Here is a 70,537-nt window from a genome sequence, read left to right on the forward strand (position 1 = left end):
GATGAAAAAAAGAGGTATAGATTTTGACTCAAGAGAGACATTAAGATAACGATGTGTGTCCCCATCGATCATTTCATCGCGAAGCCATTAATGTAACCAACCATATGCTGTTATATTCACAAAAACATATAACAGTTGAGAAGGCGTTATAACAATATGTCAGTTGTTATATTGAAACAGTGTTTGTCGGTGAAGCCTTCTCCTTCACCGCCTAATACATCATTTAGTTTAAGCGGAAGCAGAATCGTAATTAAATAAGACATGGGCATAATTATAAAGACAGACGCTTCATGGCCCGACAACAGTCGCGACTTAGGATCGGACGGACGATGTTGACGAGGCCGATCCCACTCCCCACCTTCTCGGTTCTTTGTCGTGCGCCACGGTGGCATGTCGGGGCGCAAGTGGTCGCTTGAATCGGAACGCTCGGCAGCAGTCCTGGCATTAGAACAAGGATCTCACCTCACTCCCACTCGGCGCTCGCTTGCTTGCTTCCTCCTATAAAGCCGGCTTGCTCTTTCTTCCGTCTCCGTCTCATCTCGAAGCCGTCGGCCGAGGGTGAAAGCCCTCGCCATTCCGCTTAGTTCGGTAGGGATCTCCGGCCGGAGAGAGGTACTCATGGATATCCTGCTTTTGCTACCCACGATTTCGTTTCCGTGCCATTTTTTTTTTTGTGCTCTGGTCATCTTCATTGTAGATCTTTCCCTTTGCTCCTTTTCTCTTTTTCGTTTCGTTTTTCTTTCTCTTTTTTAGCTTCGTGTTTCTTTAGATCTGGCACGGATAATTGGCTATTTAAGTAAGATGCGAATCTTTTATCTGATATATCCAGCGTACTCTTATCCGCGTTGATTGATGTAGATTTGTTAGTTAGATCTCAACAAATGGGTTCGTTAATCATCAGTAATTATCTGGGAGTTCTCCAATTTGGATCTGCAACCTGTTCTAGAGATGAGACTCTAGAAAATTTGTCTTTTGGTCTTGAATGTTCTTATTGAGATGCTGAAGTGAAAATTTCTCAGATCTGTGAGTCGGTAACTTTAATCGGCCTCTCTTGCCTTTTTGTCGTCTGGAGGAGGTATTTTTAGAATAATTTATGACGATTATATGCATGTTTCATTGGTTACTTACTAGCTGACTTACTGATCTGTAGTCATAAAGTGATGCTTCTATGAATGTTAGTATTGCCGTCACTTCTTTCTGGTTTGATCATCTATAAGTTGTGGCTGTGGTAAAAGCTTAACAAACATTTTGGTCTAAATTTTTGCAGTAGACAAATGAATACCATAATTTCTCTTTATTGTCCCTTTCATGTACAAAATCTTTTCTTAATGTACCGAATGAGACATTTTGGTTTGGTATATTGCTAAAGAATGACCAATGAAAAATCAATTGGTGTTCGCAGACAAAATATTTGGATAAATTTACATGCAACAAACATGGCATTTGGGAGAAGCTCAAGGTTGGATGGCAGGGGGACATCCTCATTATGCTCGACAACTACAATTGTCGTGTTTGTCGCCCTTTGCTTAGTTGGAGTATGGATGATGACATCCTCAACGGTCATTCCTGTGGAGATGGCCGATACCCAATCTGAGACTAATGACAAAGTTGCTAAGTCCGATTCTAGGTCATTTGAGAATCGTTCGGGCGATGTCACCAATGATTCAACAAGCAGTGATGGCAATGACAATGAAAACAATGTTCCAAATGAAGCCTATTCTGCATCAGATAAAACAGCTGAAGTGCCAGTAGAGAAAACCGAAGTGAAGGATCTTCCAAAGGGAAGCAATGATTCTAAAAATGAGTTGGAAGATACTTCAAAAACTGGTACCTTTAGTGATGTCGATGGAGAAGGAGGAGGAGAAACAATCAAGGAGGCTGGAGACGTGGATCAGGAGATTGACACAGGTGACCAGGCAGATCGTCAAGACCAGAACATAGAGGACAGATCAAAGGAAGCTGAAAATGATGATGATACTAAAACGGATAAGAAATCAGAACAAGATGAGGTATCAGATGGCGGCAAAAATAAGGATGAAAACAATGAAGGTCCGGTAGAGGAGAAATTGGAGCAAAATGGAGACAAGAATACACCACAAGACTTCGACGACGGAAACAAAGAGGGGAATCAACCAAAGGACACAGGTGGCAATGAGGTCTTCCCATCTGGGGCCCAGTCAGAGCTTTTAAATGAAACCAATACCCAGAATGGTGCATGGTCTAGCCAGGCAGCAGAATCAAAGAACGAGAAGGAAGTGCAAATATTATCTTCACCTGACGGCCAAAATTTTGATTCCACCTGGAAACTCTGTAATGTCACTACTGGAGAAGATTACATTCCTTGTCTTGACAATGTGGCAGCCATTAAGAAGCTACACTTCACTGGGCATTATGAACACAGAGAGAGGCACTGCCCTGAAGAGCCACCAACCTGCCTTGTTCCTCTGCCAGATGGATACAGACTACCAGTGAGGTGGCCCAACAGTCGGGAAAAGGTATTCGTGTGGCCATTATTCTTTTTTCTGTCTATTAACTTCTTTCCATTGTAAGCTTTGGTTTCCTTGCTTTATGGTTTGCCGCAGATATGGTACAACAATGTGCCACATACCAAGCTTGCAGAAGTGAAAGGACACCAAAATTGGGTGAAAGTTTCTGGAGAATATATCAATTTTCCAGGAGGCGGAACTCAGTTTATACATGGTGCACTTCATTATATTGATTTCATCCAGGAGGTACACAAGTTTTATTTACCAGTTTGGCCTTCATCAATACTAATATTACTCACCATCCTGAGTGCTTGTTAATTTAATCCACTGGAATAGTGATACCTGTTTCCTGGTTGAACTTTTTCTCAGGTTATTACTTATCCTCTACTCTGCACTCCTTGTCACTATTGACCCTGCCAGTTCTGGTTGTTGAGACAATCCAAGTCACTCATACAGTTGTTTCTTGTGCTATTTCATTGGCCTATTGGATTGTGCACGATGCAGAATTTTGCATTTGAGACTTCTCTTGCAGATTCCTGCATTTAATTCATGCTTGTTTCTTATTTGCTTACACTTGCTTAGTAACTTCACGTGGAATTATTAGGAGATAATAAAATGGCGTTGGATGTAAAAGTTCTGGCTTTTTTTTCTTCTCATTTCCTGCTATCTAGATTCCAGTAAGGTATAACCGTTTGTTAGGTCTTCTGGTTTTCTTACTGACTAGATTAGGTATTTGATGGAAACAATCTTCCTGAACACTATTCATTTTTCCTTTGAGAATAATTGCAGTCATTGCCTGATATAGCATGGGGAAAACGGAGCCGTGTTGTGCTGGATGTTGGCTGTGGAGTGGCTAGTTTTGGTGGTTATCTCTTTGATAGAGATGTTCTGACCATGTCATTTGCACCCAAAGATGAGCATGAGGCGCAAGTGCAGTTTGCTCTTGAGAGAGGCATTCCAGCTATATCAGCAGTCATGGGTAGCAAAAGACTTCCTTTCCCTAGTAAGGTCTTTGATGTTGTTCATTGTGCCCGGTGCAGAGTGCCATGGCATATTGAAGGTACTTGTGTTGATTAAGCTTGTTCTTTCTCTTATGCCATTGGATCTTTGATCTAAAAGTTGAGACCTATAGGTGGTATGCTTTTGTTGGAGCTGAATCGGTTGCTGCGTCCTGGTGGTTACTTTGTCTGGTCAGCAACTCCAGTTTACCGAACTGATCCAGAAGATGTTGGGATCTGGAAAGGTAGAAATCGTGGCTTATATTTATTCTAAGTTTGAAATAGGTTCAAAGGAAGGGCCTATATTGTTTGATTAGTAATCTCAAGGAATATTGCCAAATTATCTATGCCTTGCATTTTAAGTAATCAAATGACAGCTAGATTGAGTTAACAAATTTTCTGTATATTTCCTTATATCATAAATTTAACTCCTGAATTATCACAGTCTACATTGCATAAATTAGGGATTGATTGCACAATGCTGATGATACCTCATATCCATCTCTCTGGTAAACTATTTTAAGAAAATGTTTTTTGTGATCTTCTGCCTGAAAAAAAAAAAGAACTGTGTTCTAGCATTTCACAAAGTGGAAGTTCCCTGTACTACTGACTTCTTTATCTTCTACTAGTATATGTTTTAATTGTTCAAACTATGAAAAATCACTTACATGGTGATATAATAGGCTTCAGCTAGTCATTTCTGTTTCACTTGTTGATGAAGTAGATATATAAAGGCAAACAGTCACCTGGCTTGTCTCTTAGTATATGTGTCAACAAAGTAAATAGGTTTAAACTGTCCTAACCCTCTTTTGGATGCCAGCCATGACTGCACTGACAACATCTATGTGCTGGGAGATGGTCAATAAAACAAGTGATGAACTGAACCAAGTTGGTTTAGCTATCTATAGAAAACCTATTGACAATAGATGCTACGAGAAAAGATCAGAAGATAATCCACGACTTTGCCAAGAATCCGATGATGCAGATGCAGCATGGTATGCTTTTTATTTTGGAGGGAGGGGCTGGGGATCCTTTACTTGTTTGGTTTCATCTATATGAAGTATGTATGTGCAGTTTTGGTGACATCTGCTGGCATGCAGGAATGTTCCACTCCAAGCATGTATGCACAAGGTGCCTCTAGATTCAGCTAGTCATGGGAGGATGTGGCCTGAGCAGTGGCCACAAAGGTTGGAGAAGGTGCCTCACTGGCTAAACAATTCTCAACCTGGGGTTTATGGTAAACCTGCACCAGAAGACTTTGTAGCAGACTATGAGCACTGGAAACGGGTTGTTAGCAAATCATATGTCGGTGGAATGGGAATTAACTGGTCTACTGTGAGAAATGTCATGGACATGAGATCTGTATATGGAGGGTAAGCACATGCTTATTTGTATTCTTGTTTAGCTTTGACAGGCATTATTCTTTTCCTGCTACAAGTTCTATATTTATTTATGAAATTCAAGTCGATTGTTGATCTTATCAACATAGGTGCAAACAACAGTGCAAATATTTTACAGTTTGCTTCACAACGACTGAGATTTCTGGTAGAAATTATTTAGTTGCATTTGATATGTGAGTTTTCTTCGATTGTGAGGATGCATGACAAAGCAAGATGTTTTAGGGTAACATGGTATGGTTAAAACCGATATTCTAGTATATTAATCTAAGTTGAAATTCATTGCCTATCAATGACCCATAAATCTTTGCATAGGTTAATTCTTCTAGAAAGTTCTACCATTGTTGTTATAATTTTTCATGTTGATTTGGTTGTTTAAGGCAGGTTCTTTCTTTCAAATGCTCAGCAACCCTATATGTTTAGAAACATGGCATGAATTCCTCATATTATGTTTTCTTCTCATATTTCCTGAATGTCTTCTCAAATTTTGGACTGTGCTTTATTCCATTTTCTAATGCATCCGGAGGCCTCACAGCAAATTGCAATGTATCACATTTTGTGTTTCCTATTAAAATTTGAACTTTTTTTTTTCAAATTTTGGCAAGATATTATGCCTTAACATTCTTTCCTACATCTTCAGCTTATATCAATGCATTAATTTCTGTTGTCGTTTTCAGCTTTGCTGCAGCTTTGCGAGATATGAAGGTCTGGGTGATGAATATTGTCTCAATCGATTCACCAGATACACTCCCTGTTATTTACGAGAGGGGCTTGTTTGGAATGTATCATGATTGGTGTGAATCATTCAGCACCTACCCAAGAACATATGATCTTCTCCATGCCGACCATTTATTCTCTAAAATCAAGAAGAGGTACGAAAATTTCTTTTGCACTTCTTTGAATATGGATATTACTTATTTTATCTTTCTAGATGCTTGAACTATTTTTGTCTCAGTGGCATTCATCTTGTTGTTCATCTTAAAAGTTTTTTTTTTTTTATGCACGTGGATGAAAGATGATATATATATAGACTTGAAGCGGATAGGATCTTCCTGTAAGTTAGATCTAACTGTAAAAATTACAGGTAAGTGTAACTGTAAATTTAAAACCACTAAATTGAAATGATGCAAAATGAGATTTAAGCTTGCTCATAAGTTACATCTAATCATTCAGCTCATCCTATAATTCACAGTAATCCTTGCAGTGGTTAGAAATCTCTCTCCTTATCCATAGTTTCTGATGAATGAACTCTGGAGTTGTGAAAGTTCTGGACAAGTTAAAGAGGCCCTAAACTAATGTATGTTAATTTTATTAGGGCTTTTTTTTTATGACCTTAGTGAGTTTTGATATTTAGGCATATACTTTAACCTGGATAGTAACCTTTTTCTGATCATACTGATAATATTTGACTTACAACTATGGCATCTGGATGATCAGCTAACCCTAAATATAATTTTAAACAAAACTAAACATTCATAATAGTGATTATCGCGTAATTAGATTCGGAGAAATAAGATGCTTTATTAAAATTTTCTTCTCTAAAAGTTGGATGCATTCTAATCTAAAGGATTCCATCAGATGTGCTTGTGTGGTATCATAGACATTTTCATCCAAAATTCACCCAATAATTCCAATTACCAATCATGGTTCTGTCACATTTCCATTTTAGGTGCCAACTACGGCCTGTAATTGTTGAGGTCGACCGGATAACAAGGCCGGGAGGAAAGCTGATCGTGAGGGACGATGTTAAGACAATCAGTGAAATAGAGACGACGGTGAAGTCTCTGCAATGGGAGATCCGGCTGACATATTCGAAGGACAATGAAGGCTTGTTGTGTGCCGAGAAGACAATGTGGCGGCCAAACCAGGTCGAGACGAGTATGCCATAGAGAGTAGGTGTATGAATGCTGCCATTTCTGAGGGAGATGGGTATGGTATGGTTTTTGTCGTTATTTACATTTTCAAGAAGGGGAAAGAAAAAGTTGTGCAAGTTACTAATTTCATAATTAATTCTTCTCGAGGTCAAAGAAATTGTTCTGCTAGAGATTATCTAAGTGCCGTTCTCATGTCGAGATGAATTGCCTTTAGATCTGACGAGTCATATATATCCCACTCTCCTCTTTCCCTTCCTCCTTCATACATACATATGTATATCTTGATATCTTGTTTAGAAGGAAGAATGAGTCAATTATTGTACTTTTTTTCCTTTTATTGCTCATAAAATGCATTACCCACGATGGGATGTGTTTTTGAGAGCTAATTATAGATTATTTTATATAGTTTGTTATCTTTACTATTTAAGTCTTTATATTTTAAAAAATTATATTGGTATCTCTATAATTACAAGTGAATATCTATGTTTATTTATCTTAATGTGATCGATTTTATCGATAGAAATATGAAGATAAAAAATAAAAAAAATAATTTTAATATTTTAGTTGATGATGATGGACGATAACGTCATTGGGGTCACTAGTGGTTATTATGAATAAGGAAAGTTGTAACGAGAGGTGAGAGTTGCTCTATATCTGTGTCGGGTCACGAGTAATTATTATGAATAAGGAAAGTGGCAACGAGAGGTGAGGGTCGCTCTATATCTGTGTCAATGATGCAACGATTGAGCAATGTTGCTCTTGCATCTATGTCGATATTGATGTAGTGGCTGAGTGATGTCGCTCTTGCATCTGCAATAGCGTCAATGCAAATGTTGAGCGGTGCTGCTTGAGACAAAAGGATCGCTCGATAACTATGTCTATGTCAATAGAGTAGCTTTTACCTCTTGTTATAATTCTTCTTATTCACAATAGTTATCCGTACCCTCTAGCAATATTGTCGTCGGTCACCACCATCAACTGAAACATTAAAATTATCTTTTTATATTTTATTTTTCTATTTCTATTAGTAAAATCGACAACGTTAAGATAAATAAACTTAATACTAATATAATATTTTAAAATATAAGAATCAAGACACTAAAGATAATTAATTACATAGTATAATATATTTTTATCGTACAAAATGTAATTCAAAGTGAGCAAAGAGGCTGGAAAATTAATGAAGCAAGGTAAAGGCAAGGCATGGCAAAGGCCAAAAGGAGCTGACCTCACCCACCTTTCTCTTGGGCCAGCAGCCACTGCTGGCCTCTGGCTGCTGGCCTCCTACACTTGCCTCCAAAACCTACAGCATCAGCTTCTCCCCTCCGGGCGCCCAACCTCGCACAAGAACACTACAATGGAGGCAGTACACGAAGCCCTTTTGGAGTCTGCAGCATGTTGACCGCTAGAATACGGCACAGTGCCCCGTCCCACTTGAGACACTTGTTACTGCCGTGCCCACCATGGAGTTCGCTACGTCGTCGCTTATCAGATACCGGATCTGCTCCTGCAACTTCATGTGTTGGTCGCTTGTCCTTTGTGGCGCCATCACGTCCACCTCTCCTCTTCCCACCTTGCAAATTCAACTCCTAACTCGAGATCCACGAACCAGTCCTAAAATGGAGACGATCGATGAACTAGAACGCATGGCGTCTATAGATTATTCGGTCCGTTGTGAGTTACAGTGGGTGGATGAGGGAGAAGGGGGATGATCAGGTGGACCGGAGAGGGGATGGGGAAGAGGAGGAGAGAAGCCAGTCGGTGAAGCTGTGGAGCGTCTTCATGTCGGCCCGGTAGTGGCGCTGCGTGAACTCCAACAGCTCCGCCCACGTGAAGTCCGGGTACAGCCTCGCGCCGCCGAGCTCCCCCGGCGGCGGCCGGACCACGCGGTCCTCCCTGGGGCAGAGGAAGAAGGCCAGCGACTTTCGTTGCCGGCGTCTGTTCACCACGGCCCGGTGCAGGCAGCTTTTGTACCTCCCGTTGGACAGTGCCTTGGTTCCCAAACAAAACCAAAATCAAAGGCACAGAAGCTATCAGAAATTGCAGGTGATTTCACTGTTGTAATAAGACAATGCAGATCTGTTTCTTTCTGCAAGATGACAAACCAGACAACCATGCTCCTGAATCTTTACATCTTGTGTGTCCTCTCATCTCTCTTTTAGTGGATTACTTTGCGGAAGAGTTAGTCAGAATGTTGAAGATGATGAGCTTGTGGCTGACATGATATGGCATGCAGCAAATCATCCTAAATATTGCTGCTAAATCTTGGATTTGATGCACTTCACCGACATGCCATACATGGATTCACTTCATCAAGGAAATTAAGGTTCCCAGCAGTGGAATTGTCTTCTAAGTACGTAATCTCAGTTTTGCAGTGTCTAAATTACCAAACATTTGATGTTGCATGTATACCTAATAGAAAGAGAACTTTTGAGTAATCAGGAGGAGCAGAGACAGCTCACGTACCATGAACGTATCACCGATGTTGATCACAAGGGCGTCGCGAATAGGCCGGACGGACCGCCATCTGTTGCCGTCGAACACCTCGAGCCCGTCCACTTGGTCCTGTCGAAGAACGGTGAGCGAGGTGGGATCGCAGTGTGGGCCGGTGCCGAGCGTCAGCTCCGGCTCCGGACATGGAGGGTAGTAGTTGCATCTCATTATCGACCGATTGTCCTCGAAGAAGTCTCTGTAGTGGGTTCTGTCCACTCCCAGGCTCATCGCCAGGAGCTCCATGATCACCAGAGATAGCTTCTCCATGGCCTCGCAGTATCTCTGGAAGACCAACCTAATCAAGCACCGAAGAGGTTAGAATGCGACGTGAATGGCAATGCCAGTCCCTTTGGGTCTCGATGCATGTCGATTGTAGGGTAATCTAATGGCTCACCCCATCCTCTGGAAATCATTGCCTAAGGTGGACGTGAAGTAGTCGACAACGACGCGGTCGTCGCCGGCCTCATGATAGCCGAAGGAGAGGGTCTCCTTCCAGGGCAGCTCCGAGGAGAAGCGGTCGGCGTGAGCGCCGACGTAGCCCCACATGCTTCCGGGCTTCCTCCGGGCGCGTAACTTGTGGCAGAGCGGGAGCCCGAAGAACTCGTCCACGCAGCCAAGCGCGTCCCGGCCGAGCGACGCGTCCACGCCGTGGTTGGCGACTTGGAAGAAGCCGTGGGTGGAGCAGGCGGCCCTGACGCAGTCGACCGCCCGCGCCGTGGACGCTTCGTCGCCACGAAGAAAGCCATCGAGGTCTACGACAGGGGAGTCCAGCTCCTCGATGGCGGTCGGCCTGTCGCACTGAGGCCAGATGAAGGCCTTGGGGATGGTGGCTTGGTTCGGGAGGAGCGCAGAGCTGAAGACGACGCCGCCGGAGCCGGCTTCTCTCTCTTTATCGAGGGCCAAGGAAGGGCGCAGGACAACGGAGGTGGGGTTGCAGTCCATTGGGGAGGACACACCAGGGATTAGACCGCGTGTGGAGGGTGAGTGTGGGGGAAGGACAAGTGCAGGAGAGGAGACAAGAAGGAGATGAAGGCAGGAGGGGTGGGGTGGGGTATTTGTAATGGAGGCAAGTGGAGAAGAAGACAAAGGAGGTGATAAAGGGTCGGCACTTGGTTTGGAAAGCATAGATTGGAAGGCAGTGCAGGGTTGGGAGGAGAAGGGGGAGTGGGAGGTGGGAAGGAAGAAAGGCCAATGCCGCCCATTGGTAAGGCCGAAGAGATCCGAGGGTTGGAGTCTTTTGGCAGGCAAACCAACAGCTGAAACAAAAGTGACGCCCCGCTCACAAGTCTCTAACGCCACATACAACACACACACACACTCTACATCAAGATCTTATGGCACCTACTGATGATAATATTACTACTAGAGGATCAAAATATGGAATCTTATCGACTCATGTAAAGCGACTGCCTTCGCATAATCTTATCCATAAGCTATATATGTTTGCAGAGCCATCGTTAACTTACCTGCCTCGTGATTGGTGGATATGATGTCCCGACTCAGATCTCATAAGTTAATTGGTCTATCAATTTCGTCTGATTCTAATTATTGATCAAAATATTTTTACGCGGATTAATCATAACATTATTGCATTGTAGGATGGACTATGAAAATTCCTAATATTCCACATGATATTTATGATCTGATGACCCGATTGAATCGTTTGACATGATTTAAGTCAACTTTAAGTTGACCTAAACGTAAGTCAGACAGTTTGGTTCCCTTCAGTTGTCGGATATCATGTTAGAACAATCATTCAAAATAGCTCATAGTTGAGTTGAAATCAACTTTCTGCAAACCCTAGTCGAATCAATCCGTCCTCAATCATTTAAAACCCTGGTTGGGTTAGCATCCCAGGGAAGAATCTGCAAAGTCAAGTACACAGCACTGGAAACCAAGATCAACTATGTCGAGCATGATTTATACCGCTAAAAGACATGGAGAAATCAAGTGACTTCCTCCTCGGTCGCCATGCATGGCTCTTCGTGGTGCTCTCTCTCGCACCCACCATACCTGGCAGCTGTTGGCTTCTTGCTGCCTTGTTTGGTGAGATCCCAACTCGGAGCTTTAGCTTGCAATCACAACGACGACACATCAACTCATATCCTAAGATGAGTTTGTTTGTGGTGCCTCACGAATTGTTCTTGCCGAATAGAGACAAAGGGCCATCAGATTCCCATGTTGTGAGCTGATTGATGCACACAGCTCGTCGTGGGACTTGCGTCCGTAAACCTTTTGTGAAGACGAGGGCGTAGCCATCTGATGCGACCGCCGCGCTTGTCGGACCCTCGTAAAGTTTCCTCCGCCCATCAATGCCAAGTCTTGCCCTCTGTCCTCCGTTGCAGAGTCGGCTTGTCCTTCACGAACCTCTCTGCTCCTCGCTTTTCTCCTCCTTTTTCGCTTTTGTCCTCGATTCAGACATATCTTCCTCGTCTCGAACAGCTCCTCCATAATGATGGAGGTGGTGGTGGCTGTTCCTCGAGGTAAAAGAGTGCCTGCAGAGAGATGGACGGCAATAGTGGGATGCATGCTCGTTCCTTTTTATCGTTTCCGATCGGTGTGCCAGTAGCGTCGCGTGCAGTGGGACGGAATTGGCTTCTTTGTCGGCTTCACGTACGCCGGTGATTGAAGTCATCTCTTTCGCCGCTGCGCAGACACTTCTTCGAAGACTGCCAGTATGCACTGTTTAGGAGCTTTTACTTGCTGTTGATAGCAGAGAGTACCATGAGAGGTTGATGTGCTTCTGTTTGTACCTTTTGTCTTACCAATGGGTGTATAAAATCTGCACATCGTCCTTTTCTGCAAAGATCATTTAGAACTAAAGATAGAGGAGGAAGATGCATTCATATCTCCTGCCTGAGGACAATGGAGAGAGCTTGCCACAGCATCACCTGGAGAGGAAAGAACAGGACTACAAAATGAGCTTCTCAAGATTAATACACGCAGTCTTATCCCTTCAAACAAAGCGATCACTATGAATTCAGACAAATCATACAAAATATTCTATTTCTTTCTTCCCACCCTTTTCATTTTCGCGGAGAACAATTGAACTCTGCCTTTGGCAGTAAACCATATGAGTGGTCTGCTTCAATCTCACTGTTTTCACTCCACTGACAATAAGTATAAGTTTGTTCTGCTAGAAAGATGTTCTCAAGTTGGATCACTACTTGTCTCAAAAATGCAAATGTGTTGTTACAGTCTTGAGGATGAGATTATCTGATTGTTTATCTATTTTTGCTGATGACTAAACTTGCAGGTTCTCTGCTTTCTCTCTTCTTCTCTGGTGGAATGATGTTAAAGACCATCATACATGATCAACCTGTATACTTGCGTGAACCAACTCATGCAGCAATGAGTGGAATCACAAGATCTCGCCCAAACACAGCATTGTTTCCCAGCAATAAGTCGAATCACAACAAAATGGTGACTGGCATGCTCCCAATTCTACTTAGTGGTGCTGCTACAGATGGTGTTTAGGAGTGCCAACAAGCTGAGCTCGATGGAGCTTTTCCTGGTCCCAACTCTGTGGAAATCAATCCCATGTCTAAACTCTTGATTGAGCTTGGTTCATTAAGCGTAAATGAACTCAGTTTATTTGGAATTGAACTATAATTTCTTCAAACACTCACACACACACACACACAACAACAACAACAACTATAATTTCTTGAGTGTGCTATGGCATATGTTCTCTTGCATCAACTTGCTTTTGCAAAGGATTGTATGTTGATTTTGTATCTTCTCCAAGATGGAGGAGGTAGCTCTCAAGTGTTTGGTTGGCCAAGTTGACATTCTACTTCTTTTTATTATTACCCTGTCAAACCAATCTTAGTCAAAGATTAATGATCTATCAAAGATCTTTGAAATTTCAGATATGTGATTGCCTTTAATTAGCTACTATTAGTTAATGTCTCTTTGCTACTTTTGTTTAATTTGAGAATGCTAGCTGGATTTTTGACAAGGGTTCAGGCTTTTGTAAACAATTTCTCCAATGTCATCTTCTGATCCATTCATCCAATCCAAGTATATTGACTGATATAAGGGTAGCTGTATCTGGTTATCAATTCAAATATAAGATAGAGATACATCAAGATCATAAGTTGACATACATTATTAATGCAGAAATTAAATTTATTTCTCATATTATGTATAAGATCATAGTTATCTAAATTGCTTCTTTAACTACCCACATCTAAATTGCATCTTGATCACTATCATGATCATACCACTCTGGGATTTTAATGCTACTCGCATGAAAATTTACTCAGTGCCATAAAGCCTCATGCCAAGAACACAAGTCCTCTCAGGTTTACGTGGGGTTAAGTACTGTCACATGAAGGGCACAGCCATTACTCTCCCATGCAAACGCAACTGTTTCCACTTTGCACACCCACCTCAAGAATTAAAGGCGTTCCTCTATATATGTCGGCATCTCAGCTTCACTGCTCCTTCACCTCCATACCTCAAACCATGGGCACCTGTGTTAGCAAGTGTTTTACGGGTCCTCTAAACAACGTTGATTCTGATCATGTGGAAGAGAAGCTTGTCATCTCTGAATCTTCTCCTCCGGCCAATCCCCTCCCCGCTGATCTGATACGCAAAACAGAAGTCGTCGCCATCTCCTCCTCTTGTTCTTCTTCATCGTCTTCTACTACCTCTGTTTCTTCTCCTAATCCTTCGACTTCACCATCATTTTCTCCTTCATCTTCTTCTTCTCCGATTGCTGACTGTTCCCCTCAAACTCCACCTCGACCGAAGGCAACCTCGTTGACGAAGGGAAAGTTGCGCATAGTCACGGTTGACCGGGAAAAGCATGTACCTGTGGATCTTCAGGTCATCAGACGTCCCATCCGACGACCACCGAAGCTGCCCGTCGCTAGAAGTAACCCACCGATTCCGGCCAAGAGATTCCGTTCAAGCTCGCCGGCGTCCGTTGCTGAAAGGAGGAGCGTCACGGCAGAACGTGGCCCCACGGCGACTCTCACGAGCAGAGTTAGAACGAGCTCCTCACCGAAGCTGCGTAGATCACGAAGCTTGGTCGGAGGTCACGGTGCTGCGCAGCCCACTGCCGTGAAGAAGAACGTCCGACCTTCAACCCCTGGCAACTCGTCAAGCCAACGGATCTCAAGCATGGGGAAGAAGACCTGTTTGCATCAAATCCGCCAACCTCAGCTGGCTCAGATCGGAAGCAGGGAAGCTTTTCCTGGACACATCTCCATGGTTCCTCCCATGGAGGACCTAAACAACCCTCTGATTTCTATGGACTGCTTCATCTTTCTTTAGTACAAGGCATTTAAGGCTCCTTTTCTTAGGGTTATCGTTCTTGTGCTCGTACAACTTAGGGTTTCTTTCACGGGTTATCCTTGATGTTCTTGTGCAATTTGAAGTCGTCCTTAACTGTGTGTGTAGGGTTCGTCATAATCTAGACTTGTACTATGATCACTTTGTTGTTAGATCGTGAAGAAAAGAAGCAATATTTAGATCCAAAATATTGGATGCAAGCACGTCTAATCGCATGCCTCTCATCAAAGAAGAGGAAAACATGTTTGAGAAGGTTTTACAAGTGTGACATTTCTAAGCAAGATTAAAATATATCCTTAGAAATTCACAAAAAATATTTTAAAGACAAAAAAAGGAGTATAAATGGTATACACATATGCCTCTAAATATTAATCCTCCATATATGTATCATTGAATTTGAAAAAAGTATTAGTTTTTAAGTACCTATAATAACACTTTCATATTATTTGACTTCTTTTTTTTCAAACTTAAATTACTTATACTAATTTTTAAATACCTATAATAATGATATCTCCCGTAGAGGAGCCAAGGGCTCAGGACTCTCCTTTTAGCACTAATATGATAAGTTAATATTTTATCGGTCCGTCATTAGTATAACTCATAGACTTGTGATAAATTATCCGTTTTGAATAATGGGTATACTCGCACGATTTTATCCTTTCGAAACTCACAAACAGAACAAAAAAATACCTTTGAAGACAAGGGTGACTCGACGGATTTACGATACCTTGATTCTCTATTAGATAATAATTAGTTAATAATAATATATATAAATCATATATATATATATAATTTTTATCACAAAATAATATAAATAATTACAGACCAGCAAAGAATCATTTTCTTTTATATCATTAAAAAATGATTAAAAGCATAAATACATTTAAACTGGTGCCAGCCTGGATATTCATTTTGGGAGTTGGACTTAGCAACTACATTAAGATACACTTCTGGCAGATAATTCTGTGCTATCATTCTCACCAACACTGCACACCGAAAGCAGCAAACCGCACAATCGATGGTTTCGTTCCATCAGTCGAGGATGAAATCGAGTCAGTCAAGAATCGGAATCATAGCCGGTCAATGAATCCACGATTCTGAATTGATTTGATGATTCGATTTTAGTGTTATATATATATATATATATATATATATATATATATATATATATATATATATATATATCTGCGTAAAATATATGAGGGATGATGATGATGATGTTAATGGAATAATATATTATTACTGTTTTATTATCATTTATTTTATTTCCATATTGCTTCTTGTCTTCCTTCTGTTTCGTCTGTTCGGTGGCTTCTGTTGGTGTGTGGAGGTGCCGAGAAGGAAAAGGGGAGAAGGGAGAGGAGGAGGGCGGAGATCGCCGGATCATCATGTGGTGCCAATCGTGCCGGGAGGAGTACGAGGAGAGGGACGCGGGAACGTGCAAGGAGTGCTATGAAGAGGCCAGCGAGACGGAGGAGGAGCTGAAGCGCGAGATCGACGACCTCAAGTCCAAGGTCGCCTTCCTCCGCCTCGCCTCCCCCCACGACCTCGTCTCCACCACCGACCTCGTCCTCCACGCCTCCTCCTCTACCTCCCCTTCCTCTCCCTCCAATCCGAATTCCTCACTCTGCACCACCCCCGCCGTCCCCGCCCACCGCGCCGTCCTCGTGAGCGCTCTCCCCTCCTTTCTCCATCTTAGGTTATCTTTCTTTTGCATGATCTAGCGATGGGTCGGTAAAAGTTTGCGTCTTTTGCTTGATTTGCTTGGAAATTTTCATGATGTGATTAGGGTTTATTCTCTATGTGAACTGTAGAAAACATCGTGAACCTCGATTTCACTAGTTCGGATATTGTAGAAGATATGTGTGAACTCGAGATGATGATCCACCATGTCATAGTGTTGGGTTTTTGAGAAGCAGCAGGAATGTTCTTCTTGCAGGTCACTTGCTTGATACTGATTTAGAGATATATCAACTCCACCTTATACTAGAATGCTTATACATGTGTATAAAGAGCGTGTAATGTGCAAACTTATTAGATACCTAATCCATGGTAGGGTGCAAGACGCTCAAGATTTACTTGATATCGTCAAATTGTGATGGGTTCATTTAGTATTTCTGATCTCATGAATCTTGCACTTATTGTTGATTGATTTGTCACTTAATGTTCCTCTTTTGTATATTATTCACTCCCCCTTCTCCTAGCCATTTATCAATACCTGATTTGATATGCCTTTGTCTCCTTGAAATGTCGAAGCAAATGGGGATAAATTACTTTTGATGAGTTGCTCCTAAATTTCTACTTTCTTTATGTTTTTCTCTTAACTTCTTCTCCATGTGCATTTGATTTCTCACTGTTGCTGCCTGCAATTTGTGTTTACATCTAATCTTTCTGAGGTTTCACCAAAAGAATTTTACCAAAAATGCACCAGATCTTCTATGAACCAGGGAGGTAATCAGATATTTTGAACTAGCAATCAAATGCATAACACTTTGGGATGGAAATAGTTCAGAGACCCTATAAGTCCATTCTCAAACACACCGGCCTAAGGAATGTCTTTGTTGTATTGCAAATGCACATGATTTGTATCTCCAGGAGATGGTCGAACATAAAGCCATATATCTGTCTGAAAGAGTTGTTCTTTTGTTAAATGAGATGACTTCGAATTAAATTTCATACGTTTCTTTTGATACATGACATGACTTGAATTCAGTTTCATCCCATCTTATAATTAATTACATTATACTTTGATACTCTAAGGTTACATTAAAATTTTCCTTTTCTCTTTATCAAGCGAAGCAATCATTATTGAACTAAATTCCACATGTCTTTTCCCAGGTAGTATCTGTATGTGTTCCTCTATACAAGTTAGATTTCTAGATAGGCACTCAACAAAATAAACTTGATTTGGAATATAATCAGCTATGTCCTTTAATTGGGCCTATATGGTATCCCAGAAGGTTGACAATGGTTTAATGGTCATATAAGCCGAACAAAACATTCAGCATCGATATCTACTCTTTTTTTTTTTTTGTGTGGTAAGAGAAATATAATTCGTAGGCCAACCAAATTGATAAGCTGGTTCATTGATGTTCTGATGGATGCTCCCTGAATTGTTGGGCAAGTTTTATATGGAAATTTTTTTCAATAACGTGGTTACTTTTTTCTGTTATCCTCTTGTAGATTAGCAGGTCTCCTGTTTTCAAGGCAATGCTGGAGAATGAGATGGAGGAGAGCAGGAGCGGCATAATTAAAATCTATGACGTCTCTTATGATGTTCTTCGGTCCTTTGTCCACTACTTGTACACGGCAGAAGTGCTCCTTGATGAACATATGGCTTGTGACCTCTTGATCTTGGCTGAGAAATACCAAGTGAAGCATCTGAAGATCTTCTGTGAGAAGTTCATGACATCCAAAGTGAACAGTGAGAATGCCGTTGCAAGTTATGCCTTCGCCCATCGGCATAACGCCAAGCAACTGCTCGAGGCCTCCTTGTCACTGATAATGGACAACATGGCCACACTGACAGAACGCGAAGAGTACAAGGAACTTGTGGAGAAGGACCCACGGCTTGTGGTGGAGATTTATGAAGCCTACCTCACTAGGCAGGTCAATACAGCGGCCAAGGATTTAACGTTGCAACCATAGGATGTAGAAACTGCAACCAGGAAAGATGGAAGTGTTCGGGTCAAGTATTACTTGCGTTTGAGGAAAATGTTATGAACATTTTGTTGATTTATATTCATTGATGGTTCTCTCGAGCTGCTTTTTGTGACACACTTGAAGTTGTATCGATGTTATGCTGCTTGTGGCCCCATGGCAAATGTCTTTTGGCCATTGCTTCTGTTAGGGATAATGCCTGCAAACAGGTGCTTGTACCTTCTCTTTGAAGATAATTTATTAACCTTTGAGACATTCATGGTGTTATAATTCCTCCATCCTTAAGCTGATTACATATTGCTCTGTGCATGATCTGGACTTTTAGTGGAAGATGAAAGATGAACAAGTAAATAATGGTCATGTAAATATTAGGCCATGGAAATAATAGGTCATCTTGTGGGTATTAGATTGTGGCATAAAGATTACTATGGATTTGCACAGGGAAATAAAGGGAGAAAAGGATAATTAGAGTACAATATCATCATCAATCTCCAGCATTGCTACTAAATCTTCCATGTGAACATAATGCACATAGTTGCATTCCTGTTTTTTCTTCACACGTAAAATGATCCTTTTTAATTGAGCATAGTATTAAACCTAACTGGACATTAACTCGGCCAAGTCTCGAGTCATTGGTTTCACTGATTGGAGGAGCAGCAGATCAAGCAATCAAAACATGAGTTTGATATAAAACATCTTAAAGTGATCTATTTTATAATTAAAAAATATTAAAATAAATATATCTTAATAATGTGGGATTCCTGCTTATTTTTCCTGCTTATCTTAATAAATATATCTTAATATATCAGGCAATTGCGATGTCTCAACCTATGAAGTTAATTTCAAGCAACTCATGTATGTTACAATAAGAAATGGCAATTTATTTTTCCTGTAGAAATCAACATTTGTCCATCACAAGTAATTATTACTCTTTATCTCTCCCAACTCAATGAGTCTTGAGAGACCTCTCACATCCAACGAAGCACAAGTCGATGTGAACCCATAGCAACCATCCATGTTGAAACTAGTTCTTGATCCAGCAAAAGATCAGATGAGACAGGCTTACTAGTATGCTGTGATGCTGCACATAAAGAAGACAACTCAATATTATTTTTCCACACATGGAAAAGGAATTACTTGGCTTCTCAAAAAAGACTAAATAACAGAAATAATATCCATGCCGGCAATCATTTGATGACAATGTCCGATTTAAAGTTCGGGTCGCATGATGATGCAAACATCTAAAGACACTACCCAATCAAGACTTAAATGTAAGAACCAAAAGACACAAGATACATTACAAGAGCATAATTGAGATAAATAATAATAGGTGACAAATTCCATCTAAAATGAATTCTATGTATCTTTTAAACTATTGTGAGAGATTTGGTTTTCAGAGAAAGTCTGATATACCCGTCCTTTTCTATTATGCAGTTTCCACATAATTGTATACTTGCTCATGGTTTCTTTCATCCTGATCAAGTCTCCTCTGATCCCTATACTATATTTCTGATGTTAGTATAAACCTTTAACATTGCAGAGCAACATTGATATTGACATGATTTGATTGTTATGCTGTCAAATGACCCTTCTCGAATTTATAGTAGCATTGCTAGATTCATGTCCTCGATTCACTTTGCTGATCGACATGGAATCACGCCATAGCAAGCAAATTATTTATTCAAACTTCTGAACACATAATTCTCAAATTTCTGGCACAATATGACTTGTTCAAGCAGGTTATGTACTAGCTTGTTTTAAGGAGTCAGAGATGATATGTTTCTTGATCGAGGTCCGTTCTAAATTAGATGGGAAAGTTAAAACTGTATATAAAAGAAAAGACATCCAGTTTTTTTCCTCCAAGAATGATTGTTGTCTTGGTCAAATATAAAGGCAATCTCAAAATCAGAAAAGGAAATATATGACACCATTACGCTCCAAGAAATCAATAAACACCTACAGGTAACCAGTTCAACGAATCTCCATTGTCACATCGAAGAATTCCCTGAAATCTAAGCAACAGCAGATTTCCGATCTGTTACAATGAAATTATACTCATTGTAAAGCAATTTCATGATACATACTCTTGTGAAAAATCATCACACACTCAAACTGCTAAGAATTGCAAGAATTCTGCATTTTAAATTCAAAGGCTGTATAAAGACCATTACCTTAGTCTTTAACAATGAAAGTTTCATGTGGTTAGTCATTTTTCAATCCACATAAATAGAAGTATTAAATCATGAGATTGTTCACTAAGATGAACACTTTCTTGCAAAGAAGTTGTGCACTAATAACTTCTTTTAGCCTTTGAAAAAGAAAACTTCTTTCAGCCTTTTCTCCGATATACTTTTCCCTCGAGCTGTAACATTTGATATTATGTCAGTTCCCATGCTTAGTCTCATTCTTTCTCATTCCCTAAATCAATATGCTTTTAACCATTTGTCTCTTTAAATCAGAACAACAATAATGTATTAGTAGTATTTAGTACTTCAAATAGCGGCCTTGCTTCACACAACCTTGGTTAAGTAACTATATGTCTCAACCCCATCAGACTCCTTGCAATCTTTTTCCAACAGACTAAAGAACTATTTTTTCTTGATGGAAAGAATGCCATAGAGTTCCGACTAGCAATGGGGACCTATCATGCATATTTGGATCTAAAATAGGGCGTTACTCAAGATTTTATGAAACTCCATATTTCAGAGATTTCCAATTTCTTACTGGAAAGCGATCAAGCATAAAACAAGAGGGATTAAAACCATACAATTTGATAAAACCAACAAGTGCAAAAAGGAATTTTATGACTTCAGTCATGAACGATCTATTAACAAAATTTGAAATTTTAGCGGATAAGCATAACCAATTTGTGCTGTCATTTAAACAGTACAAATGCTTACATAAACTAACACATCAATGCAACTTCAATCACTTCAATAGAAGCTGAAGATTAATTAGCGACACTATAACTTCAATGCAAAATATCAATGTTATATGGAGTCTTAATAGCAACAACAATGACTAATCATACCTCAGTCTATCTGAACAATTTCAACCGTTCTGAACTGCTGCAAACATGTTGGAGTAAGACTTGGTGAAATATGAAAAATCAGCAGTAGGAGGTAGCATTGGCACTCTTTCTCCTTTCCTCAGAAGCTCCTGCAGGACTATCCTCTGCAAAGTAATGACAGAATCTGACTTCTCCCAAACAAATGCAAGCAGTCCATTCTGAAGCACATACAATGCGCCAGGCTCGAGATCAGAGCATAGGAATCCGTAACTGGTGACGACGCCTTCTCCATTGTAACTCTTCTTAACTTTCACTCGAGGAGACTCTCTATCTATGCCCCATGGAAACGGGTTCTTAGGTGCCTCATCAAGCCTCACAGTGAACATTGGAGAGCCGTTTGGATAGAGGAGACGCTGTGTTCCTTCCAGAATCTTGGTTGCAATCAGAAGACGATGTCCCATGACCTCCTCATAAGAAAGCAACACCAAGAACAAGGCCTTCTCCGGCTTATCTTCAAATGGCCAGCCAAAGGTGCCACCCCACAGGCCGGCATGCTCATGGCAGGCAGTTGGGACCTGCATCGGGAGCTTATACAGCGCAAACCAGTCATAACTCATATCGGGCCACGCCATATTTGTAGCATCCATCTTGTGTGCTGCTTTTAAGCTTAGTCCGATACTATCACTAGACATCAAGAAGTTGAGCAGTCCGTCTGGGGTGCTCCACCAATAATTTCCACTCCTCGATACCAAATCAGCCACCTGAGGAAACATTGATCTACTCATATACTGTTTGGGCTCATCTCTCAGGTTCTCAAACACCGAGAAAAAGGCCTTTCTTTTGCCAGCGACGGTGCTCTGGTGATCATTAATCCCATCGCAGCCGTCAAGGCTTCGATGCTTCATCAAGCCCGGCACCAATCTGTTGGTGGCTTTCATTTTGATGCGTCTTCTGTTGAGCATGTGCATCTCAGTGAGTTGCGACCATCGACCAGCCAAGAGCTTTGTGTCGTTGCAGGGAGAACAACGTTCGAAGAGAGGAACGGTGGCCAGGTCCGAAGGGATCTCAAGGGCGACTGTGTCAGCCACCTCGTTCAGAAGCCAATTGCGGTCGCTGAAGGACAATTGACTAAATGGGTTCGCCGGAGGACTGGAGATGACGTTGGTATTCAACCGGCGAAGATGTCTCGTAAAGGTTGGATATTTGCCCTCAGAAAGGAACGAGAAGCACCCGGAGTAGGGTAAGCGAGGAGGGTTTGGTGGGAAGCAGGGGTCTCTTTGACGGACGTCGACCTCGAGGAGGAGGACGTTGCAGGAAGAGTCGATGGGTTGGACGGTGCCCGGGTAGAGGCGGTCCTCTCCGCGATCGCCACGGCCATGGAGAAAGAGGCGGGAGGGGGCTCCATCGGCGTCAGCGAGGACCTCGAAAACCGGCGCCCACAGGAGAGGTCCGCTGTCGAGGCCGAGCGGCCCCACCTCCTGAGGTATGACACTGACGCCGACGACGGAGAGGAAGCCCCAGAGGACGCAGACCACGTTGCGGAGCTCGGGGTTCTGATGGACCCACACGCCGAGGAGGGGCTCGACGGAGGCGAGGAAGCGACAGAGGGTGAAGTAGGAGTCCACGCCCTCGCGCCACAGCGGGAGGGCGTGGGGCGGCGGGCCGATGCGGCAGCACTGGGCGAACCAGATCTTCTCGGAGTCGGCGATGGCCTCCCAAAGTCCTCGGCAGCAGAGGGCGAGCGCGAAGAGGTCGCGCAGGCCGAGGCGGCCGGAGATGAAAGCTAGAACATCGTCCGGCAGCGCGAGGAACAGCCCGGAGCCGCAGACCTCGGCCGCCGCCTCGTCCGACATTGCTCGAGGATCCGTAAAGGTGGCTCCTTTCGTCACTCTTCTCGATCGCAGACCAAAGGATAACCAAAAGTGGCTCCTTCTCTTCTCGTATCTCGTCAAAGTTCTTGGGTTGCCTCGTCATAGAACCAGAAGAGAAGCGGAGCAGAGAGAGGATCGCCGTGACGGAAGCGATTCGGAGTGATACTAGGAATCGTTTGGTTTCTGCACCACCGCCACGAAGCCTGACCACACCGTCGGTTTAGGTTCAGTAGAACCTCGAGTCGAAACCGAACCAGTAACACTGGTTTTAGTATCGGAACTGAACCGCGGTTCCGGTTCGGTCGATTACAGTTCCGATTTAAACTGATAATTTTTAAATATTTTTTTTAAAAAATAATTATAATATAAAATTTTATACTTTTTTTAAAAAAATTTTAAAAAAAATTGATGTACATCTATAACGATCGTAAATCTATAATGACATAACAAAAAAATTTAGCATAAAATTATAAAATATAAATCTCTATCGTTGTCGAGACGTTCTAGTTTGGATAATCTCTTTGTTGATCGATTGAATAAGAGATCATTTTCTTCACAAATAATCTATTGTTTCTATTTCATTGTCCTTGTCTAATTATTGAGGTAAGCTTGAGTTTTAATTTATTCAGGGGTTATGCTTGATGTGGTTTCACTTAGGATTCGTCCTTCGACAAGAAAGGATTGCTCGACAATTCTCATCAACACCAGAGTCGCTAATATTTACCTTGCAAACTTCGTCAAGATTGAAAATACTATCTACTCTTAAATTTAGATAATAAATAGACAAATAATCGTTTAAGTCATCTAATATAATATGTGAATCAAAACCACATGTAACAAAATAAACCGATATATTTTTTTAAAAATAATTAATCAATTTTAGTTTTATAGCCATGTCATGTCATGTATAAACCATCATCATTTTCATATTCTTGTACTGCACTAACAATATTAATATAAATAATTAAAAGAATATGTGCAGTAGGATAATAAACACTGCACAAAGTATATGTTGCATTATTAAAAACTTTTAAAATTAATTCATTCACACATTCCAATATTATGGACATAAAAATATATAATAATTTTTTATATTCAAATATTTTTTAATAATTTATACGTAGAATTCTATGGGGTGGAAACATCTCTAAGAAATCTTTTGGGTCTTTTATCATTTAATTTATAAAATATGACCTTTTTTTTATTATTTATGGATGACGCCACAAGAATGAAATAGCTTACTTAATAAAAGAAAGAAAAGTTTTAAAAGATTAAAATCCATCTTGTATGCATAAATTCAAAATATGGTAGGCACATCTAACATGAAAAAAAATATATCATCACAAACTACTTGTAATTCCGATATTTGTTGATGCATTATCAAAACTAATAGAAAATTTTTAAAAATAAAATAACATTCTTCTATAATTATTTTTATCATTCTATAAATATTGTTGGCGATAAATAGTTCATCGAAACAAAAAGAGCTTAAGAGAGAGCTTGAGAAAGAGCATATGGTTTAAACTTCAAAATGAGTGCTTAATCAGAAAAGAATAAGAGATTTTGAAGTATTTTCTTTCCTAAAATGCCAAAACTAACTAACTGTTATGTTCTTCTTTTTTTCAAAATTTTTATTTTGTAATAAAAATAATTAAAATATCTTCGAATATAACCATTTATATAACGAGATGAGTAAACCATTGGCTGAGCCCAACAGTCCATACTAATGCAGATGGCATCAACATCTGTAGAGATCTACAGAAGCGACGTGCTTAGCTAAATATCAATGAAATATAATGCAGACTTTACATATCATTTTGATGATAATAGCCAAAACACACCATCTAAGTGCATACCAAACCCAATAGATCACGGAAATCAAAATTCTCCGCAAGATAAATAAATAAAAAACTTGTATTTGCAACAATTTTCAAGTAATCAAGAATTTTCTTAATTTCTCTTGCAAAACTCCAGTTAAAATCACATCAAAGGAAATCAACAAACAAGCTCTCTAACCACTTAGAGCACAGAAAAAGAGAAATGGCGCGACCGACCCTTTTTATGTTCAGATGTGTCAAGTTGCAGCATGTTACATAGGGAAAGCAGCAGCTATTGCGGAAAGGTGGGAAGAAGCATAACACATGTACAGGTTGCAGCTCGCGAAAGCAAATGCTTCTACAGATAATAACTTGTAATGAACTGTTAATGGAGGAAAAAAGAGGGACCACCAAATAGCGACAGTAGTTGCATCAAATGGTGGCCGAGCACAAAGGGTTTCGTTGGCGGAATGTTAAGAGGACTACTAATCAGATGTAAGGTCATACAATCAAGAAACAAAAGGTAACAACAACTAAAACCTGAACTAATTTATGTAATCCTATGTCGCAGCAAATCAGCTTGGCTGGTCAGAACCTGTAGGACCGGGTAATTCGAGACTTGGTTTCGGTTGGTAATTCATATTTGTGTCATCCATGATTCTGGGCGACTTCTGCTTCTCAGTGATATGCTGAGAAGGAACCTTCTGGGAATGAATGTGTGTGTCACTCAACTCTGATTCTGCCTTCCTCTTCAATTTTTTCTTTACATCAACAAAAGCTTTGCTTGCATCCTCCGGGTTCGTGCTCATGTTAGCAACTCTAACCTTGTCAGGATTTTTCAGTGTATGTTGACTAGAATCAGCAGGTTGAACAGAATCCATTGATCTTCCTGTTGAACCAGCAGGTTGATTGGAAATTAGCTTGTCCAACGGAGCAAGAAACCGAGCAGTGGCTTCAACGACTGGGACTGGCTTCTCCTGTCCAGCTCGTAGCTGAGCAGCTGGATTAGTCTCGTCTATTCTCTTTGTAGAAGCCAACTTTTTCCTCTTGATTCTCTCTTCATCATGAACCTGAGCAGCATGCGTGAAAATGTCATTTTCTATGCACAAGGAAAAGCCTCGGAACTGCAACTTTCACAGTTTACAAGAAAACAAAAGGGTAAACATTAGATAAGCATCAACTGAAATAGAGCTATAACAAATGCCCTGTATTTTGTCAGTCAATTGGTAACAAATTTGACACCTTTAGTGCTGAAAATTATTAGGTGTTAGAATAACATTGCTGATTAGAATAATATCCCAGGCTTAGAAGAAATCTATTTCAGTTAATAGATATCTCTTCTTGGCTTACTGCTACAAAAGCCAATCCATTAGCGTCTGTGAAATCAAAAGCATCTGAAATTTACTTGAGAATTCACAAGGCATTATGAGGTCTTCCTACAGAGATAGCAAATATTTAATGGACTCGCAAGTTTGTGTCCATAAATAATTTGATTAGCTATCTTCTTGAGTCAAAGAGCAGGATTTTTATTTCTTTATCTGACTTGAGAAATTTAAGTTGTGCCGCATCCCAGCTAAAAAATTTTTACAAACTCATTTAAACCATGACAAATGCATACTGCTCTCTAGCAAAGGGAAAGAATATGTTGTACATGCAACAGCCTCAGACAACCACAAGTACAACAGGATCAAAGTTCAGACCCATGACTCTCTAGTCTGTTTCAATCTGCCAGGCACAATGAGAAGCAATCTGTTACTATACTACCTGCTACTTAATGTCAAATTTTCAACTTCCACATTATTTATTGAGGCTTTGAAAGTAGATTAGGATATCTGAAATCAGTGATTTAAAAAGGCACTCGGGTGCTCGCCTAGGCGCTCGGGCGAGGCGAGGCGAGGCCCGAGCGCCCCGCTTCACTTCCAGGCAGCGCGCTTCAAAGAGGCGCCGCCTGGGCACTCACCCGAGCCCAGGCGCTTTGGGCAAGCGCCTGGGTTAAACCAGGCGACCGAACCAACGTTTTAGGTCTGGTTGGGTCTCCGGTGCTTTAGTTGGTTCAATCGAACCAACTAAAGCACCGATATTAGTTGTCGCTGCCCAACCCTAACCCTGCTCGTTGCCGCTGCCGCTTCCACTTCCGCTGCTCGCCGCTGTCGCTGCTCGCCACCGCTGCCGCTCCCGCTGCTCACTATCGCTGCTGCCTCCATACACTCCCGCTCCCGCTGCCGTTGTCGCTTCCTCTTTTCTCAGTCAGCACCCCCTTACACTCCTCTTCCTTCTTCTCCTTCTGTATACTATTAACAGTATACTAATAATAGTATTTGTATTTATTAAATTAATAATATATTATTTTGAATTTTGAAACTTTTTGTTAATGTGACATTATGATTTTGTATCTTAGATTTTCTTAATTTAATAGCATATTTTTATTTAATATTTTAAATAATTATATTATATATTTTTATATTTTAGCGTCTCGCTACACTCGGACGAGCGCCTAGTGCCTCAGGCGTTTTTGGACCTTAGCGCCTTTTGGCGCCTAGGCGCTTTTTAAATCACTGTCTGAAATTAAATTATCAATCAAGTTTTAGTAAATATCACTAGCAAAATCAATGTTTATCATAGACCATCACAACTTCAGGTACAAAGAATATCTCAACTTCCACAACAATTTTAAACCGCAAGTATATGTTAATTGCTAATTATACAAGACAAAATTATTGGCATTTAAGATTTTACTGCAATGAGAGTTTGTACTACAGTAACAACGTGAACCATTAAAAATCAACAGAATGCAGAAATTAGATACTACTGATGCGCAAGTTGTTTTACACAAAGAACGTGCAAATTAATAAACCCATAATGTTAATCAAAGGAAAGAATTAAAAGAAAAGTCACAGAGATCAATCCAGATATCAAGACCTTATGCTGCCTGTAAAGTGATCTTTTCCTTTCCTTCGATCTGTAAATGGCATCTTTGATTCCAACATTATCCATGTAACCACTGGGCCACAATTCTGCAAGCTGGCAAGTAGGAATAAACATGTCAATAGAAAAGTAAGAATCAAGCTAATTAAACGTGAAACTAAGCAAAAAAAGGATACTATGATAACAAACTTTACTTTGAGAAAATGTTTTTTCCTTGGAAAAAAAAGAGTGATAGAGCAACTGTGTTTTCTCAAGAATAACCAACCAAAAGAAATATGCATATGAAAGAACATCAGTATTTTGGAAAAAAAAAAGGGGGGGCAAAATAATAATCAATCAGCATTTAATGCTTCAAGGGATTATTTGCTGGTGAAGTCACAATTTTAATTAAACAAATAATCTAAGACAGAAGAAATGAATTATATTAAATGGTCAAAGTTTATATAAGCAGACTTCTATGAAAAGAGATCAACAAACAAATAGTATAATTATATATCAAATCAAGAGAATCCTTGAGAGATTAGCACTACCTCTACATAAAGCTTCCTGCTTTGAGGGCCTTTGTCTTCATCCATTCCCTGAAATAAAACATAGATAAAAACATTTAGAAAATAAGTCCATCCAGAACCTATGCAAAAACTGGACTATGAGGGCATTTAATTTTTGACAAGATTAAAAAAAACTGATCGACAAACACTAGGATGATAACCTTGGATAAGCCAAAAACTTCTAACAAAGGCCTTTGAAGTCTATGAAAGGTCCAGCTTTACATATAATATAATAGCTCATCTCAAAGTACCCTCCTCAACCAAACTCCTTATTTCTTGTCTCCTATTTTGACATGAATCGGCATCCAAATTTCATCTCAAAAATGAAAGGACTTTATGAAATTAGTTATGTTTGGTACCTCAACATACAAATCATAGAGATCACAGATCTTGTCTTCTAGTGCAGCATCCATACTGTATCTACCTTTTAGAGTTCTTCTTTCATCATTATTGATTTCCTGAAAATCATCAGCTGAACCATCTTGTTTCTCAGCCAACTGTCAAAGAAACACATCATAATGAAGAACAGGAAGCAACTGAAACAAAATTTCATTGCAAACAAGTAAGACTGTGTTCATGTCAATTGTGAATTAATAATCGATTTCGATATCAGGAATTTAGCCTGTCCACTAGTCAACTAAATATAATACCAATAACATGACCTATAAGCATACCTTGGACTTCAACTGAGAGACACGTGCTCTGATCATCTCATTGACTTCCCTTTTTATTTGTTGAAATCTATCAGCTTTCTGTTGTTTTGCTGAAAGACCTAACTCAACCATCTCTCTCATATTTTTCTACAAAAAGAAAATGATCTATTAGACTGGAAAACATAAATACCGGACAACTTAGAAGTGAACCAAAATAGTGCATAAAACCAGAAAAAATCCATCAACAACATGGAAGAAAAGCACCATCTCTTATTCCATTAATGTAATGGCATACATCAAAACCATGAAAGAAAACTAGCTCATAAACTGTCATCAATGTAATCAGCTTTGAGAAACAAGAGAAACTAAATGAACCTCAATAAAGTATTATCAACAACAATTGGAATTGTATATACTAAATCTACAAGTAAGTTACCACACAATATTTAACCAAAGCTCCTTAGCACACCTTGTAACGAATGTATGTTTAGTCTTCTGAAGCCTTTAAGCTTGGATCAAATGGCTAGCTAACAAAACTCACAAATAAAAAATGGTATGCAAGCAAAGAGTTAATGTTCCTAACTTCCATTTTGGCCAAGATTTCACTAGCAATAATTGTACAAAAGTGCGCCTTCAGATCAAGTTTTTAACAGTTGCAGACTCCTTGCAGAACTCTCCCTCATTAGACATGTATTAGTCTATGTTTTAAATATTTATAACACCAGTAGCAGTCTGGTATTAGATCAACTTCTTATATGCTGTAAAGAAAGATATCACACTACCTTGAAGTCAGTTCTCCAAGCTCGGAAGCAGTACCAATATCTTCACTCACTATTCTTCCTAAACAGTTATCTCCACTTACTGTTCTTCCTAAACAGCTTCCAATCAGATTTTTGGTGGAGTGAGAGTATGAAAAGAGAAAAAAAGAAAGAAAAGAAACCAGTGGGGCAAACTATGAATGATTAAAAGAAAATCAGATTCTTATTTAGTCAAGAAAAAAAAACAGAACTTATTTACCAGTGAGGCAATATGTTAAACAGAATTATTCTGCATAATACACAGCATATTGTATATTTTCTCTTTTTTGGAAAACATGTACAAGGAGAATAGTCTTTAGAAACTCCTCCAAGTAGTTTTGAATCCCTTAAATTCCAAGAGAAAACAGTGCTAGTCAACTGAGGAGTGATCAACTGAATCTTCAGACTCTTGCATATCAAAATATTTAAATATATTGGGGCAGAGCTGCAGAGGTCAACCAATCAACCGACCCATCCTGCAGATTGATCAATCAGTAAGCTGTGAAACTCGATATACACAACCCCAGTCTAAACATAACTTCAGATTGCAGCAGCAATAGTCCCACATGTCTATAACCACAAGAACACTCCTGAGCCCCAAATGTGGTAAAAATGGTTAGAGAAGCTAACAACATTGCACTGAGTCATTGCCATCAAGAACTGACCTAACTTTCATTCTGTTCCCTCGTTTGAGCCATGCAGCTTCTAGATATGATGTTTAAACCTCCTCACCTAGCAGCGCAGCATGTGAGAATTGCATTTGTGCAGAAGAGATACCTGTCTCCAGTGAACTTATGGAAACACTGATCACAGCTTTTGGGCAGATACATCAAAGGTGTTGTTTTAGCTCTAGGTATTCTAGGATTCATCCTCCAACATTCACATTTGAAGACATCATACGAATTTTAGTCAATGTGAAATCCATGGGTTGAAAAACCGCCTGGACTCCAGCCCTTTTCGGGTGGTTCTCTCTCAACCTTGAGCCCCACCCCATAAGCCACCTGCCTCCCAAATTGCTACTTGTGCTGATCAATACTTCTCTTCCTAGTCCTCTCCTCTTCTCCTTTGTCTCCTCTGCCTCCTCTATGGTTCCTCCTCTCCCTCCTTCTCAGTACCACAACACGATCAAAATATCATGTGTTAGTGTACTCCTATGGGCGGAACCTGTACTGGTCTGGCCAACAGCTAGTACAGATCCAGTATTTGAGACTTAAACCCTGGTGAAAACAGTTCCTTTGCTCTGCAATTCACATCCTTATTTTCTCCACTGTTCATGTGCATATACCTTGCAGTAGCGAGCATGGTTGATATTTTAAAATTTCATTTGAATTATTGTTTGAAATCAAATCCAAATCCATCATTGTTTAGTCAATTTTTTGAAAATTATTAGTCTATTATGAATCCTGTTGATTATTGTCATCGTTGGTGTGCTTGTATAGTTCGACCTACATTGGTGATCCTAACACTTCTCTGTCTGTATTTAATAAAACTGTGCAAGTTATTTGCGATCTCAACTCTCATGATGCTTGTGCAGTTGCCATAGTCTGTCATCCAGAACCTAAAACTGTTAACAACTAACCAGTGCAAGCATAATGCCATGGAATTGGCTTATAACTGTATATGAGGTGTTTGACTTGTATAATTTGTGTTTGATTCATGACATTCTTCACAATCATGGTGTTGGACTCAGCACCAAAGACAAATATTGATGTTTGCCTCTTTGACAAAGAATATGCCACCATAAACGTGAATGGTGTTTTAGCATAATTCAGATAATCAGATCGCGAAATCAAATTTTCTTTCAGAAATTTCCTAACTCAATCCAATTTCATCTAAATTATGGGGTTTGAATCGTTTGATATAATTTCCTATACTTGCATGATAATATTATTTAGCTATATAATATAATTCATATTTAACATGCTCTCACTATACTATTTGACTTGGTTTGGCTTGTAATAGTGCAATTAGATGGCTGGTGAGTTCATGAACTACAGATACTACAGTTGTCCTAACACTTCAGGGAGGACTAATTTGTCGTATGATAACTTCAAGAAAGTGGAAATAATTGCTCAAGAATTTATCGCAACTGCAGTCATTTCTTGATTGTCATTTTGCCTATGGTTATCATAAAAGGTTTTGTGCTGATTAAACAAAAAGGCATACAGTTCTACAAAAAAAGCTGCTAAGCACATCAACTTAAACCATGTGCAGCATACCAAATTAGCTAATCCATGTAACCAGGCATGAAATGATTGCAAAAAGTTAGAATCATGACTATGGAACAACCAAATAAAGTTCAGTCATACATTGAAAGAAGAATAGCAAACGTTTCAATGAAGATTAATTAAAATTAACAGCACAGATCGATGTATGGAGCATCGACAACCTCGTGCAGAACATGCAAGATGAAGCTTCATGACTAGCATAATCCAGGTAAAACAAATATAGGAAAATTTAGTTCATCATGAGTAGCCAATGACGATATTTAGAACTTCAGATTTTCTGAAATTACCTTCAGTGTCTTGCGCTGAACTAGGTGACCTAGAATGCCCATAAGTCGATCAATCAACTCATCTTCAGAAATTTTACCTTGGCTTGCCTGCAATAACAAAGAGAACCATTCACTTTTATACTGTCAAAAATTTCAATAGAAAAGCAAAATAATTTGTCAAATCATAACTAGTAATCAAGGAATCTGTAGATCCTGGCCCAATTACATCTGTGGAGTAATTTTTGTCTGATATGATGTTAAGAAGCCAAGAGGATACTTTAGGGGATATACACACGGGAAGAGAATAAACCCAAATATGAGGGTCTGCCATGTGATCATGGATGTGCTCAAGAGTACCAGGTCTGACTCATAATTTATGTTTATGAAAATATAACTAGAAAGACGTATGCTATTTAGACATTCATACCTCACAGCCTCAAAAAAGTCATCAAAATTGCCCAAAATTGTTATGTATTTTGACTATTTGGTTCTTGCTCACGTCTCAGTATTTTCTCAAGAAAACCTAAAGTCAAAATATTTTACAACATCTAGGTAGTAAAGGACCGTAACAAGAAAGCAGAAAATTCTAGAAAGTGAGAAAATAGAAGCATGATAAGTAGATTTGGTTACCTTGTAAAAAAAAAACCCAAGTGATCGATGCAATTTCAACTTACACCTGAGTTTTCTCCACTGTCTCCTAGGCTGATATCTAAGATCTTTCTGACACCGTTTTCACAGCCCCATGAATTTAGAAGATTCAGCAATAGCCGAAAACTTCCAATTTTAGTGATCTATGTTGGATTTGCAACAGTCTGGGCTGAATCCATGCAGATCTAGCCGACATCTTTACTGTCTACTAGGCTGAGATCTAAGAGCTTTCTGACACCATTTTCACAGCCCCATGAACTTGGAAAATTCAGGAATAGCTGAAAGCTACTAATTTTAGTGATCTACGTTCGATTTGCAACGATCTGGGATGGATCCATGGAGATCTAGCCTACATCTACACATATCAAGGAGAGATTCACATGCATCTATGGTAGATATGCACAGATCCAGGTTAGATTTATTCGAATCTTAGGCAAGCCAAGGCCAGATCCATTTGACCTAGCCTAGATCCATATACATTTAGCCTATATCTACTAGGCCCAGTCCATGAGGATCATGTGGATCTAGGTCAAATTCACAAAATCTCAAATGGATTCAAAGAGAACTCGATCAGATATGAGCTTCTCCAACTTCAATTTAGTTAGATCTAAGATATATTTGCATAGATCAAGCCTGACATGAGGTGAAAAAAATTTAATATTAAGGTGAAAAATCTAAGTACAAAGATTTAATCAAGAGAAAGTAACAAAAAAAACTTATTTTAATTTCAGATTTACCAAGGTCTGAAGATAAATACCACTCCTTTCTTGACTTTGATCCTTAATTTGCTAAGATTTGAGGGAAATTCAGAGTTCCGGAAGTAAATTTGAGAGAGATTAAGCATATAATGGGAAAATAGGGTGAAAGTAAATAGTTCATCACGAAGGAAGAGATTTTTCAATTGGGTTAAAGTGGAAAACCAGAAGGTATGCAATAAATTTGAGAGAGACCGAGTGTAAAAGGGGAAAATGGGGTGAAAGTGGCTGGTGGGGGTGGGGGAACGGGTTCCTGACTCAGGTTAGAATGAGAAAACAGGGAAGTAATTACCGACAATATATCAACAGGTACAATCAAAATAATAGGTATGTTATGAACCAAACAGAGGAAATTGCCGGATGATTTTAAAAAACAAAAGCACTTCGTAGAAAGTCCTGTTCTTCTAACAAGTAGGAATCACCACTCCTAATTCCCACCAAATGACTTAAGTGCACCCAGGACCGTTGAGCGTGAAGCCATCAAGTTCACAATCAAATAGTAGCAATGCTTGTCATCAGAGATATCACTAAATGTGATAAATATAGATAAGGTTATTCAGCAATACCGATAATCTTGCAACTTTAGCAAGCTTCTGCTTTACTTCCTGCGGAAGTCTTCTCTTAATGCCTTGAAATGCAGGATCCACCTCATGAACATCAAGACTTGGTGGTCTACCTATAAAGATAATTCCAAATTAATAATAATTAAAAGAATACTTATTGAGGTTATGCATAAGGGAATTCTTATTAACAAGTAAGCAATATGAATTCTCAAATGCATACATTCAGCCACTATCTTTTCAAGATCACGGATGGCCCGTTCAAGTGTGGTCCCTTTAGGCCTCATGGAGGAACTTTCTTTCACCCTTGTGGATGGTTGCTGCAGCAATGGATCAAAGATCAAATAGCAACCAAGAAAAAATAATACAGCACATCAAAAAGAAACATTTCCATCCTCAGATAGTGAACAATAGGATGTATGTACAACTGAAGGGGCAACAGTAACAGTAGAAACAACTTGCTTCGAACCTTTTAACAAATTGCTACATCAAAACTATACTGAAACAACAACAAATGATAACTATATAAGCAGTCATCTATAAGATATAATTCACTTGTTCCATGGGGCAGCTAAACGGTTATTATGACCACCATGACTTACTACAATCACTAGTTCTGCAAAATAATTGATTTTTCAGGAACTCCAGTTTACCGTGATTGGGGATTTTCAGTGTCTATTTTAATGAAAAAAAATGTCCCTGAAAATGCAAAACATAATGGTAAACCTTTGGTTGCAGCTACAAGCATACCAACATATAATATTTGCCAATCTTAAGATTCATCACCTCTCGAGAGAATCAAGAAAGAACAACCCACTAAGACATCAATAAGGTCCAGCATTCTTCCCTTATCTGATTGACTCACCAAATTTTAGCAGATATGTACAATTAAAACTTTTGCCCCACTAATACATTTATTCTGATAACAAAGTAGTCACTCAAGTTATACCGACTTAAAAGTTGATATGGATTAATTTTCAGAGTAAAACCTAAAAGAGCATGTAATACTAGAGTATGAAACTAACGCTAGGACCTCACTTGTTTCGTAAAGAAAGGGATTGCCATTTAAAGATATACAGCAAATTTTTAAAGCAGTTCTCTTTGTGCTCGTAATCTTGCTTCATAGTAATGCAGGAATTGAAATGTACCACTTACTTTAAGAACAAAAATCATTAGGTTCAAGAGTTACTCCCTCTTTGATAAAAAGAATAATATTAAAAATTAAAAGAGAATCATCTCTTTATATAAAAGTCATAATAATTCAATAAAGTTCTAGATGGGCAACCATTAATTAAAGGCTTAAGTGCATATACCAATTGTTTCAGCATAGTTGATCATCCTTACAAATTTTCAACAAAAAAGGGGAACAAAATTTTTCATTTTAAACCGTCTATTTTCATGTACATTTTGAGCATCACACTACTAGCCGTTACATTTTGCCCCCAGGATTTCCCACTCTACTTAAAATTCTAACATTTGCCATTAATTCCATGACTAAGAAATACATATCTCTAATTTAGTAAACCGACATAAATAGCATTGAGTTTACTTCAAGTTGGCCATGGATTTAGTAACCTGCTCTAATCACACCAAAAATAAAATTATATAACAACTTGATTTAAGTAGCAGTTGCATAAACAAAACATCCTGTGTTTATAACACATTTAGCTGAATAAACAAGAAAATGCCTCACCCATCAGAATAATGATCACTGTGTCATATGTTAAATAAAATGCAGGTAAGGAGACATGAATGTATAGGAAGAGAGGCAAATGGTTGAGAAAGAAGATGAGGTTTTGAGGCTTTAGTGGAAGAGAGGAGGAATACAGAGGGAGTGGACAATCGTACAATTGAAAGCTAGGAATATCCTTATCCTTTCTATTTTAATCGAATCTTGCTAATGATCAAATTAGATAAATTCCTTGAACCCTTTTTATTATCAGCAATATAGCAAAGGGAGAATATGTAGTAAGCTTAAGATAACAATAAGGCAGGATGTTCTTGTCAATTATTACATGAGCTTGTATCATATCAGCACAACAATGAAAGGTTTGAATGAGATTTTGTCAAGAGTGATGACCTCCTTGTGAAAATGATGACCAAAAGGAAGAGAGAATTCATTGAAGACAACATATAAAATGTTGCACAATCACCAAGAAACTATGTTACACTCTACATATCTCAAATTTTCCAGATAACTTTTTTCCATTTCTCCTTCAGCAATTAATGTTAGTATTTTGACCAACACAAATAGTAAAAGATTACTAGTTCGTTTCAGGAACTTCTCTTTCTGGAATGATCAAGTTAAGTCTTTCTTTCAAAATTTAAATTTACCTATCTGCACATCAGCAACTAACAGGATTATAAACTTGAGATTATGTACATATGTCACATTCACATATGAATTCCTTTTAAAGACAGCAAACAAGTTTAACTAGAAATTCAAGAAGTCAGATCGATACTATCTAGAGTTCCTGACACTAATAAAAAAGAAAAAGAAAACACTAAAAACTAAGTTAAAGCAAGTTGAAGAGTAGTGAATTCCTTAAAAATGCAATGGATATACAGAAAGATTTTTGAAAAGAGATGTACTCACCACTGCATGCATAGGATACACACTCATAGAAGAGTTCATAGCAGGAAAATTGCTGGAGCCATATTTCTCCTTACGCCGAATTTTAGCTGACACTTCTCCAGTTTCACTTTTTAGCAATTTTTTTGGCTGAAATTCTACTTGAACTTTACTGCGAGATGCTTGGTACAAGGGGTCAAATGAATGACTTACACTTGCCCTATGAGTAGTGTCTTCAGATGCAAGGACCCCAGATTTATGCTTATCGAAATCCTTTAGTTCCAAAGGTAGTGGTAAAACATCCTTATTTGGCACTCTCATCGTTGATTGTTCCTCTGATTTAATAGTGAAATCAGCAGATTTCCTTTTGTAGACCGTTGTAGTGGTTTTTGATTTATACTTTAAACTCCTGCCTTCCTCACTGTAATGTTCACCATATGGAGCATAAACTTTAGCAGGACTTGGTTTCCTTCCCATCACTGGTGCATTCCTAGCAGCATCTTTAATGCGCATACTGCCAACTTTAGCAGGGCCACCAGGAACAAGAACATGACTACCATCACCGTGCAGTTTTGTGGAGTCCCTTCTTCTTCTTCTTTTAGGTGCCTCTTTAGGTGATGAGCTAGGCTCACTAAAACCAGAAAAAAAAAAAACACATGAATTGGATGTTGATCATCCACAAACAAAAATAAGTTTTTACATATATTAGATGATACTATCAAAGGGGACATAGTGAATGGTCGCACTTACTAAAATCTTGTTTGAAAGAAAAATTTCAGATAGGTCAGACCATAAGTTAGCTTGAACTTCAATTTTCAGGCAATATAGAAAACTAAAGCAAATAAGCTAATGATGGCTGATGATAAAACAAACCAGATAAACAATAATATTTTGGCAACGACAGCTGTCATCTTAAATATGTGGAGGACCTTCTGCTGTCCAATTAACTAACTTTGTGAGAGATGCTTGCTAACAAGTTCATAAATGCAAATGTAATTAATCCTTCAACCAGCACAATCATCAAATTATATTACCGACAAAATTTAATGCAAAGAGGAGGCAAAGAAATTATAGAAGAACCACCAGTTCTTGATGTTTGCATATTAGTTTAAGTTTAAAGTCTGGGAAAAAATAAAATATAATAAACAAATGCAACAACCGATCTTCTGAAATGTGGCCTCAATATGTGGGCCATCAAGGGCATAGCACAGAAGCAATATGGGTGTGTACATGGACAGGAGGTACACATGCAATAGATATTAAAATATTCAAAATGTACATGATTGATTATAAGCAAGTACTTATGAAGAGATATCATTGATACGTTACGGCAACATGCTAAGGGAGGTGTGATTAAAATATTAAGTACATGCTATTTATTTTATCCAAATAATTTAATAGTATAAGAATATCAAGGAGGAAACATAAACCACATGTAACAACCACATATTCTTTATGCAAACCGCATACACTATGGCAAAGTTATATACAATTGTAAATATAATTTTATAACCCAATATTTATGCCACCATGGATCATATATGCAGTCAGACAACAAACATAGGCCCTATGCAATGTAATAATGTAACTGCATACTGCATTTTAGGAAATTGGCAACCACCATCACTGGATCACTCCTCATATGCAAAACTATTGCATCCTACCTATATTCACGCCCTGAAATTAGTAGCAAATTAGTGGCCTAGTGATCAGCGTTCTCGCCAACGTAGGGTTTGGAGAGGGTCAACATATGCAGCCCTGCAATTACAGGCAAAGAGACTCTTTTTGTGACTATAACTCTGCTCATTCAAATCATAAATGAGCAAACTTACCATAAGGCCAAGGTCTGCCCTCTATTCATCTCCATAATCACTCCATAACAATCATTTTTAATTAGCCTAAGTTAATGTTAATGGAAAATTCAATTAATCACTGAAAAACATGACAATTTTTGGAGATGTTTAGTTGGGAAATTAAACTTCAAAGCTAAGATTTTGAAACACGTGAAAACTGTTCCATTTCCCCTCATCAAAATCTCAGTGTTACTTGGAATTATATAATACCCCTAATATATGGACAAAATCTTAATGACAACAACAAAACATGAAAGGACTATAATTATTTTCAAAAAAATGCAGTCAGAACACAAGTGCCAATACTTTATGGCATGGTACACTTCGACCATGCCAATCAGCACTGAGATACTGGCTATATAACAGAGACAAGAAAAATGATAATGCAGCTATAAGGTCTAAAACCAACTATAAATTGCTCTTCCAAGAAAACATAAATAGACAGACACTAGAAAATCTACCAACTGTAAAAGATTAATGTGAATATATACCAAAAAAACATTGAATATATCAGTTAGACAAAACAACAAGTTAAGAGATCATAGCTCCAACACAACCAATATCTTTCAAATCAGCAAAATAATAGCCCCAGAAAAGGATAAATAGCTCAGAGAAATGCTCTAACTTTATTGACAATCGTAAAAGTAAACCATGTGGGAGAAACTTACATTTGCTCTAACTTTCCTTTATTGACAAAATATCCATTATGCTTGGTTGACATTTTGTCCACTTGAAAATATTCATCCTGTAATAGAAGCAATTCTTAGAAATTTGAATGTTAAACCAGTACAATTGGCAAGAAATGAAAGCCATGAGATCCAACTAAACAATAAATTGCATGTTCACACAAATCATCATAGATGCATAATATAGGATAGTTGCAACAGATTAAGATGTGTCAATCCATCAGGTTGCTCCGAAGTAAGAAACAGCTAGGAGGGACATCCACTCTCTGCTTAATGCATTATAGTGAAACCAAACTTATTAGAGTGATTTAAAAAAATATTGTAGAACATTAGAATTCTTAAATGCCAAATATTTCAAGAAAATTATTGGTGTCGCAGTGTTATCCCAGGCAATTAAATCCTTTAGGAAACAAAATGCATAATGTTAGGTCTTATGATCTTACCAAACTACTTCTTGTTAAACAGTTTGTTTACTGGTCAACCTGATTTAAAATGTTGAGAAAATCTGAGATTTACCGATTAACTCAATTTCAAAACCGATATCAGCTAATATTGGATCACCAAAAATGAGATAATTTCTTATCATCATCAAGCTAATAAAAGCTTCAGATTTATTTAGTTGTTATTATTACAGTAGTACATATATTTTTCTTAAGTTGGAATATAAACATATATAGTATTTACTATTAAGACATAAATCCACCGAAAGAAAACTACAAGACTAGAGCCTAAACTACCAAAACTGGAACCTGAAGAATAAGGCCACAGGTGGAAGTGACAATGTGACAGGTGTTTCCACTTCTCACCCAGTAACACATGGAACTGGTCTCAAAACTTGCTCAGTTCTTCAAGAAGAAGATTCAAAAAATAAAAAAAATCAGATATCTCATGATATTTGCAATTGCAAGTTATTCAAGAGAAAGCATCAGAAAAACAATCACTTTTCTATGTCCAGAACTGAGGTGCTTCTTGCTAGAAATATTCAGCATAGGGAGAAACATGACCGAGAAGTTGACTTTTCAGCTAATCTAGGATACAGATAGCATAGCCTCAAAAAGAAACATGTCCAGGTGATGTAGGGCTTGTCTATCCTTGTTGCTCCCACTATCCAGATTCTATAGCATTTAAGTTCAAAACCCCAAAAAAGAAAAGATCCAGACCCCCATAACTTAACTTCTTTTGTTCCAAACAAGTAGCTAGTGATTCTATTAGAAAATACCAAATAAAGGAGTTCCTTAATGTGCAGTTTAGCAACGATGCAAATACCAGTCACTGGATCTAATAACAAAATAGTTTATAAAATCTAACCATTATCTATGCCAATGATATTTATGAAAAGGTAAACAACACCAACCAACTCAGCATCATCTATAAAAGAATCCTCGGTGTCATATTGATCGTCATCTGGAATATCATCAAGTTCTTCTTCATCACTGCTTTGTTTGCCCTGGATCAAAAAACTTGCATGATCAGCAAAGACACCAGACCACAAACAGAAAGATTTATAAGTGAAAGAGCAACAATTCAGAACTCATAATCTTCACGAACCATTTGACCAAAAAATTTGAACATAAGAAGCCTTTCATACCATGTATAGCCGTTCAATCTTCTCAATAACTGCACTAAAACGATTTGGAGGTGGAACTGCATCTTTTAATTCATTTTCTGCAGGCTGAACTCCAACAATAAGACAAATTATAAAGAATTCTCAACAATGATATAGAATACACATAATATTATACAAGGATCACAAATCTCCCTCATATTTGGCACATTGCTGTGCTTATGTACATGCATATAGACGAAAAAAGAAATGTACTAGATATACATAAAGCTCAAGCACGAAACATGGCTTTCTCATAGTTGCACATGAGTACTTCAGTAAAAAACCATAACTCTTCTATAACAATCCAAATCTCCAATATTCATGGATACAATATTTATAGTATCCGCAAAAAAACCTTAAAAAAATAGCTTATGGCTATGGCTGGAGTCGAAACCATGGAGATGCAAACAGTATAATATGGTATTCACTAGCAATTGATCATCTACAAGGCTGAAGAACAAGAAAATGTCTATGTTATTTAAAAGAACGGGCAATGTTGAACCAATTGGAGGAAATTGCATATGCCATGGATGTCAGGTAGCACATTGCAAACACCATAACTAAATCAACAAAAGTCAACCATCCAAACGGCAGCAGAGAAAGCACCTTACAAACGGGACAAACCCTAAAATTTGCAAGAACGATCAAACAAGAAGAAGGGGGAAAAGAAAAACTAAATTGGTGGAGGTGGGGAAACCCTACCGGACCACCTGTTCCGACTTGGACAGCAAGAGGCCGCTCGGCCACGGATGCAATTGGAAGGGATCCGCCCCCTTTATTGGACTCCTTAAGCAGCCGCTTCCAAGAGACGATGGTGGTCTCCCCGGGCTTTAGCTCCACCGAGAACCGAACCCTCTGGCCCCCGTCTGCGGGCGGCAGCGGCTCCTCCTTCGGCGCAGCGGCGGCGGCGGCGACATCGGAAGAAGATGAGGACTGGGGCGGCGCCGGAGGGGGCGGGGCCAGTGCGGGAAGCGGAGGCGGCGGTGCCGGGGCAGCAACGGCCGCGGCGGAGGAGGAGGAGGAGGAGGAAGCCCTAACCGCGGCTCCTTTCTGGTCTTCCATGGTGAGCGCGGAGGAGAATTCCTAAGGCATACGCGATGCAGAGGATCGATTAGGGTTCCAGAGATGGGGAGAAGGGATCGGATCGATCCCCTTCGCTCGCGCAAAGCAGGATGGGACGGAGCGGGACAGGGGGCGCCGCGCGGGATTGTCCGGTGCGAAGAATGGTCTTAATCGGACATAAATGTGGCGCTGTTGCAGTGACTCCAATCCAATCCTTCTCCTTTTTCCGCTTTGCGTTGGACTGGGTTTGGATCCCCTCCTCTGGCAACAAGCGATGCGTGCAGAAAGCGCTTTAATACTCGTGTCTACCGACCGTTTAAATCAGACTCTCGAGTACTCGTTTGGGTATCCAAAAAAATATTATATCATACAAAAATATATTTAACTTTTATTTAATTTAATATTACTCGCTAATTAATTATGTAGTACGATAAATAAAAAAAGAAATATATTCAAATCAAATATGAGTTTGTCTTTTAATATTTACGTAATTAATGGGATCGGGAAGCAAGGAAGACATGTATTTATTGGCACTCACTCCTATTCGAGAAACCTAACATACTAAGAGTGAGTACGTATGTACATAACAAGCTCCGGGAAACCAATATATTTGCATACATGTATTATTTAAACATGTAAATACGTGTGTATTAATTGGGCTTATGTTTTTGTGTAACTTATGCAATTTTAATTACTCAAGCAATATAGACGCTTTTTGTTTATGGTTGATCTATTTTGGTAAAAGTGGTTGGCAAATAATTGTGAACTCTGAATATAGAAATTAAAGAAAATCAATGTTATTTTCTTGATTGATAGAAATCCAAAGATTTTTATTTCTCGGTGATGAAACACGTCAATGGATATCCATTTTAATTATTATTTATTGTCTTTATCAATTTAGATTGTATAAAATTATTCAAAATCAATGAAGAAAATTTTTTTTTTTCCCCCTGAAAGCAAAATCCATTTTCGCGAGGGAGTACAGAAGATTTTCCATGAGTGCTCTGAATTCCTCCTGTTTCCCCTCTTCTTACATTGAAAGCATTCGAGTGTAAGAATTTGCAACAAAGAGAATAAAAAGAAGAAGAAAATGAAAGTAAAGATTACACATGATTCTGTGTCATTTAGTGACACTCTGTATCTCCTGTATGTTCTGAATTCGACACCCTAAAGCAGATACCACTAATGTAGTGCATGCAGACTGTACCATCTAATTGAATTGCCCAAAAGCAGCATGGAGCAGATATTATAGCCTCTTACTATAGTCCACCAATACCTACATTTGTGTCGCACAAACACATGTGGATGCCACATCATTGCCAACAAACCAAGAAATTATGACATGCAATTTACTATATACACATAGCATTTCTATAACATCCATAGTAAATCTTAAATTTTGATCCTAAGAATATCAGGACAAAACTGTGTCATTCAATCATTCTTCTTCTGTATATTATATTTTATCTATGACCTCAAAAGTCATCATAAGTTAGAAGGAATTGCTGTTAAAATGAATACTTGTGCAAGTTACATAAATGTTGCCACTGAGAAACCTTATCACTAAAAAATTCTTTCTCCTGTCGAGAATATTAAAAATATGAAGGAACTGACGATGCAAAAGCATCCTGGAAGGAAGAAAACCGGTTTCCAACTTTCAGAACTTGAAAGATCAACATTAGCATTCTTTGCAGCATCCAGGATCCTTCCTGTAACACCAACACCGACCACGCCAGCCAAAGTTCCTGCAGTGTTAGAGATTCCCATGACGATACCTGCGTACTTCGGAGCTACATCCATGTGATTCACTGCAAACCCAGCCCTTCCTAGCGCCAGCGAACCAAGAGCGATTGAAGAACAAAATACTGCCCCTGTGGAGCTTCTGAACGACGGAAGGACCATCAAGGCAACAGAAGCAACCAAAAATCCAAGTGTGTTCAGAAACTTGCGGGTCTTAGTCACAGATAAGATCCTTCTAGTGATCAGATAGTCTGCCGCAGTTCCACCTATGTTGGAAAATATAAACATATTAAGGTAAGGCAGCATCTTGGAAGATCCCATTTCCTGAAGACTTTGCTTAAGGCCAAGCTCAAAGTATGTCGGTAACCAATTCATCAGCACATATAACGCGTAGTGGAATGTGAAGCTATTCACAACTATTGCCCATATAGGTAAACTGAATGTAATTGATTTCCATGGAATTTTAGCAACATGGACAGAACCATTTTGCATAATGGTCTTCTGCAAGCCCACCTTGTTGTCTTCAGACTTTGTAATTGGCAATGAGACATGCCCAAAACCAGCAGATGTAGCTTTAGAATGATCTGAACGGGGTGCATCACTAGCAAATTTGAACCAAAGAAAGGTCCAAATGGCACCCAATGCAGCTTCAGCCAAAAACACTGACTGGGGACCCTTGTATTTTACCAAACTTGGAAGAAGCAGCATACCACTTGCTGCACCTAGATACATCCCTGAAGTTGTTAGTGATACAGAACGGGAACGCTCGAAAGGTGGGACCCATTGCGCCAGAACTGTGTGAATAGAAGGGAAAATAAAACCTTGTGCCACCCCAACAAGAAGGCGAGCAACAACTAGTACAGTGACAAGATTAGGGTCTAGTGGAACCACAGCACATATCAGAGACCACAATACAAAGGACATGAGCAGAACACGCCTTCCACCTATATGCTGTGCTACCCAACCACCAGGTATTTGTGACAGGGCATACCCATAATAGAATACCGAAAGGATCAAGCCCTTGATTGATTGATCCACGCCGGCAGCATTTGCAGCTGAAGTATAAGCAATGGAGAAGCCTATTCTCTCGATATAGCAAACATTTGTACATATGAAGGTCAGAAGGACAATAATGTACCTTTTCGGAAACAACATTCTTGCCATATCAGTTCAATATCCAATTAAATCATGCGGTATGCGTTCTGATGTTTTGTGTCCTTTGACTCGCCATGATGCTCCTTTGCTTCTTCTTAAGACTGATGAGTTCTGAAGAAATCAAATATCCGTTTCTTGATCCATTAGATAAAAATTGTATCATCTGAACAATAAGAATTGCGCTATATATCAAAAACTTCTGCAATTTGAAGCTCGAATTTGGCACATCTCTGAACTTGTTTAAATTTAATAATAAAGAAACATAAAAAATGATGCAAGAAAAAACTTAAGATTCATGCTACATCAAGTTTGAGTCATGGAAGGTCAACTAATTTTCACTTCCTTTGTCATTTTCTCTCAAATGTGATTAGTTGTGTTTATTTTAAGTTCAAATTAAAGGTCGAACAGATACATATGAAGATTATCTTGTGATAGATTTATGAGTAAACAAAGGAAGAAAAAGATATCATTTTATCAGGAACTTCATGTACCTAGAATTGACTTACTGTTACTAGATATTTGATGGAAACCCTTGTTGAGAAAAAGCATGCTCTGTTCTTGATTTGAAATGGAATTTTGGTTTCTATCTTGTGTCAAGCAGTGTAGTCAAAAGGCGCTAGGCGCTAAACCTTGAGATGAACGGGGGGAAGAGGGAGAAGGGATGGCGCCGGAGAAGGGGGAAAGCTGCGACGAAAGGGGGAAGAGTGATAGGAAGAGCAAGGAGGGATCGGGGAAGGGACGCTTCTACGAGGCGCGGAGACGGGGGGTGTGATGAACGGGGGAGGAGGGAGGAGAAGGGAGTGTGCGACGGCGAATGGAAGAGAGAGAGAGAGAGAGCGAGAGAGAGATACCGGGAGGGGAAGATGACGCCGCCGCCAATGCTACGCCATTCGCCGATGGAGAGGAAGACAGCCGCCGTTCGCGAAGGAAACGCCGCAGTCGCTGGGGAGAAAGGTTTCACCGCCGCTGCGTTTAGGGCACGGGCGCGCACGCCGGGGGGGGTAGGCGGGAGCGGGCGTGGGGGGTTGGTGTTCGGTTACGGTGTGACCGTTCCCATTTATCGCCAGCCCAGCCCAGCCCAGCCCAGCCCATTTATCGAATGCTCGGCCAGCCTCCCTTCGAGCGTCCGATGACGTCACTATCCTTGTCCTCTTGTCATTTATTTCTTTCTCTTTATGACGTATGACAACATTCCCTGTTTTATGCTCATTGGCACCTTGAAGCAGTCACTAAGAATCCCATCTTAACCATGGTTTTGCTGGCTGCAGCAACTCCATGTTCTGCCTACTGCACAACCCTACCTATCTATCGGACGAATGCTATAAAGATCATAGTCACTATTTACTTGCAGTGACTGACTGTTGACCTTTGTGGCCTCTTGTCAGCATTGGCATTGAGATCGAGAACCTAAGAGTCAGCAGCAAAAAGCAACTTCTTCGTCCTCCATCAGTAGTTGCCTTCGTCAGTCTCCAGACCGCAACCCTCGGAGCACTTCAACCATTCAATGGTTGCCTCGAGATTCAAGCCAGCTTGCTTTTCCTGTGTTTTCACCATCACCCAGATCCAACTCTACATGATCCTCGGCGACCGGAGGTCGTACCGCCATGGCGTATCATCATATGGCTGAGAACAAGGGCCATCTTATCCTGCTAACCTGACCTTCGACATGCAGGAGGAGGAGCCATTGCTGTCATGACAGGGGTTGACTCTTTTAACAGATAGAACGCAAATGCTAGAAGGCCCTGTTCAGAATCCATGAGGTCGTCTGCCATGTATATCGAGACCTGAAGGAGTCAACTATGGAAGGCATCCAGATTCCCTGGGCGGCACAGCAGCAGTAGCGGCTCACTCTTGGCCGCTAGCAGACCATCAGTGAGGGACAAAAAGGTGTTCAAACACTAAAGTTTGCCTCCCCACCTTCAATGGCTTCTTGGAGTTGTCATCTTCGTTTTCCTTGATCCTTGGGAGCTCGAAAGAGGCCGGAGTGGATGCCTGCAAGTGCACTGGAATGATTTGACCTTAAAATCGTAATAAAAGCTAGACTTTAGAATTGATGCCTTGGCATGGTCTCAGAGCTTTTAGGTTTTGATTATACTACCACTTATCACATGCTTTTCTCTTGCCATATTAATCTTCAGCCTCAAGGCAAGTGACCTAAGAAAAAGAAGCCCGAGATATAGCATGGTCTACCAACTGCGCATTAACACACTCACACATCACATTAAAACACTCTTTTAAGTATGACCAACAATGGACGCTATTGAGCCTTTTGACTACAGTCCAGTTGCATACAAAACCATAAACAACCTTAGACCACAAACCTCAGGAAATATATGACTCAGTTTTAAAGCTGTAATGAGTACGTACCCACCCAAATCTGCAAGTGCTTAAAGGCTTCATAATGCAACTTGATAGCTTTCTTAGAGATGGAATAAACCTTCAAAAATCCTCAGTCTCACAGAGTGGAATAAGGCAAATCATTATATTCCTAGCAGTAGTAAACAATGCTAATTGAGTTGTTCAAATCAACCTATAAGCATAGTTGGGAAGGAGGAACCTATTCCTCTCCCCACCAAAGGATGGTGGAAACGCAACACACGTGGGAGAGATGCATGAGAGTAGGTTTTTATTCTTTGTATCGAGACTGCCATCCTCTGCTTATATAAAGGCCACATTTCTAGTCTCTGTTTGCTCATCACCTCTTAGAGCTTCTTCCCACTGCTCCACTGCAGTGGGTACAAGTTTTTGCAGAAGCCAGATCGAGGAGCACGTCTCAATGTCTAAGGTAAGAAACTCATCAAGCCCGATGCTTTCTTTTCGCCTATCTTCTCTTCTCATGCATTGCTCTGCTTGCCTGCTGCTCATTAAGTTGTCTTACCTTTGTCCGTTTGGTTTTCCGATTTGGATCGGTTGTGTCGATGAAGATGGGGGAGAATGGCGCTGCCAATTGCCACCAGCACGTAGCTTTGGCACCTGTGGAGGTGTCCGTGGAGCTCGGCTTCCAACATGGAGCTTCGAAATGTTTCGACGATGATGGCCGTCTCAAGAGGACTGGTAACGAGAAGAGAATCGCCGTTTCTTGACCTTCTCTCTTCTCCATATACTTACTTCTCCTACAAAGTCTGATACTGTTAAGCTTTGCAGGGACTGTGTGGACTGCAAGCGCGCACATCATAACGGCGGTGATCGGCTCCGGCGTGCTGTCCTTGGCTTGGGCAATTGGTCAGCTCGGATGGGTTGCAGGCCCTGCTGTCATGCTCCTCTTCTCCTTTGTGACATTCTACACCTCTGCCCTACTCGCTGACTGCTACCGCTCTGGTGATCCCGTCACCGGCAGGCGGAACTACACCTACATGGATGCGGTCCAGGCTAATTTAAGTACGTTCCGAAACTTGCATTTGAGACAAACAGGGCTTCGAATCAAAGCTTGTCGTACATGACGAGTTCTCGTTTGACGAACAGATGGGATCAAGGTCAAGATATGCGGCTACCTCCAGTACCTCAATATCGTCGGAGTTGCCATCGGATACACGATCGCAGCTTCCATTAGTATGGTGTAAGTTGCCAGAAAACCTGGAGCTGTCCTTGATTCTTTTGGTGCAAGCAAAGGATCAGTTTTGATGGCTTTTTGGACATGTTCGAACAGGGCAATAAAGAGGTCCAACTGTTTCAACAAGGAGGGAGACGACAGCCCCTGTCATGTAAACAGCAATCCTTACATGATCATGTTCGGCGTGGCGGAGATTGTCTTGTCTCAGATCCCTGACTTCGACCAGATCTCGTGGCTCTCCATTCTCGCCGCCATCATGTCCTTCACGTACTCCTCCATCGGTCTGGTTCTCGGCATCGTCCAAGTGATCCGTAAGCCAGTCTATCTATCTGCGGTTTTGTTTGATTCCTCGCTTGGGTTGAGTCCATGCCGACTCAAATTTTCCGCTGGCGTTGACAGAAAACGGAGGAATTAAAGGCAGTCTCACCGGCATAAGCATCGGAACCGTGAGCCAGATGGACAAAATCTGGCGTAGCCTGCAAGCCTTCGGCGACATCGCCTTCGCCTACTCCTACTCCATCATCCTGATCGAAATCCAGGTACCAATTCCACCTTTCACTTCGATCAAACAGTAGAGAGTTTGGCCATTTTCTTCAGTCACATTGTTGTACTGAAGCATGCCTCTGTTTTCCTGGTATGATTCCAGGACACCATAAAGTCTTCGCCGTCATCGGAAGCCAAGGTGATGAAGAAGGCAACGCTCACCAGCGTGACGGTGACCACCATCTTCTACATGCTCTGTGGGTGCATGGGCTACGCCGCGTTCGGGGACTTGGCCCCCGGCAACCTCCTCACCGGATTCGGCTTCTACAACCCCTACTGGCTCCTCGACATCGCCAACGCCGCCATCGTCGTCCACCTCGTCGGCGCCTACCAGGTCTACTGCCAGCCGCTCTTCGCGTTCATCGAGAAGTGGACTCTCAAGACGTGGCCCAAGTCGGAGTTCATCACCAAGGATATCCAGGTGCCGATCGCCTCCGGCAGATGCTACAACCTCAACCTCTTCAGACTGACATGGCGCACCGTGTTCGTGATCGTGACCACCGTCGTCTCCATGCTCCTGCCGTTCTTCAACGACGTGGTCGGCTTCCTCGGCGCGATCGGCTTCTGGCCGCTGACCGTATACTTCCCCGTAGAGATGTACATTGTCCAGAAGAAGATCCCCAAGTGGAGCACGAGGTGGGTATGCCTACAGTTGCTGAGCCTGGCTTGCCTTGTCATCACGGTGGCTTCCGCCGCCGGATCAGTCGCCGGCGTCGTGAGCGATCTCAAGGTTTACCGGCCATTCAAGTCAAGTTAAAAAGGTTGCACAGTCCACACATGGAGAACAAGTTGGGGATCGCTGGGCTTACTACGTTGTTGCTGTCTGGTGGATATTATCGTGTGTAATGCTTCTTCGAAGAAGGGAGTTCACTAAGAAGAAAGTGTTTGTAATTGCATGAACAGAATATGGTTTACTATCACAGTCATGCCTCACCTATGTTTATTAAGGAGTTAGCAATAAACTATGATGAAGGCCAGTTCATTCGAGGATCCAAATGGTTGATCATGCATGCTCTAAATTCTTGTTGTCATGTTGGTATAGATCTTTCTACGGAAAACATGGATGAGTAGCCATCAATCAAGTCAATCATGCTAACTTGACACGATCAACCATAGATCTAAATAGAACATTCGGAGCTCCATTCAATCGGTAGAGGAAGCTCCATGGAATGGAACGCCAGGACGACACTTTTAAGGGAGGCGCCTCGTGGTGGTGGGTGGTGGGTGGTGGTTGTCGGCTGCACTTTCTCTGCTCCCCAGCTGTAGCCATCACCAACAACACCGCAAAAACCAAATATCTGCTTCAAAAGGGTGGCTCAGCTGCAGCGTGCCTTCTCAGCGCATGCATGCAGCTTCAAGCGCAAGGATCGCTGTCGTCAGTAAACTAGAGGACAAGCGGGATTGGATTCTGCTTGCAGCTGTGGTTCTTTTCTTATCTTGAAGAAGCACGAGATCGTGGGATGCTTATCGGGGAACTGTGACAGTATCCGTCTTAACGTTATTCCTATTGAATTATTGCAGTGGATGTTTGATTGGCTTTGCAATGAGAATATGGCTTTTCGTTGCGTTCACGGCTTTCCAATGATGAATCGGTCCGGGCTGATCTCCGGAGACTGCACGCTCGCTGCATGCATCGGTCAAAGGCATAAGCTTCAAGGATAGGAACATTCGATGGAAATAATTTTCTTGAACAGAATAATTCCTATGGAAGAGGCAGATGATGATGAATCATCGTTAGGAAGCCCCGAGACCCAATCGCTGGAGTTGCAGCAGCTATCACTTGTTAGCCGTATGATCGAAGGTGGAACGCTGCAGATGAATGAACAAATGTAAAGAACGATAAGAACTGCTGATGCATGAGACGAGAAAGAGAAAGAATCTGAAAGCACCGTCACATCATCGTCTTCCTTGGCGTAATTCCACCTTCTTCCTACTTGGAGGAAATAGGTGAGAGATAAAAAGACTAATTCTTTATAGGGATTAAAGATGACAGTAACAACATGAGATACTTTTGAGTCAACATTAGCATATCGTTTATGTCGAACAAAGGTATGCGCATCTTCTTTTTCAAATCTATGAAAGTTTGTATTTCAATGCATAATTATAGTTATTTTCTAACGAATGATATTAGAGTCATAAATTAATAAAATTTAAATATCTTAGAACAGTAAAGAATATTATTAGATCGAATTGTGTGTTTTTGTCTTTGATCTATTTTTGTATTAGATCTATTTGTGTGATCAAATTTGTTCATCCTTTAAATCATTATTTTAATCTTAAAAAATGTCATTATTTTGAATTAATTTTTGGTATAATATGTCTAATTATTAAATTATAGTTTTGCTCTTATGAAATTGCTTATTTCCATTGATGTCCTTTGTTTATAATTTTGCCCTTTAGATTTCGCGCTATTATCTTAGTAACCATAATTTATCAATAATGATTAAAATTATGGCATAAGATCTAATAAATATATTTGTTGGAATTAAAAAGAAAATAAAGTATATATATTTTATTTTTATTATTTTGTTACTCATGAGAAATAATTTATTATTGTTCGAATTTAATTGCTTATGTTATTTAGAAATTCTAATTGATATTTTTGGATATTTATATGGCTATTAAATATAGGAGTATTAAAAATATATAAAATATTGTTTATTTTCACATGAAAGTATGATGTATATTCTAAACTGTTGTTATTACTTGATTATGCTTATTGAAATTTATGCTCGATTATTATTATGTTATTTTATTGAATAAATTTTGCATTATAATATTAATAAAAAAAATTAAGTGAGCATTATCTTTAATTTACATTCATAAGTTTTATGACAATAAGTAATTAGTTGTAAATGATATTAATAAAATAATTATTCATAATAGTATCCATAATAAAGATATTTAGAAAATCTCAAAAGAGAGTCTTCTTCAATTAATTATGTGGTAGGAAAAGATAATACTATTTTGATAGTCAGGTAGATTAAGGTTGTATATCCAAAGATAATATCACTAAAATAAATAAATGATATTAGTCCTTCATAATTATATTCGATATGTTAACACTTCACCTAAATGAGAAATATTGATAGTTCATCGTAACTTGATAACTCAAAATATTAATATTATTGTATTTATAATTCTAATGGTTCTTCCTTCTTTGTATACTCAAACATTGCACATATTAACTTTTTTTGGATCAAATTATTTAGAATGACTTGAGCATGTATAATTTATAATGAATCTATTGAATCTTAGTCTAGCATTACTTATTAAAAGACCTATAGATATCATTGATGATAGTACTATAAATCAAGTAAACGAAATGAAGCGTTTGAGAAAAATCTAATAAACTTGATTTGATATTCATAGGAACGATAATTACAAATAATATTAAGACTTCATTATAACTGACACATATCACTTATATCTACTTACCCACGTAAGACATCGATATCAAGATATGACGAGGATATCTCTTACGCAATACGAGCCGCACATCGAAACGATGGGCATCGATAGTACGTTGTGGGGTCCACTCGAGGAGTCACTGTTGTGTCCCATCGCAACACTTATCAATCTTAGAAAAGAACCCAATTTATATTAAAATTAAAACCAATGTAAGTGCATGATACAAATCAATTCGACAAAAAAAACTTATGCAAACATGAATTAACGAGATAACGAGGGATAACTTGCTATACTATCATAATAGATTTTTTAATCAAATTATAAATAATCATACTTATAAGAGTTAGATAGATTTATTATTGTCAAATATGAGCTCAATTTTAACAAAGTTAATAAGTCATTCATTCATCATATTAGATCTAACAATTGGTATTAAAGACCATAGACTCGAATATAAAATGATTCCTCAAAACATGAAACCACTATTGGACTAGATTAAGTATCATGTGGATTTGCCTTAAATAAAAAGATTATAATATCTTAATTTAGTCATATATTTAATATAGATAAATATTTAGATTGACTTGTAGAATATAGTGGGTTAATTCTCATTATCTTAAATATTTTGAATCATTAGTTCATATTTTATTCCATGGTAACAATCGCATTAAATATAATATGTGAGAAGTGACGAATCACGAGATAAATAATTTATACATCATGACAATAACTAAAGCTCTAAATGAAATCGGAAAACCGGAAAGCAAAAGCTAACCTTCCCTTTCCTTTTCCCATCGATCGAAGTCACGTTCCATGGTAATGATACGAACTATTTCATTTGAGTGAATCGGCTCGCCTTTGATTCCCATTGGACAAGGAATAGTCTCACCATTATGTGATGAGTCGTTTATGGTGCTAGGAAACCATCTTAAGCTTCTCTTGGGCCATCTACCTCTTCCTCATAAGGCTTTTTCGACGCCAAGATTGGTCCTTTAATTGGAGGTTATCTGATGAGCTCAACGTTGGCTCGCTGATAGAGAAGATCTGAAGCTTCTATCCTCGATGCAGGCATTTGCTTAGTTCATGAGAGCGGTGGCTCCATGTCACTGGGAAGTGTTTTTGTTTTAAGGAACACTGAATTTTACTGAGTATAACGAAAAGTAGTACATCACTGTTTGCATCGCTGCGAACCAGAAAATCAAGTTCCGAAACTAACGTGAATTGATTGTACGGATATACATCATCGACTAGTATATGTTATCATCAGTTTAATATATGATCCACAAATGTTTATAGGGGAGGATCCATCAGGCTAAGCGGTTTTCTTCTTTGGCTTGAAAAAAAATATCTAATCTAAGTATATAGAATAGAAACATGTTTAAGTAGATTTGAGCCTATCATGATCGAGCACGATTAGTTCGAAACTCAATTTAAAACTAGTTTTGAGTCCATTTAATTTTCATAACCATCTTAGACTGTGTTAGAATCAAGTAATCAATCGCTAACACATTATGATAGAAAATGTCTACTCATCCCATGAGATCAAGTTACGATAAAATCATTGATGTTTTGATGCATGATCTTATAACTCATTTATAGCCAAATAATATATGTAACGTTCATAGCATCACCAGTGACATTATAATATGCATTTAAGTGTATTTTTATTATATATATCCCCGACATAGCTCTTTTACGTAATCTCAGCTCGAATCCCTAAACTCTTCAGCCTACGACACAGACTCAATAATGAATAAACTAGATTCCGAACCCTAGCCATATGTCGAACAACTAAAATATATGATAACAAAATGTAAGCTATGTTAACCTACTTTATTGTTTGCTTAACATCACGTAATGTTAGGTTTCTCATTCACAAACCATGCTATCCACATGATCCAAGTATATTTAGTCCCATGCAATTGGCGACATAGCGATGACGGAAGATGTCAACTTATCCCATGAGGTCAAGCTATATAACTGTGCCGATGAGCTAACTCGATAAAATCGTTACTCCGTAACCACAAGCCTTGATGTTTCGATGCGTGATCTCATAGCCCATTTATAACTAAATAATATACGTAACGTTTTTAGTATCATCAATGACTTGAGATGGACCGAAGAATGAACCTCATTTGATTATGAACCCAGTCATATTTCCAACAACTAGAATATGTGATAACAAAATACAAGCTATGTTAGCCTATCCTTAGCATCACTTAATGTTAGGTTTCTCATTCACAAACCATGCGATCCACACGATCCAAGCTTTAGTTCAAATCAACGAGGAACTCCATGACATGCACAGGAGGAGTCCAAAATCTAATCCAACCCAAATTATTGTCCCATTAAAAAGCCGGAGGCTACAATCGACTACAACAACCAACCTTATATCATCACGCGAATCGTCAAGCCAAATCATGAGAGTAGAAAGGAGGATGTCGACTCCGTACATTGTTATTATTATCATCTTCCCCATCACAAGAAAACAAAGACAGAATAAAACATATTCTAACTCTTCATTTCCTCCACCATCTCGTCTCGATGTACAAGTCATGCAAGTGATTTTTTTTTTGGGGGCCACATTTTCTCATCCGATAATATATTCTTAGGCAAAGTTGGCAGTCTTCATACGGAGGGTTGTCGATCAATCGCTACATTCCAACGAGAACTAAGAAACATATATAAATTGGATGATGCAAGTACGGTGAAAGAGTGTTCAAATCTATGTTTTGTACGCTTCATAGGCTTCGAATTCTTCCTTCGATACATTTGTGTCATATATCATGCGTTTCCAACTTTTCTTTCTCATGTTTTTGTCTCGCATCACATCGTTGTGGGTGATGTGACTTTTTAGTTTTCAGGGAATCCGCAAAAATATATAGGTTGGGAGAACTAGTTTTTTGACCTCCTTTGTTTACTCTCTTAAATTATTGTGGCATGGAATGAAATCTCTCTCTAGATTTCTCTTACTTGGCTCTATCCATCTTTATAAACTTGACCTTTCAACCAAAGAAGAGTGATTTGTTGATGTGTTTTGAAATTGAAGCACACAAGACATTAATGAGGATGAGTCGAATGATTTGTAGTATCTACTAGATTTTGCCAATGCAATTCAGTCCATTCAACATTTTGATGCCACACTTCGAATTTGTCATTAATTTTACCTGTCATTTTCTTTTTCTCTTTTTATGTTAGCTAGTTTAGTCGTAATCAAATTTGGATAAGACATCGACTCGATCGACCCTTGGATCACTGGTTCATCGATCGATAATATTCAAAAATTAAATTATATTTAAGTATATTTTTTATGGTGAAATATATCAAAATGTCTATAGACGATTGTGAAATTCCATATTGTATAGGCATTTTTTTTGGTTCAATCACATTTGATTGTAATAAATTTCAAGCATTACATTATAAACATAAAGATTATTATACGAAAAATTTTAATATTAAAAAAATAAAATCAAATAATAATATATCATATTTATGTCTTCTCATCTCTTTGCAATGAATTAGAGATAACAAGAGATAATGAGAGAACTAATATCAATTATCTATGTATTCGTATTGAATTCATAGAAGATCCTTTCTAGAGAGGATGGTTTAGGATAAATAATTAGAAGATTATCTCCGTGAGTAATTCTATTATAATTGAACTTTATTTCAATTAACTGATAACCATTATCAAAATATCATATCTATAATGTATTTTATCTGATTAGATATGATTACATAATCGAATATATAAATCTCAAATCTTGTTTATCACTTCTTATACCTTCTGTTCTTCTCTGGATAGTGATGGAGACTTTTGCAACAGTCGTTATTATGACCATCACCATGACCTTCGAGAACGAAGGATTGAGTAATTGAAATGCTTTACTTTGTCAGCCATGCATTAATGGTTGTGAAGGTGATGGTTGCTACTTCCTCGTTACTGGTCTCCCGTTATTGGTGAGAACTTCTTATACATTTTTTGATTGAATGCATAGGACGATACGACTTAGTACAGTTGCGTTTCTATAATTAATCCTACAATTGAGAACGCAAAGCAATGCTCGTTCGTAAGAATTATGGCAAAAGTATGGAAATATTAACTTACTTCACTCTCAAAGGAAGATTCAGTGAAGGTGGAAATATTGACCCGTGTAGGCACTACGAGACGAATAAGAACACATTCGACGAAGACGTAAGAGGTGAATTCAACCTTTTTAGTGTTAGGGTTTGGAATTTTAGCGTCACTAAATCACGTTCAAGAATTTAGTTTCATCTTCCTCACATAACCTTTTTTGTTGTTGTTGTTGTTGTTGTTGTTGTTGTTGTTGTTGTTGTTTTGTGTCTGACAATGATGTATCCAAAATAATTGGATACATTACTTCAGCAATATTTGATAGAATATTATTATAGGTAAATAAAAGACATGCATAAATAAATAATAGATTAATATACTAGAGAGACAAAGTAAATAGTCAAAGAAGAAAACAAGTAGAAGTAGGCATCTCTATTGCATGAGGAGGAGGATGATGACTCCTAAACGATTTTAACTTCCAAAGATAGCTAAGTTTTGTATATTAACGAGTGATAATTAAACTATGTGTCTTTTTCAGAAATTAAATATTGACTATCAAAAAAAAATTAATCTAACATCATAATGTTTCTATTGCGGATTAAACATAGTATATGTAATTCCATTATTTATTTTCTTTACGCTCTCACAGTTGGACATTCTAAATGAAAGTAAATGGAGTGAGATCAATCGCAAAATATGGTTATAGTAATGGGGAAGCCATGAATTCATTTTCTTCGATAGTGATAAGACTCATCATCTTATAATCGTCAATCATGATGATGATATATATATATGTATATATGTAGAATCTCATAGTCGCTACAACGTCGTACATCCCACGCTTCAGAACCATTAGAAGGTCTAGAACGTATTCTTCAGGGTTTATGACGTTTGACGAGGAAGGAAGGAAGGTGTTGAGTAATTGACATGCTTTCACTTTTTTGTCACACCAAAATGCCAAGAAAACATCATCTCGGCCATAATTCCATGGCTTTCGAAGGTGACGGTCGCTTCTTCTCGCTATTAGTTCCGCAGCCTCCGTCATCGTTCAAATTCGTGTCATCTTCTGAGAACGTCTCATATCTTATTTAATATAATAAATATAATAATAATATAAATTAGTATAATCGTGGGTCATAAAACCTAGTATGTCAAGTCAAACACTAATTCAATTCATCATTTAAAGTTTCTTCGTTATGGACCAAACCTAGTATATATATAACTCCTTTAATCTTCGTCATGTGTGACGAATATTTTTGTGTGGAGTTATTTTCGATACAAATATTCATCATTCATTTTTTTTTTTAATCTCACATACAAATATTTTCGAAATTTTTCTCTATTTATGTGTGGAGTTATTTTCTTCCTCTTAACGTATGAAAATATGAAAATATTAACGTCCTTTACTCTCCGAAGAACATTTGAACATAGCGTCCATGACATGTTGCAAAACATAAGAGTGTCAAACATGACTATGGTAGGGACTTCTAGATGAATACGAGCACATTCCACGAAGGCTTCAACCCACCCATGCACGCAGCCCGTACGTTTACCTCGTGCCTCCTAATTGCATCACTCTCTTGACGATGACATACTTCGCTTTCATGTACCTTATAATAATTCAGTCGATGTATCCAAAATATTTGGATGCATTACTTCAACAACATATAATAGAATATTATAACATATGAACGTATACGTCTCAGATGGGAATCCCTTTTTTCTTTTGCCTTACAATCACACGTCACTGTATCCAAAATAATTGGATACATTTGCTTCAGCAGTATTTGATAGAATCTTATAACATGAAAATATACACCACATATGTGAATCTTCCGATGATTATTGTTGGTGAACAAATGTGTTGTGGCTTGGTCCACGGGTCGATGTTGGGAGTCTTCTATCGACTGAATTGGACGTCGAGGTAGGTCAGATCCTCGCGAATGGGTGTTGATCAGCGTTTCTCGGTCCAGGCGCCTTTTGCGTTGAGCAGCGTCTTTCCATTCCCGGGCTGGTTTGCAGCTCGCCTTTGTTCACTGGATGACGATTCCCAGGTCGAGACGCTAGTGGCTTGGGGGTGGCCGCTTAAATGCAAAAATGGCATTCATCGAGTGATTCCCGACTTTGGCCCCTCCGATGAGCAAGTCAGTTGTTGTTTTTCTCTTCTCTTTTTGTGTCCTCTCCCTCCCTGGTCGGATGTCAGTCAGGGGCTTTTATATTATTGTACTAGGGTCGGTCGCACGCGGATTCGACGTGGTGGCTGATCCTCGGGGGATGAGACGCTACTATGCAGTTGCTATCCCATGACGCATGGGACGACGTGAGACGGTGCCGCCCCGAGCTTCCGGGACGGGACATGCCAAATAGTGGCTCGGTACGGATTCTGACTTAGCGTGTGGAGATGCTCCCCTTGCTGCTCCGGCATCGGTACGAGTTCTGACTTAGCGTGTGGAGGTGCTCCCCTTGCTAACCTGGCTGTAGTGCGACGTGACATCAGTTGTGACGTGTCTTGAACCCAAAATATACCTTATCAATTATAATCACATAATAAAAAGACGTTATAGGTAAACAAAGACATGCATCAATCAGCACTTTTGCAACCTTCGTGAAGCAATAGGTGAATAAATAATAAATTAATAGTCAAAGAGGAGAACGCATAGAAGTAGACATCATCTCCATCATATGAGAGGAGGAGGATGAATTCTAAACGATTTTAACCAAGTGCTTCTTCTTCTTCTTCTGTCTCCAACATATTACAAGTGGCATCTGCTGCTGTGATACCACCTTTCTTGTGTTGGTGGCACATACTGTGACATCAATGACAGTGGTGGAGGATAAGGTTTATTCCATTATAATCATCAATCATGATTACATACGTGAATATAGAATCTCATAGTCGCTATTCAGTCGTACATCCCACAGTATCGTAACATATGGGGATGATCGCTGAGGCTATTATTACCAACGTGAACAAGAAGAAGAACAGTGTTATTCTAATGGTATTTGCCCCCAAGGTTTTGCCACCAGGTGAAGTGGCTCCTTCTTGCGTGCTGTTAGCCCGGGACTCTCCGTCATATCGAACTCATCTCTGGTCATGCCGAGGGGAAGCTCCCAGTCAAACTGATGAACAAGGTTTGCCAGTGCGACCTCCAAGGTAGCCACCGCGAGCTGCATTCCCGGGCAAATCCTTCTTCCTGAACCGAACGGTGTGAAGTCGAAGTTCTTTCCTTTGAAGTCCAGGTCGCTGCTCATGAACCTCTCGGGCCGGAACTCTTCGGGTGCGTCCCAGTGTTTCGGGTCTCTGCTGATTGCCCACGCGTTGATCAGAACTCTTGTTTTCTTGGGGATGTGGTAGCCTTGGATCTGGCAGTCCTCGATGGATTCTCGCGGAAGCAACAATGGAGTGGGAGGATGCACCCGTAGGACTTCCTTGAGGACCGCCTTCAGGTAGACCATATCGTGCGTCTCGTCTTCTTTGACCATGTCTTTCCCTGCAGCTAATCCTCTCACCTCGTCCTGTAGCTTCTTCAGGGTCTCTGGGTGTCGAACGAGCTCTGCCATGGCCCACTCGAGGGCAGTGAAGGATGCTTCGACGCCAGCAGAAAACATATCCTGCAGAATGCCAGTGACTTAGCTTTCCAGAATCGAGTGGTGCTGTTCTTCCCATTAGGTCTTTTATTTGGCTTCCAAGAAAGCAAATCCTTAAAATCACTCAACAGATGTAATGGCTACATGTGATTTAAGAGGAAATCTAAGAAGAGTTAAGCCACAAGAAATTAATGAGTCAAGTGATGCATGAAGCCAATAGTGATGGAGTCAATATATGTTGACTCGAGAAGCGAAACTACTAGAGAAAGAAGTTGAACCATCGTGCCGTACGGGGCGAGAAGAAGAAGAAGAAGAAGAAGGTTATGAGAGTTTGGTTCGTGGTAAGGTTTCTTGACAGTGTCACTCGTCTTTGCTTCCTGATGGCAGCTGCGATTGCCAGCAAATGTCTCCTAGAACAATAACATGTCTAAGAAAGGAAGAATACATCTTTCGCAGGGAAGAAGCTTACCCACAAGATCGCCTTCATCTGCTTCATGGTCAGGCAAAAGTCCTTCTCAGGCTTGTCAACCACATCAAGCAACTCATCCACGAAATCCCTCTCCTGCACCTCATCCCTGTTGAGTCGTTCGACATGATCCTGGATCATCTCGTTCAGAGCAACATCCCATTCCTTGGCGACCTTTTTGGCGGTAGGGTTCAACCCGAGGATTCCATCTAAGAATCCCAACGAGGGGAAGAGTTCCCCGACGCAGAGCTCACGGAACGCGACGCCGTTGTCGTCGATCAGTTTGCTGAATAGCTGACATCTATCGGCGGCTCTGAAGCTTGTCCCTGAGACGACTCTGCCGACGATATCAGTGACGAAAGAGTTGATCACCTTGGACATGTCGATGAAGCCGGACGTCGAGGAAAGAGAGGCCCGAGAGATCTTTTGCATCATGAAGGCCACCTCCTCCTGTCGCAGAGCCCGATACGACTTCACCCTTTTGCCACTCAGGAGGTGGATGGTGCAGAGCTTCCTGGTGTGTCTCCAGTAGTCGCCAAAGGGGGCGAAACCCACGTCATGGGTATCGTAGAGTATGGTTCTGACCGGCTTCAGGTCCGGCCGACTGGCGAAGGAGGTGTCATGAGTTCTCATGACCTCTTCGGCCATGTCGGCCGACGAGACCACGAGGGTGGGGACATGGCCGAAATGCAGCAGCATGAGCGGTCCATGCTTCTCGGAGAGGGCGGAGAGGGAGCGATGAGGGAGGGAGCCGAGCTGGAGGAGGTGGCCGAGCAGCGGCAGCTTGGGCGGAGAAGGCGGAAGCCGTCGCTTCTTGGAGAAGGCTCGCTTGGTGCCGAGGAGCACCAGGAGGAGGAGGAGGGCAAAGAGGAGCGAAGACGAAAGCATTGTCGATCGCCCTGAGCACATCTCGCTCCACGCGGTAACATCACACATATATAGCCGATGCGAGGCAGGAGACCGACTCTGTTCTTAGTCGTACCCGTGCCGGACCGTTTCTGAATCGTTGAAGGGCGGCCGATCCCGTGGCTGCTACGAATCACGAGACTTGGGTGTCGGTCACCGGCTGCTGCTACTGCGTGCGACCACTGAAACAGAGGTTAGCAAACACAAGGAGCCGAATTAAGTCAAGAATGCGAAATGCAAGATTAATACGCTGGTGGACGCGTTCGGTGTTCCGTCACTGTCTGTTTGATGTTGTTGAGAATAAAATCTGAAGCGGAATATTGTTTGTCTGTATCAAAATGGATTCCTCGTCAAAATATCAATTTGATATCCAAATATAAATATCAATCAATACAGCATAAATAATAGAGCAAATAATCAATCACACAGTGAGATCAAATTTTTTAACGTAAAAAACTCGAGAAAAATCACGGGACCGTAGTCCACCTTAAACTTCTACGATCAATAATAATGATAACAGGTTTACAGTAGGTCTTCTATAGAATAACTAGAGGATCAGAATAACATCAACAACATAGATCTTGGCTCTAGCATATCATCATGTAGGATAGATCTCCTCAAAGAGAATTTTAGGTAGAATTTTAGGTCTCACAGAATGGATACAACAAGAAAGTACCTTAGAGAGAGTAAACTGCAGATCAACACCGTTAGGATTATAGAGTTTACTGCAAGGATTCTTCACATAAAATTTGGGCCGAAACTGACAACGTTTAGCTACCGATCATCAAGCTGAAAACTCAGAAACCTAATCTTTCTCTCTCTATTTCTCTCTTCTCTTTCCTCTGCACGTCGCCGCATGCTGCACGCTCACCTACACACACGCACGCTGCACTTACTAATTTTGCCCTTTCTCTCTCTCTTTTTAATTTCTTTGATTTGGGCTCAAACGACTCAATTTGTCCAAGCCCACATATGGGTTGAACCCAATAATTCTCTCCCTCCATCTCATATGGTGGGCTGTACCAAGCCTGCTTTTCGCCTACATGCTTCAAGCTTCTCCCTAGGCAAAGACTTTGTCAACATATCTGAACCATTATCATTGGTATGTACTTTTTCCAATTATAATTCTTTCATCTCAAGCACATCACAAATCCAATGATATCTCACATCAATATGCTTGGATCTAGAATGGTATGTTGAATTCTTGGAGAGGTGAATGACGCTCTAACTATCACAGTAAATAGTATATCCTTCCTGTTTCAAGCCTAATTCTTGTAGAAACTTTTTCATCCATAAAGCTTCCTTGCAGGCTTCAGTGATTACTATGTATTCTGCTTCTGTGGTTGATAGAGCAACACACTTTTGTAACTTAGACTGCCAAGAGACTGCTCCCCCTGTAAATGTCATCAAGAATCCCGAAGTGGACTTCCTGAAATCAGTATCACCTGCCATGTCTGCATCTGTGTATCCTTTTAACACAGGTTCATCATTACCAAAACATAAACATAACCTGGAAGTACCTCTTAGATATCTTAATATCCATTTTACTACTGCCCAATGATCATTTCCAGGATTTGAGAGAAATCGACTGATAACTCCAACTGCATGAGCTATATTGTTGAATCTCGGATTTTGATGATGAAACTATTTGATTGTGTTTAGATGTTTAACTGCATTTTGAGTGATGTAGGTCTACTCGATCAAGATTAGACAGTTAACGCAGGAGGAATTGACGTTGCGCCGGAGGAGATCACGTCAGGATATTGGATGGTAGAAGGCTTCGGACGTCGGGCATCGGGCCAAGAGCAGAATTATGCCAAGGATATCGGGGTTGCGGAGGTCAACCGTCGATTGGGCAACAAGCCGCAAGAGAGGATGATGTGCTGAAGAATCGGACGAAGCGCCAACCAATGACGTGCCGGGCAATAGAATGTCAATTCACGTTGTAATAATTGTCTAGATCGGAGTAGAGTTTTGGCTTGTGTGTACAAGATTAACTACGATAACAATGAAGACATAAAGCGAAACAAAGTGTCGGAGTCAAGTGCGAATGATTTGTTGCGAGTTCAAGAGTTCGATGGAAGTCCGAAGTTTCGTCGGGAATGCTGTCGGAACTAGCCGAGAATGAGTAGGGAGCTTACCGAAGGGATTTTCGGAAGCTCGCCGGAAGGTTCATTGGAAGTTTACGGAGTTCGCCGAGAAAGATCGGAGCTTGCCGAAGAAGCTCGTTGGAATCGCCAAGATCAAATCCTGAAGTCTAGGAGCTTACCGGGAGTCCGCAGAATGGTTTCCGAAAGTTTATCGGAAGCTCGCCGGAAGAAGTCTTGACTTACGGACTTTGTAATAGCTTAGGAAATATCTTTAAATTCGTAGTTAGTACGTTAATTAAGATTAGGATTAGGTGTTAATCCTATAACCCAAGTAGGGGCCAATTGGGCTCAAGTTCGGACTGGTTTGGGCCAAGTTTGGAGCCCAACCAGTGAGCTAAAATAGTGTAGGCGGTGGCACCGCCAGATTAGGTGGTGGCATTGCCTAGAACCTGAGAACTGAGCGGTGGCACCGCCAGCCTCGGAAACCCAAGAGAATTCAAAATTTGGAGCCCAAATTTGAATCCTCTTGTGGCCTATAAATACCCCTCAATTCTCAACAGCGAACACAACCTTTGAGAAGTAAGAAATTGAGATAAAGCCTTAGCAAAGTCTTTAGCAAGTCTTATTTTTCAATTGCTTGAGTGTTCACCTCCTTCTTTCTTGTTGAAACCTTGTAAGAGTGTGAACCACTTGTAAAAGGTTATAAGAGGGGTATTTGTCCTTCCCCTTCAAAGCGATTTGCTAGTGGAAGTTGGGAGCCTCTTCGAAGAAGGCTTCGCAAGTGGATGTAGGTCATTTGATCGAACCACTTTAAATTAGTGTGTTCATTGAATGTGTGAGTACTTATCTTTCTGCAATCGTTATCTACACAGCATGAAGTTTCCGGTTTTTACTTTACTCAAGTTACAATCAAAGCGAAATCTCCTTGCATTTTACGGAATCATTTTTAAACTTACAAGTTTTAATCCACTGTACTAATTCACCCCCCCCCCCTCTTAGTGCCGCTCCGATCCTAACATATATCTGGCCTAGTACAAACCATAGCATACATCAAACTACCTACCGCAGATGAGTAAGGCACTCTGGACATTTCTTCTTTTTCTTTCTCACTTGTAGGACATTATTTCGAACTAAGCTTGAAATGACCTGCAAGTGGAGAACAAACTGCTTTGGCTTTACTCATGTTGAATCTTTCAAGAACATTTTCAATGTAAATCTCCTGAGATAGCCAAATTTTCCTTTTCTTCCTATCACGAAGAATCTTTATGCCAAGTATTTGTTTCACCGATCCCAAATCTTTCATAGCAAAAGACTTATTTAGCTCTCTTTTAAGCTTTCCAATTTTTCCAACATCATGGCCAACAATCAGCATATCATCAACATATAGCAGTAAAATAATAAAATCATCATCTAAAAATTTCTTCATAAACACATAATGATCAGATGTGGTTCTATCATACCCTTGGCTCATCATAAAGGAATCAAACTTCTTATACCACTGTCTAGGTGCCTGTTTGAGTCCATATAAACTTTCCTGAGCTTACACACCATATTTTCTTTTCCGTTGACTTTGAAACCTTCTGGTTGCTCTATGTAAATTTCTTCTTTTAAGTCAACATGAAGAAATGCTATTTTTACATCAAGTTGCTCAACTTCTAAATTCAAGTAGGCAGCCAAACCAAGAACAACTCGGACAAAGGACATTTTCACAATTGGAGAAAATATTTCTTCAAAGTTAATACATTTCTTCTGACTGAATCCTTTCACAACTAGTCGTGCCTTGTATCTTTGTTGTGAGCTATTATTTTCAGTCTTCAATTTGTAAACCCACTTATTCTTGAGAGCTTTCTTCTCTTTAGGCAATCTTACCAAGTCATAGGTGTGGTTCTCAAGCAAGAATCTCATCTCTTCTTGTATGGCTTTAACCTACTCATTCTTATTCTCATGTAGAATAACTTCTTGGTAAGTTTCTGGCTCTCACTCATCAGTAAACATAACATACTCATGTGGAGGATATTTGATAGATGGTTGTCGCTCTCTAGTGTATCTTCTCAATGGAATCTCAACTGGTGGTGGAGGTACCTGTTCAGTTGGTTCAGCATCATCTACTGTAGGTGCATCATCACTAGTATTCTCACCCCAATCTTCTTGTTCATCTCCCCCATGATCACCATGAACTACAAGTGAAGGAACTGGACCCAAACTCCAAGGAATATAAACAGAGGTTTCTGGCTTTTCAATATTATCACCATCATCAAATAATTGGTCTTCAAGAAACACAACATCTCTGCTTCTAATAATCTTCTTTTTCATTGGATCCCATAATTTGTACCCAAACTCTTTATGACCATATCCCAAGAAAATAAATGCTTTTGCTTTACTATCAAGCTTAGACCTCTCATCTTTGAGAATATAAACAAATGCTTTACACCCAAAGGCTCTTAAGTGATTATAAGATATATCTTTTCCTCTCCATACTCTGGGACATCACCTTTCAGAGGAACTAATGGAGAAAGATATATTAGATCAATTGTAGTTCTCATAGCCTCCCTCCAAAATGACTTTGGTAAATTAGCGTGAGAAATCATACACCTAATCCTTTCTTCAATGGTTTTGTTCATCCTTTCTGCCACACCGTTTTATTGAGGAGTTTTAGGAACTGTTTTCTCAAGCCTGATAACATGGAACCTGCAATAATTCTCAAAAGAACCCCTGTACTCGTCACCATTATCTGATCGAATACACTTTAGTTTTCTGTCAATTTCTCTTTCAACATTGACATGAAACTCCTTGAAAGAATAGAGTACCTCGTCTTTAGATTTCAAAGCAAAAGCCACACTTTTCTAGAATAGTCATCAATAAAAGTAACAAAATAAAGAGCACCTCCAAGAATTCTAGTTTGCATAGTACAAACATCAATATGAACTAAATCAATAATATCTAATCTTCTAGATGATGGATATGTCTGAAATGCAACTCTATGTGTTTTTCCAGCTAAGCAATGATCACAAGATTTAAGAGATGTACCTTGCAACTCTTGTAAGAACTGCTTTCTAACAAAAGTTTGAAGTCCCTTCTCGCTGATATGTCCAAGCCTCTTATGCCAAAGATCTATACTTTCACTTTTTTGAATTATATTAATCTCTCATTTGTGTAGCTTAGCTTCCATGACATAAAAAGAGTTAAGTTTCATTCCTCTTGCCACAATCAGAGAACCTTTAGTGAGTTTTCATTTGCTTTCACCAAAATAGTGTACAAAGCCCTCATCATCAAGTCTACCTGTAGATATCAAGTTAAGACGAATATCTGGAACATGCCTTATATCTTTGAGTATCAATTTGCTCCTAATACTGGTCTCTAAGCAAATATCTCCAATACCCAAAATCTTAGATGTAACACTGTTTCCCATTCTGACATTACCAAAATCACCAATAGTGTAAGATCTAACGAAATCACCATGAGAAGTAACATGAAATGAAGCACCAGAGTCAATTACCCAGTTATTGTCCTAAGCTACAAGATTGACACAACCTTCATCACAAACAATAGTGATATTACCTTCAATAGCAACTGTATTTGTCTCTTTCTCATTTTTCTTCATTTTATTCTGTTCTCGCTTCCAAAACCTACACTCTTTCTTCATGTGACCTGGCCTGTTACAGTGAAAGCATTTGATATCTCTTCTAGGCTTGAATCTTCCTCTATATTCATGTGGATTTCTGCTATGACTTCTTCCACGTCTTTCTTGTTTTTTAGGAACAAATGCCTTAGAAGAAGATTCACCCTGTTCTTTTCTTCTGGCATTTTCATTTAGCAAACTGTCTTTAACCATATCTATAGTTAGAGTTTCCTCTAGCGTGGAGTTGCAAATAGTCACCATATATGTTTCCCAACTTTCTGGTAAAGAGCTGAGAAGTAATAATCCTTGCATCTCATCATCTATATTCATTTTCATAGCAACCAACTTGTTTGTAAGATTCTGAAATAGGCTCATATGCTCAACAATGTTACCACCATCTTTATACTTCAAATTTACAAGTCCTCTGAGGAGAGAAATTCTATTTCCCATTGTCTTTTTCGCAAAGAGGTTTTCTAACCTTTGCCAAACAACATCAGCTCTGGTTTCATCAGAAATATGCTCATGCAAGTTTATATCCATACATTTTCTAATATAGGCAATAGCTTTTCTACGTTGAACTTTCCATTCTTCATCATTCATAGTAGAAAGTTTATCTTTAACCTTGATAGGCTTATACAAATCTTTGCAATAGAGCAAATCTTCCATCAGACGCCTCCATATGGAATAATTTGATGAGTTCAATTTAATCATACCATCTGATTGCTCCATTTCAATCACACAAGAAAAACTAGCACTAAACAACCTGTTGCTCTGATACCACTTGTTGGGAAAAAACCTGTTAAAGCGGAATATTTTTTTCCCTCTTTGTGTATCAAAATGGGTTCATCATCAAAATACCAACTTGATATCCAAATGTAAATATCAACCAGCACAGCATAAACAATAGAGCAAATAATCAATCACATAGTGAGACCAAATCTTTTAATGTGGAAAACCCAATATGGGAAAAATCACGGGACCGTAGTCCACCTCAAACTTCCACTATCAATAATAATGATAACATGTTTACAGTAGGTCTTCTCTAGAATAACTAGAGGATTAGAATAACATCAAGAACATAGATCTTGACTCTAGCATATCATGTAGGATGAATCTCCTCAAAGAAAATTTTAGGTCTCACGGAGTGGATATAACAGGAAAGTATCTTAGAGAGGGTAAACTGCATATCAACACCGTTAGGATTATAGAGTTTGCTGCGAGGATTCTCTATAATTGTCAAACAGAAAACTCAAAAACCTAATCTTTCTAATCTTTCTCTCTCCTCTGCACGCTCACCTGCACACACGCATGCTGCACTTACTAATTTTGCCATTTCTCTTTTTTTTTTAATTTCTTTCATTTAGCCTCAAACGACTCAATTTGTCCAAGTGCACGTATTGGCTGGACCCAACACATGTTTAGATACCGAGGGATTGTCCGCAGTTGATGATCAAAAAAATAGTTTGAAATCCTTTAAATTTAATATATCTGATAAATCTAATAATTTAAAAGATATATATCTCTGATAAATTTAAGAATAGTTGTGTCCAGCTAATTCGATAGCTAATGTGATGGTGACGATATATTTATTTGGAGGCTTATTTAATTATATTGGTCAGACATCACGTGTTGATTTCTTAATTTTTAAGCAATTAAATGGTATACAGGACGTCTGCACAAGTGAAATCTAATCCGAAACTTATCATTTATCCAATTATATATATATATTATATTAAATAAATAAGATGAGTTGATTAGTATTAGTTATATGAGAAAAGTCAAAATGTAAATTATGCTAATATATTAATACATCTTATCGTGGATAAGAAGTGGTTGATACTGTTAGCGACACATACAACTGTTGTGTCATCATTTTGGTCATTGATGATGATATGTACTTATAACTGTTGTATCGTCGTTTTAGTCATTAATATCTTCTCAACGATAACTTTGTACCATCGATCGACACGTATTAAGGTTAATTTTTTGAATAAATAAATGATCTAATATCTAACAATTGAGTAGTTGTAATCGATAGACATAATCATCCTGAAGAAATAGTGTAATGGCCTCTCGAGCTGCAGGGATAATTAATGAAAAATTGGTTTGGCTTCGATTTCTTTGATTCATACAAATCAGTACAAATCAATAGTATCGAAGGAATAATATTGAGGTTATCCTTCGACTTAGTTTCGTAAGGCTAGAAGTCTAAGTTTTCTTACATACCATCTCACAAATAAATCAAGTTAGAATCCACAAATAAATCCCCAAGTCCAAGTAATCATCTTCACGCTTAGCAAGCTCCAAACCTTCGACTCTCACGTAGGACTTTAGTAATTATTGTAATTGTGCTGTCGTCGTTTGCCGAGACACTTCACTACGACATCGTAACTAGCTATATTTTTTCGCTTTGTCATTATTGCCTGCATCCTTGATCGACAAGGAGCCTGATACGAGGGAGAGTGCAAAATGGATTTCGAAAGAAAGACAATAATAGGAAAGGAAATAACTCACAATAAAACTTTAATAAAATTAAAAGAAAGCTCACCACCAAGTTTAAAATCACAAAAGGATAATAATAAATAATAAATAACTGAAAATAAAAGTCATATCACTCAAGGAAGCATTCAATAGATATAAAGTTTAGAGGAGCACTCCAATATAACTTTTGCTAGAATATCATCAGTTTCTAAAACTCTTTCTAACCCTAGAACATCAAAATAAGTATTAGTGTATGAAACAACCCTTCATGCATAGAGAATTACGAGATTAAGTACCTTACAATTGGTAACTAACTCCCTTAATGTGTTTCTTAGCCATGAAGAAAAACACTTTGTATAGGGAATATGCTCATGAGCTATTATAATTGAGTGGGCTAAGTTTAAAACTATGAGGCAACATTATGGGCTGAAAAAAATATCATAACATAAGTAAGGTCCATATAAGCAAATTGTAGCAAATTATGCACTCTCATATCAGAGCCCGACGAAAGGACTAAGTCAAGTAGATTAGGTCAGGCATCTTAACTCATGCCGACTTCATGAAAAATTTGGGGTCATGTCTCTTATTATCTTACATTGATAGACCTTAAACCTGAATTTATGATACTCCTCAACCTATGAAGTAGATGGCATATGTTACCGTCGATATGATATAGTTTACATAATAAACAGATGGTGTATTACCGTTTTAGTCACCAATGACATGTACTACCCAATAATAATCTTATCTCCACGTAGACATACCATCGAACGACATGTGCCAAGGTTGGATTTCTATGAATAGCATGACTAATTAATAAGTTGTCTAATATCTCTTATGAGCAATT

The 70,537-nt window shown here is 39.3% G+C and overlaps 8 protein-coding genes across 9 annotated transcripts; 3 read left to right on the top strand and 5 right to left on the bottom strand.

The window, feature by feature from the left end:
* The first annotated feature begins 454 nt into the window (after positions 1-454).
* On the top strand, positions 455-6,923 carry LOC135645581 (probable methyltransferase PMT24). The gene is made up of 9 exons (XM_065164116.1): positions 455-612; positions 1,403-2,495; positions 2,583-2,732; positions 3,276-3,546; positions 3,619-3,729; positions 4,305-4,479; positions 4,585-4,857; positions 5,559-5,753; positions 6,551-6,923. The coding sequence occupies exons 2-9, from the start codon at positions 1,437-1,439 to the stop codon at positions 6,768-6,770; spliced, it is 2,454 nt and encodes an 817-aa protein (XP_065020188.1). The 5' UTR covers positions 455-612; positions 1,403-1,436; the 3' UTR covers positions 6,771-6,923.
* A 1,294-nt stretch (positions 6,924-8,217) lies between these two features.
* LOC135644751 (gibberellin 20 oxidase 2-like) lies at positions 8,218-10,203 on the bottom strand. Its single transcript, XM_065162625.1, has 3 exons — positions 9,643-10,203; positions 9,222-9,543; positions 8,218-8,746 (listed from the first exon to the last, which is right to left on the bottom strand). Exons 1-3 carry the CDS (start codon positions 10,188-10,190, stop codon positions 8,468-8,470), a joined length of 1,149 nt encoding a protein of 382 aa, XP_065018697.1. The 5' UTR covers positions 10,191-10,203; the 3' UTR covers positions 8,218-8,467.
* Positions 10,204-15,835: 5,632 nt separating this feature from the next.
* On the top strand, positions 15,836-18,464 carry LOC135644587 (BTB/POZ domain-containing protein At4g08455-like). Its single transcript, XM_065162293.1, has 2 exons — positions 15,836-16,216; positions 17,733-18,464. Exons 1-2 carry the CDS (start codon positions 15,938-15,940, stop codon positions 18,195-18,197), a joined length of 744 nt encoding a protein of 247 aa, XP_065018365.1. The 5' UTR covers positions 15,836-15,937; the 3' UTR covers positions 18,198-18,464.
* A 564-nt stretch (positions 18,465-19,028) lies between these two features.
* LOC135645141 (F-box protein At5g39450-like) lies at positions 19,029-23,244 on the bottom strand. Its single transcript, XM_065163237.1, has 2 exons — positions 21,241-23,244; positions 19,029-19,290 (listed from the first exon to the last, which is right to left on the bottom strand). The coding sequence occupies exon 1, from the start codon at positions 23,070-23,072 to the stop codon at positions 21,261-21,263; it is 1,812 nt and encodes a 603-aa protein (XP_065019309.1). The 5' UTR covers positions 23,073-23,244; the 3' UTR covers positions 19,029-19,290; positions 21,241-21,260.
* Positions 23,245-25,123: 1,879 nt separating this feature from the next.
* On the bottom strand, positions 25,124-42,334 carry LOC135646100 (ubinuclein-1-like). The gene is made up of 13 exons (XM_065165251.1): positions 41,707-42,334; positions 40,987-41,070; positions 40,753-40,845; positions 39,381-39,457; positions 36,884-37,490; positions 34,511-34,607; positions 34,294-34,403; positions 32,346-32,432; positions 29,055-29,180; positions 28,740-28,877; positions 28,363-28,410; positions 27,827-27,928; positions 25,124-25,977 (listed from the first exon to the last, which is right to left on the bottom strand). Exons 1-13 carry the CDS (start codon positions 42,064-42,066, stop codon positions 25,483-25,485), a joined length of 2,424 nt encoding a protein of 807 aa, XP_065021323.1. The 5' UTR covers positions 42,067-42,334; the 3' UTR covers positions 25,124-25,482.
* A 1,162-nt stretch (positions 42,335-43,496) lies between these two features.
* Positions 43,497-45,997, bottom strand: LOC135581436 (probable anion transporter 6). 2 transcript variants are annotated; one of them, XM_065163044.1, is made up of 2 exons: positions 45,813-45,997; positions 43,497-45,072 (listed from the first exon to the last, which is right to left on the bottom strand). In XM_065163044.1, the coding sequence occupies exon 2, from the start codon at positions 44,968-44,970 to the stop codon at positions 43,630-43,632; it is 1,341 nt and encodes a 446-aa protein (XP_065019116.1). In that variant the 5' UTR covers positions 44,971-45,072; positions 45,813-45,997; the 3' UTR covers positions 43,497-43,629. The 2 variants fall into 2 exon arrangements, with proteins under 2 accessions (XP_065019116.1, XP_065019117.1); XM_065163045.1 differs by having other exon boundaries at positions 43,497-45,124.
* Positions 45,998-47,615: 1,618 nt separating this feature from the next.
* Positions 47,616-50,041, top strand: LOC135644725 (amino acid permease 3-like). The gene is made up of 7 exons (XM_065162590.1): positions 47,616-47,746; positions 47,886-48,015; positions 48,106-48,339; positions 48,424-48,517; positions 48,608-48,822; positions 48,911-49,050; positions 49,158-50,041. The coding sequence occupies exons 1-7, from the start codon at positions 47,738-47,740 to the stop codon at positions 49,809-49,811; spliced, it is 1,476 nt and encodes a 491-aa protein (XP_065018662.1). The 5' UTR covers positions 47,616-47,737; the 3' UTR covers positions 49,812-50,041.
* Positions 50,042-59,368: 9,327 nt separating this feature from the next.
* Positions 59,369-61,648, bottom strand: LOC135645480 (cytochrome P450 71A1-like). The gene is made up of 2 exons (XM_065163877.1): positions 60,598-61,648; positions 59,369-60,152 (listed from the first exon to the last, which is right to left on the bottom strand). The coding sequence occupies exons 1-2, from the start codon at positions 61,528-61,530 to the stop codon at positions 59,529-59,531; spliced, it is 1,557 nt and encodes a 518-aa protein (XP_065019949.1). The 5' UTR covers positions 61,531-61,648; the 3' UTR covers positions 59,369-59,528.
* Between the last annotated feature and the right edge of the window lie 8,889 nt (positions 61,649-70,537).

Source organism: Musa acuminata, chromosome BXJ3-8, assembly GCF_036884655.1.
Source record: "Musa acuminata AAA Group cultivar baxijiao chromosome BXJ3-8, Cavendish_Baxijiao_AAA, whole genome shotgun sequence".
NCBI classification, from domain to species: domain Eukaryota; kingdom Viridiplantae; phylum Streptophyta; class Magnoliopsida; order Zingiberales; family Musaceae; genus Musa; species Musa acuminata.

Bases quoted from the DNA above. Each gene is read 5' to 3' on its own strand.
- LOC135581436 (XM_065163044.1), bottom strand. From the start codon at position 44,970: ATGGCAAGAATGTTGTTTCCGAAAAGGTACATTATTGTCCTTCTGACC.
- LOC135645141 (XM_065163237.1), bottom strand. From the start codon at position 23,072: ATGTCGGACGAGGCGGCGGCCGAGGTCTGCGGCTCCGGGCTGTTCCTC.
- LOC135644725 (XM_065162590.1), top strand. The intron at 48,016-48,105 runs GTAACGAGAAGA...TAAGCTTTGCAG, and splicing joins TGGCCGTCTCAAGAGGACTG to GGACTGTGTGGACTGCAAGC. The intron at 48,340-48,423 runs GTACGTTCCGAA...TTTGACGAACAG, and splicing joins TGCGGTCCAGGCTAATTTAA to ATGGGATCAAGGTCAAGATA.
- LOC135644587 (XM_065162293.1), top strand. From the start codon at position 15,938: ATGTGGTGCCAATCGTGCCGGGAGGAGTACGAGGAGAGGGACGCGGGA. The intron at 16,217-17,732 runs GTGAGCGCTCTC...ATCCTCTTGTAG, and splicing joins CCGCCCACCGCGCCGTCCTC to ATTAGCAGGTCTCCTGTTTT.
- LOC135645480 (XM_065163877.1), bottom strand. From the start codon at position 61,530: ATGTGTGATGTTACCGCGTGGAGCGAGATGTGCTCAGGGCGATCGACA. The intron at 60,153-60,597 runs GTAAGCTTCTTC...GGCATTCTGCAG, and splicing joins AGATGAAGGCGATCTTGTGG to GATATGTTTTCTGCTGGCGT.
- LOC135646100 (XM_065165251.1), bottom strand. From the start codon at position 42,066: ATGGAAGACCAGAAAGGAGCCGCGGTTAGGGCTTCCTCCTCCTCCTCC. The intron at 34,404-34,510 runs GTATGCATTTGA...TTATCTTTATAG, and splicing joins TGAAAAGATAGTGGCTGAAT to GTAGACCACCAAGTCTTGAT. The intron at 25,978-27,826 runs GTCTTGATATCT...CATGCTGCTCAG, and splicing joins CACTTTACAGGCAGCATAAG to GTTCATGATGAAGAGAGAAT.
- LOC135645581 (XM_065164116.1), top strand. From the start codon at position 1,437: ATGGCATTTGGGAGAAGCTCAAGGTTGGATGGCAGGGGGACATCCTCA. The intron at 2,733-3,275 runs GTACACAAGTTT...GAATAATTGCAG, and splicing joins ATATTGATTTCATCCAGGAG to TCATTGCCTGATATAGCATG. The intron at 5,754-6,550 runs GTACGAAAATTT...TTTCCATTTTAG, and splicing joins TTCTCTAAAATCAAGAAGAG to GTGCCAACTACGGCCTGTAA.
- LOC135644751 (XM_065162625.1), bottom strand. From the start codon at position 10,190: ATGGACTGCAACCCCACCTCCGTTGTCCTGCGCCCTTCCTTGGCCCTC. The intron at 9,544-9,642 runs GTGAGCCATTAG...GTGCTTGATTAG, and splicing joins AATGATTTCCAGAGGATGGG to GTTGGTCTTCCAGAGATACT. The intron at 8,747-9,221 runs GTACGTGAGCTG...TTGGGAACCAAG, and splicing joins ACATCGGTGATACGTTCATG to GCACTGTCCAACGGGAGGTA.